Genomic DNA, 72,089 nt, shown 5'->3' on the forward strand with positions numbered 1-72,089 from the left:
AGCAGACAATGGAAAAATTAGTCAAAGAATGGAAACAGATGAAAATAGAAGTCTACGATAAGATCAACAGAAACAACTTAAGAATCATTGGAGTCCCAGAGACCCAGGAAGAAAATTCCCAGGAAGAATCAATGGTCAAGAACATCATTAAAGAGAAACTTCCAGAGCTAAAGAATATAGGTGATCAAATCCTGCATGCTCGAAGAGTACCAACCAAAAGAGACCCCAGAAAAAACACCCCAAGACACATCCTAGTCACAATGACAAATCCTACAGATAGAGACAGAATTCTGAAAATAGCAAGATCAAAAGGGGAAATTATGTTCAAGCAAGCATCCTTGAGATTTACAGCAGACCTGAAACCAGAAACACTCAATGCCAGAAAGCAGTGGTGGGATATTGTGACAAGACTGAATGAAATGAATGCTTCACCCAGAATACTATACCCAGCAAAACTCACTTTCCGATATGACGGAAGAATACATGGTTTCACAGACAAAAAGCAGCTCAGAAACTTTACAGACTCCAAACCAGTCTTAAGAGAATAACTGAAAGACCTAATTTAAGACAAGACTAACCAAAAGACACACCAAATTTTGATATAAAGATGGCGTTAAATCCCAGGACAATTCTTTCTCTCAACGTCAATGGACTAAATGCACAAGTCAAGAGACACAGAGTGGCTAAATGGATCAAAAAACTCAATCCAACCTTCTGCTGCCTACAAGAAACGCACCTGAATAGTCAGAACAAACATAGACTCAAAATAAAAGGCTGGAGAAAAATTATCCAAGCAAACAACACCCATAAAAAAGCTGGAGTGGCCATACTAATATCAGATAATGCAAACTTTATACTCAGGAAGGTTGTAAGGGACAAAGACGGACATTTTATATTAATCAAGGGGTATGCAGAGCAGGAAGAAATAACTCTCCTAAACATATATGCACCGAATGAGGGGCCAGCAAATTATTTAATACAACTGTTGAAAAATCTGAAAAATAATATCAATAACAACACAATAATTGTGGGGGACCTTAACACGGCTTTGTCAACACTGGATAGGTCAACCAGACTGAAACCCAACAAGAATATACTAGACCTGAGGAGAGAAATGGAAGGAAGAAAGAGGCCTAGTGGATATATATAGGACACTCCACCCCCAGAAACCTGGATACACATTCTTCTCCAATGTACATGGGACATTCTCCAGGATAGACTACATGCTGGCACATAAAACATACCTCCATAAGATCAAGAGGATAGAAATTTTGCAGACTACCTTTGCTGACCACAAGGCTCTGAAATTATTTGTGAACTCCAAAGGGACTCAGAAGAAAAACCTTAACACCTGGAAGTTAAACAGCCTCATACTCAATAACCAGTGGGTCCGAGATGAAATCAAGGAGGAAATCAAAAGGTTCCTGGAAACAAATGACAATAAAGACACAAACTATCAGAACTTATGGGACACAGCAAAAGCAGTACTGAGAGGAAAATTTATAGCTTTGCAAGCACACATCAGGAAGGAAGAAGGAGCTTACTGAGTAGCCTAATGACACAGCTAATAGAACTAGAAAGTGCTCAAAAAAAGGACCCAAAAATAGGAAGACAGAAGGAAATAACAAAGCTGAGAGCAGAAATCAATGAAGTGGAAACCCAAAAAACAATCTGAAAGATCAACGAAAGCAGAAGTTGGTTCTTTGAAAAAATAAACAAGATTGATAGACCACTGGCAAATCTAACAAAGAGAGAGAGAGAAACTTGATAACTCGTATTAGGAATGAAAAAGGAGGGATCATTACTGATATGAGAGAGATTGAAAGGGTAATCAGAAACTACTTTGAGAAACTCTACGCCACTAAAAATGAGAACCTGGAAGAAATGGATAAATTCTTGGACTCTTATAATCTTCCACGGTTGAAGGAAGAGGATGTAGCATATCTAAACACCCCCATCACCATTGATGAAATTAAAACGGTAATCAAAGGTCTGCCGAAAAACAAAAGCCTAGGCCCAGATGGATTCACTAATGAATTCTTTCAAACTTTCCAAGAGGAACTACTACCAATCCTGGCAAGACTCTTTCATGAAACTGAACAAACGGAAACACTTCCAAATAGCTTTTATGAAGCCAACATCACCTTGATACCTAAACCAGACAGAGATGCTACAAAAAAGGAAAATTACAGACCAATATCGCTGATGAATGCAGATGCAAAGATCCTCAACAAAATCCTGGCAAATAGGATTCAATGCCTCATTAAGAAGATCATCCACTCATCAGTGATCGACAAAGGTGGGGAAGAAACTGAATTAGGAAAAAATGGTTACTGAATGAGATCAGATAGGAGGAAAAAGAACTAGTATCCAATAACCCAAGCAGGATACCCATAGCCTGGAGTGGCTGCCAAGTCAAATTGGGGGCCCAAGCTGTAGCGCAGCAGTATGCCCCTTGCCTTGCATATGGCTGACCCAGGACTATCCTCGGTTCAATCCCCAGTGTCCCATGTGGTAGGTACCCCAAGCCAGGATCGATTTCTTAGTGTATAGCCAGGAGTTTCCCCTGAGTATCACCGGGTGTGGCCCAAAAACCAAAAAAAAAGTCAACTTGGGTCAATGTTCTCTGTGTGATGGAGAATACAGAGTTGGCTTATTGGAAGTCTCAGTGAGCAGAGACTTTGCATTCCCCAGAGATGAAAAGTCAGGTACAAAAAACAAGGGTGGGGTGAGGTTAGGACAGTGGCTGGCAGAAGATAATAGCAAATGGACATAGGTGAGGAGACATTTGGGAGTTAGAGCCCCCAATTTTAACATAATAGTTGTGAGGCCAGGTGGAAGAAATTTTCTAGAATAAAACCTATATGTCTGGCTTTGGGGTGGAGTGTTTCTAAAGAGTGTGCCATTTGTAGGCAAAGTCGAGCTATGTGTTTTTACTATATTGAGTTTTAGGGGGTGTGGGACAAAGTGTGTTTGTGCTAAGTTGGTGCATGTCTGACTTAGAAGTACAGTTGAAAGTTTATGTCATAAAGAGAATTCTCAGAAAATAGTTGGTGCCTTCAGATAGTTGAAAAAAAAAAAAAAGAAGATCATCCACTATGACCAAGTAGGTTTCATCCCAGGAATGCAAGGATGGTTTAACATCCGTAAATCTATCAACATCATATACAACATCAACAGGAAGAAAAATAAAAATCACATGATCATATCAATAGACGCAGAGAAAGCATTTGATAAGGTCCAACACCCATTCTTGATCAAAACTCTCAGCAAGATGAGAATGGAAGGAACCTTTCTCAATCTAGTTGAAGCCATCTACCACAAGCCAACTGCAAATATTATCCTCAACGGAGAAAAACTAAGAGCCTTCCCTCTAAATTCTGGTACAAGACAAGGCTGTCCTCTCTCACCACTCCTATTCAACATAGCACTGGAAGTACTTGCTATAGCGATTAGGCAAGAAAAAGATATCAAGGGAATCCAGATAGGAAAGGAAGAAGTCAAGCTCTCACTGTTTGCAGATGACATGATACTCTACTTAGAAAACCCTAAAGACTCTACCAAAAAGCTTCTAGAAACAATAGACTCATATAGCAAGGTGGCAGGCTACAAAATTAACACACAAAAATCAATGGCCTTTCTATACACCAATAGTAATAAGGACAATACGGACGTTAAGAAAACAACCCCATTCACAATAGTGCCACACAAACTCAAATATCTTGGAATCAACTTGACTAAAAATGTGAAGGACCTATACAGAGAAAACTATAAAACTCTGCTCCAAGAAATAAGAGAGGACACGCGGAAATGTAAATGCATACCCTGCTCATGGATTGGCAGGATTAACATAATCAAAATGGCAATACTCCCCAAGGCATTATACAGATTTAATGCTATCCCTTTAAAGATACCCATGACATTCTTCAAAGAAGTGGATCAGGCACTTTTGAAATTCATTTGGAACAATAAACACCCTCGAATAGCTAAAGCAATCATTGGGAAAAAGAATATGGGAGGAATTACTTTCCCCAACTTTAAACTGTACTACAAAGCAATAGTTATCAAAACAGCATGGTATTGGAATAAGGACAGGCCCTCAGATCAGTGGAATAGGCTTGAATACTCAGAAAATGTTCCCCAGACATACAATCAACTAATTTTTGATAAAGGAGCAGGAAACCCTAAATGGAGCAGGGAAAGCCTCTTCAACAATTGGTGTTGGCACAATTGGATAGCCACTTGCAAAAAATTGAACTTAGACCCCCAGCTATCATCATGTACGAAGGTAAAATCCAAATGGATTAAAGACCTCAATATCAGCCCCAAAACCATAAGATATATAGAACAGCACATAGACAAGACACTCCAGGACATTACAGGCATCTTCAAGAAGGAAACTGCACTCTCCAAGCAAGTGAAAGCAGAGATTAACAGATGGGAATATATTAAGCTGAGAAGCTTCTGCACCTCAAAGGAAATAGTGCCCAGGATACAAGAGCCACCCACTGAGTGGGAGAAACTATTCACCCAATACCCATCAGATAAGGGGCTAATCTCCAAAATATACAAGGCACTGACAGAACTTTACATGAAAAAACATCTAATCCCATCAAAAAATGGGGAGAAGAAATGAACAGACACTTTGACAAAGAAGAAATACAAATGGCCAAAAGACACATGAAAAAGTGCTCCACATCACTAATCATCAGGGAGATGCAAATCAAAACAACGATGAGATACCACCTCACACCCCAGAGAATGGCACACATCACAAAGAATGAGAATAAACAGTATTGGCGGGGATGTGGAGAGAAAGGAACTCTTATCCACTGCTGGTGGGAATGCCATCTAGTTCAACCTTTATGGAAAGCGATATGGAGATTCCTCCAAAAACTTGAAATCGAGCTCCCATATGATCCAGCTATACCACTCCTAGGAATATACCCTAAGAACACAAAAATACAGTACAAAAACCCCTTCCTTACACCTATATTCATTGCAGCACTATTTACCATAGCAAGACTCTGGAAACAACCAAGATGCCCTTCAACAGACGAATGGCTAAAGAAACTGTGGTACATATACACAATGGAATATTATGCAGCTGTCAGGAGAGATGAAGTCATGAAATTTTCCTATACATGGATGTACATGGAATCTATTATGCTGAGTGAAATAAGTCAGAGAGAGAGAGAGAAAAACGCAGAATGGTCTCACTCATCTATGGGTTTTAAGAAAAATGAAAGACACCCTTGTAATAATAATTTTCAGACACAAAAGAGAAAAGAGCTGGAAGTTCCAGCTCACCTCAGGAAGCTCACCACAAAGAGTGATGAGTTTAGTTAGGGAAATAACTACATTTTGAACTGTCCTAATAATGAGAATGTATGAGGAAAATGGAGAGCCTGTCTAGAGTACAGGCGGGGGTCGGGTGGGGCGAAGGGAGACTTGGGACATTGGTGATGGGAATGTTGCACTGGTGATGGGTGGTGTTCTTTACATGACTGAAACCCAAACACAATCATGTATGTAATTAAGGTGTTTAAATAAATTAAAAAAAAAAGAAAGAAACTGTGGTACATATACACAATGGAATATTATGCAGCTGTCAGGAGAGATGAAGTCATGAAATTTTCCTATACATGGATGTACACGGAATCTATTATGCTGAGTGAAATAAGCCAGAGAGAGAGAGAGAAAAACACAGAATGGTCTCACTCATCTATGGGTTTTAAGAAAAATGAAAGACATTCTTGCAATAATAATTTTTAGACACAAAAGAGAAAAGAGCTGGAAGTTCCAGCTCACCACAGGAAGCTCACCACAAAGAGTGATGAGTTTAATTAGAGAAATAACTACATTTTGAACTTTCCTAATAATGAGAATGTATGAGGGAAATGGAGAGCCTGTTTAGAGTACAGGCAGGGGTCAGGTGGGGAGGAGGGAGACTTGGGACATTGGTGATGGGAATGTTTCACTGGTGATGGGTGGTGTTCTTTACATGACTGAAACCCAAACACAATCATGTATGTAATCAAGGTGTTTAAATAAAAAAAATTAAAAAAAAAGAAAATAGGAAGACAATGGTGGTGAGAATATTGCACTGGTGAAGGGGGTTGTGCATTTTGTGGTGGAAACCTAATTATGAACATGTTTGTAACCAGTGTGCTTAAATAAATTACATAAAAAATAAAAACTCTGATCACTTTATTGGGCACACAAAGCAAGCATCCTAATCTTTGTCTCTGGAGCTAAAAGGCATGGATAAAACTCTGGAGGAGATGGTACACTTCTTTTTATACTGTTTTTCTGGGGCCTTATAGATATTTAAGAGAGCTTTCCAGGTATTGTGGAAATGCATGAGTTTGCATTCTGATTCTAGAGTCATGTGCTATCATCAACAAGTTCCTATTTTACTGAGAATCCGTTCATTTTCAAATATTTTACTTAATTAACTTACTTATATTTTTATTATTTTGTTGGATCCTTCCATCCCTCTTAAAGGCAAACAGGACTTATAGGCAAACAGCACTTAGGGATGCTGAAAAATAATGTCATGAGCAGGGCTGGGTAGTGGGTGACTGAATGATCAGAGACATTGCAAGAGCAGTGTGGGATCCTGACTTTTTAAAAAAAATGTTGTTTGTTTCACAATGAGCCTTTTTCTTTTATTTTAAAATTTTAATTTATTTTAGGCACTATGGTTCACAATGCTTTTATTGTAGGATTTCAAACGTAAAACATACCAGCACCACACATTCCATCAGTATCCACTTCCCTTCACCCTTGTTCTAGTGTCCTCTCACCCCAAATCATATCCCTTAACTGTAGCAACCTCCGATTGAATATCGGTTCTCAGTTTTTGTTGCCTTGAAGCATTTACTATCTTCTTCATATTGTACTTGAGAGTTAATTCCGTATCTGTTCATTTCTTTCTAACATCACTCAGCATGCTGCTCCCAGACATGATAAATTTCTTAAAACTCTTTTTTGCTGTTGTTGCTGCTGTTTGGGGGCCAGACTTTGTGATGCTCTGGGCTTACTCCTGCCTCTGCATTCAGGGTTAACTCATGATGGGGCCCAGAGAAGCAAGGAAGTACTAAAAAATCACACAGGGATGGTCACCTGAAAGACAAGAGCTTTATTCCCGTCTCTAGACACACATTAACTTTTTAATGCTTTTTTTAAAAATAAAAGAAAACTTTTGGGTCACACAGAATAGTGTGGGAGGCCACTTCAGACTCTGTACTTTTGGGTGTTACTCACTGCAGTGCTTAGGGACCTTGCAGTGCAAGGGTCAAATGCAGGGGTTTTGCATGCAAAGCGTGCACTCCAGTTTATTGAACTCTCTCCTTAGTCTATAGCATAAATATTTTTGTTTGTTTTTGGACCCTACCCAGTGGCACTCAGGGGTTACTCCTGGCTCTGTGCTCAGAAATTACCTCTAGCAGGTTGAGGGGACTATGGAATGCCAGGAATATAATCTGGGTCTGCTATATGCAAAGTAAATGCCCTACCATTGTTCTATTACTCCAGCCCTGCTTAAACACTTTTTCATTTGTATTTCTTGAGTCTTTTATTTGTGGCTGACAGAATTCCAACACACTTGATTGTGATGCTATTCACTTTGCCCTAGTGTTTGCTTATGTGATCACTAGGGATTGACTTATTTAATTGTCATTTTACACTGTTTGGTAGTAGTGTTCAATGAGGGCTGCACACATTGTTTGAGGGAATCAGAGATCACAAAACAAATCTTTTTAGAGCCTTCAGGGATCATAGACAGCAATGTGGCTGGTACTTTTCAAGGTGCTTGTGAAACCAGATAGGGGGTCAAACTCAGATCCTACACTGGCAAAGCAAGAACTTTGACAAGGAGTCATCTCCTGGCCCCTAACATTGCTTTTTAAAATAGTCCTTATCTTGATTATCAAATATTTTGTACCTTAAGTGACTGCCTCAATGACCTCAACCTCTCGTCAGACCAATGAACCAATTTCTATATTGTTGGGTATTGTAAGGGATGATGATCAGTAATTTCATATCACTCAAAGATAGGCCTTTCTTAAATAGAATCCCAAGGGCCATTTCTTTACCATGTACTTCCCATCCTTAGCTCCTCTGTGCATTATCCATACAGCATGTTCTAATAAAACTAACATCGTATAGTGCAGTGGGGGGGGGGGATAGAATTTTAGATAGCTTTGCAAAATGTCCTCTTATCTGATCACTGGATTAAATTGAATTGAAACCAGACTTCATAACAAGAGAACTTAGATATAAATCTCCATGTGTACACTTTTGAACCTTTTTAAAATTTGAGAAGTTACAAGTTGCTATCAATGTTATGTAATGTATATAAATGTCTAGCAAAGCACCCTTTCATTTATTTTGAGTAGCTTCTAATGCTTTTGCTTCGACTTTGTGCTAAGGTCCAGAAATGGTAAGTCACCTGATGTCAGAAAGGAATTTCATGAGTTGAATTTAAGTGGTAGGTCTATCTGACCCTAGTCAGAGACATTAATAGCTGGTTTACTCCAAGAATGGTGACTTGTAGTGAATAGCTCATAGCAAGTCCACCTCCAAATAATGAGGCCCTTACTGGCTCAGAGTTAAGCTGACTCAGCAAAGAGCAGCAGCGCAGCCTAACTGCTGGAAGTGGGTATTCCGTTTCCATTGGGGAACCTCCTATAGCCTCTATTATCTCTATCAACCTCTCCAATTTCTGACATGCAGTTGACAGGTGCTTTCATTTCCTCATTTCCAGTTCTTTACTTTTCAACCTTTTTTTTTTTTGACCTGACTTCTGTTCCTAACTCTTCCAGAGCAATCAGCAACATCCTGCCTGAGTGTTGAAATGCTGGGTCTTCCCTAGAGACCTCTGCTTTGTGAGGCTCTGTCAGTTCTTGTGCTCCCGAGTTCTTTTCCTTTTGCACTTTCTGCCATGCCCACAGCCAGAGAAAGTGACTGAGCCAGTTCCAGCTACATCTCTTGCTACCAATTCTCTTCACCTCTTTCATACCCATGAGCTCCAAAGTATCATAGTTCCCCCAGCCCCAAGTCATCCTGCCCTGGCCAACTTTTCATCCATTTTTTCCCATCTCTGAGAGACCCTTAACTCACCTTTCTGTTCAAGTAACACCACAGCCACCACCCCTTCAAACCTAACTGAATGAAGTTAACATGCTTGCTTTGCATGATGTCAAGCCTAGTTTGATTCCCAACACTGAATATGGCCTCTTCAGGGCACTAGCAGGAGTGACCTGTGAGCACAACCAGGAGAAGGCCTGAGCAAAATAACCAGATTTATTCTTGTGGCAGGGGAGATAGATCAACAAACAGAGCACATACTTTGTGTCTGTGAATCCTAGGTTCAATCCTCCATACTGTATGATTTCCCCCCAAGCATTTCTGAACACCTCTGGATGTGGGCTGCAAATCAAACCAAACCAAACCAAACCAAACCAAACCACCCTGTCTCATTCTTTTTTTTTTTTTTTTTTTTTTTGGTTTTTGGGTCACACCCGGCAGCGCCCAGGGGTTACTCCTGGCTTCAAGCTCAGAAATCGCTCCTGGCAGGCTCGGGGGACCATATGGGACGCCGGGATTCGAACCGATGACTTTCTGCATGAAAGGCAAACGCCCTACCCTCCATGCTATCTCTCCAGCCCCCACCCTGTCTTATTCTAAGGCTTGTGTTGGTGGTATCTTCACTCTCACTCCTCTGCCTTCTTTTCTCCCTGGTCTCTGTACTGTTCCATAGTAGTGGCCCACCACATCAAGTTTCTGCAGTTAACAGTATTGCCTGTATCCTTCACGCCTTTAAAGGAGGGTCAGGCTCTCCAAAAAGTTATATATGTAGGACCTTAGCACTCTCTATCTCACTGTGCTATTTGAGCCCCTAAAACCACTGAAAACATTGAAGATATATTACTATCATCTATTTTACCAACAAAGAAATGAACATGCTTTACACAGACTTGACTTGGCCTCAAAGTCCCACAGTGAAGGAGGTAAAGTTGGAAGAAAGACATTTAAGAGCTTTGGCCTATGTCTCAACCCCCATATATACAACCTCCTTGGTAGGGGATACCCAGGAAAACTGAAAGGGATTGCTCCCCTCAAGTTTTTTAGATCTTACTGGGAAGCAAGCACACATAGGCCCAGGTTCCTGGAACATGGGACATAGTATTCAATGTAGAAATATGGGCTGTTGAACAGTGTATATCGAAGACCTTGCTAGATTTATATTTGAGCTCTTCTATCTAGATTTGCAGCACTTCTGATCATTTTCTGTACATTGCAGCTCCTGGTATGTGGCCCATACTTTAAGCAGAAAAGATGAACTTAGAAGGGGTGAAGGAGCGCTGAAGAGATTACAGTGTAAACTGGAGAGGTGTTGGGACAGTGGGTTGAGACTAGGTTAATGGTAGGGCTTGGAAATGCAGGAAGGTAGAAGAGGAGAAACTGTCACTTCAGGTTCACAGGCTAAGTTCTCTTCAGTACCTGGGAGCCAGTAAAATGGTTATCAGGGCCTGTCACTGGACCCTAAACCTTTTGTCCCAACCCTTCTATAGCTGTACTGAGCAGAAGCTCCACATATGAATGCCCTCCCCCCTTTTTAAAGAAATGTCCTATCTTTTTTCCCTCAGACTCTCTGAAATGTCCTATCTTAGTTATGCCAGGAAACATTTTGCAAATGTATAAAAGAAAAAAGAAACCAATTCAGAGCCAAAGGGAAGTGCTGTGTTCTACAGCTTGCCTTGGTCATTCAGTGGGAACACTTGCTCTGAGTGGTTCCTCTTACGCAGCATATTTCTGCTGGCTCCAGGACTTTGGCCAACTATAAAGCTTAGCAATAGAAAAGGAAGATATTTGGAAGGAGGAAGAGTGTTTGGCTAGGCCTGGAGAAAGATCAGCTTTCCATGCAACTATGTTCTCTGAAGTGGAGACCTTTGAGATCAATGGTAAGGTACCTCTCCTTGATGCTGCTGCAGTGGGCAATGCATTCTACAGGTAGATAGAATCTAGATTTGCACCAGAGATGTTCACTAATACTTTTTGGGGGTGTTCATAATAGATCTGTGTATTTCATATATGATTGCTGTGGTTTATTTCTCTTGGCGTCACAGCTCCTTGAAACTATATTTAAATATTTTCTCTCCAATTGATTCTAATGTTTATTAAATTCTTTTAAAAATTTAGTGCCTTGGACCTGAGAGATAGAACAGTGTAGGGCGTTTGCCTTGCACACAGCCGATCTAGGACAGACGGTGGTTCAATTCCCAGCATCTTATATGGTCTCCGGTCCCTGCCATGAATGATTTCTGAGAGCAGAGGCAGGATTAACCCCTGAGTGCCACCGGGTGTGACCCAAAAACAAACAAACAAATTAGTGCCTTATCCTGAGGTACAGGTATGTTATGTCCATGCCAAACATGAGGTATGCAATTTCCTCGAAACTGGAGTTGCTATTTAATGAATTAAGACTTTAGATTTCTTGCAGGTGACTTCAGTGGGACATGATTGGGGGGTGTGAGGTCAGGGTGCATCTCCCTCCTTTCCTAGGATAAAGTCGTAGCTTTGTAATGAGATTGACTTAAGTTCCATTCAGGTGTTAAAAATTCAGATAACTCTTCTCTTTTATTTTCTCCTTTAGCACTACACAAGGAATGTAACTTTTTATTTCAAAACTATAATTTGTAGTCCTTTAAACCAACTGGAGAGTGCTCTCCATTCAGTTTCTGAATTCCTGCTCCAGAAAATCTTGAAATTGGCTTCAAGTCAATTTGTCATACTTCCTCTCTATCTTCTCTGCATGTTTAGAAGAGGTACAATTTTCTCCCTTATCACTCATCCATCATCTGTGGAAGTCGCTGCCTAGGCCAGAGGGTATGGGGATGGCAAAATGAAAAGCTTAATGCTATCTCTAGTGATTTTCTGCAGCAACAAAGGAAGCCTGTGATTAAACAACTTTCCTAATTTGGGGATGGGGAGGGTCTCTCAGTTGGTTCTCAGAGGGCCTAATATCCTACTGGTCATTCTTGGTCAACAAGGATAATAGGGCCCAATAATGTGGTGCTGCTCAGGCCACTTTGGCAATTCTGAGGGCCTCCAGATATGCATCTAGCTGCTGCAGACGTCCTGCATCTCAGCAACTCTAGTGGGGTGGAGTCCTTCACGAGAAGAAAGCGGAAGCAGGAGCGGCAGAAGGGGATAATGTCGAAAAAATGATGACCACACACAGAGTATGTAGGGTCAACACATCTTCTGGCAGGAGTGCGACTAATTTATTTTCCAAACAAGGATTTTTATAGGATAAAATAGTCACAGGTGCAGAGAAGGATGATTACCTTAACAAGGCAAAGTTAATTGTAAAGGAAAGGTAACAATCAGGACAGTTTTTAACAATCAACCTCAAATGCAAAACAAAGATTAGGAAGCAGGAAATATCTAGAAACTTGATCTTCACTGGGCTGGGCTCTATTATAGCCCAAAGTCTGTTTGATTACCAGAAACTTCAGCTGCAAGGACATTTTTGAAAAGGAGAAAAAACATTGTCTTAACTTATAGGTTCTAAATAATATCCAGAAAAAGGGGTTCTCTTGAAATCTTGGAATTTCTGAGCCAAATTATTTGATAGAGGCCACAATTTTGCCTGAGATTTGCAAAGAAGAGATAGCCAAATGACCGAAAATGTAATGCCAAACATCTCTTCGGAAATTTCTCAACCATCCACACAGAGGGAAAAAGGCGTCCTCAGGGCCTGGAGAGATAGCACAGCAGCGTTTGCCTTGCAAGCAGCCGATCCAGGACCAAAGGTGGTTGGTTCGAATCCCGGTGTCCCATATGGTCCCCCGTGCCTGCCAGGAGCTATTTCTGAGCAGACAGCCAGGAGTAGCCCCTGAGCACCGCCGGGTGTGCCCCCCCCCCCAAAAAAAAAGGCGTCCTCAGCTGGCCTTTTGAGGAACCCGTGAGGGTTATTTCAGTTCGCCCCACCAGGAAAATCCAAGGATACATCTGGTGGGCTGAGCTTCCATAAAAGTTTATACCATGGCACCTAGCAATGCTCAGGAAATCAAATAGTGCTGAGTTGTATCATACTAGGCATGCACACTTAACCTTGCTCTATCTCCTCACCTTCAATATTACTAATATTGATTATTCAACACTATGGGGATTGTAGAGTTCTGACTATGTGATGTGTGTGTGTTTGTATGTGTTTGTGATGCTGGGAATTGAACCAAAGCAGCTGCTATTATTGAGCTATATTCGTGGACCCAATATATGTAATGTTTTTAAGATTTAAAAGCATGAAAGTCAGTTCATAAAATATTTGCAATTAATTCTTAAATGGTCTCACTGCCTTCAGCACTTAGGTAGTAGACAAAAATAAGAGCTAGCTCAGACTTCAGAGAGCCCAGAATGTCACTGAATTGGCATGAGGGTAGCAGTGAGCACATAATCTGGTTATTTCTGTACAATATTTATGTGCTTGGAGGACTATTCAGAGAAATGCAATAGGCTTAGTTTTGTTGGTGAACATTAATTGGGGAAGTTCAGTGGTATCAAGACCAGAACCATTAATATTAATTTTATTCTGTGGATATTAGGTGTTTCATTGGTTTGCATTGGAGATAATTTAGATAACATGGGAGTAAAGTGGGAAGGAACATCAGTGAGCTAGACTGAAAGCAAGAAGTGAGAAGCACAGAGAGTTTAAAGAAAAGATAGAAGGCCAGATTAGAGAAGCATTAGAGATGAGCAGTTAGAATATCATGATGGGACAAAGTACAGAAGGAGTCCAAAATGAATCTCAATTCTGATGGACACCACTAAAATCTAAATCTTGCCAGTTTGACTTGAAATGTTTCCCTGGATGAAGCAATAAAACAGTGGATAGGACATTTGCCTTGCATGTGATTGACCTGGGACCAACCTGGGTTCTATCCTTGGCATCCCATATGGTCCCCCCAGCCTGCCAGGAGCAATTTCTAAGCTCAGAACTGTGAGTAATTTCTGAGCACCATCGAGTATGGACAATGTAAATAAAACAAAAAACATGTTTCCCTAACTGCATCCACAACTCTTGTCTTCTCATCCCTAAAGCATATACATATGGAACTTTCTATATGTTCTAATTTATAGAACTTTCCTTTTTGAACAAAGGTCACTATAAATCTCTGTAGCCCAGTGACAATCCTCTTAAGGCTTACTGAGATGAATAAAACTATCTTCATTTTTCTTCCTCCAGCTTAAAGTTGCTTCAGTTTTCTAAACTCTTGATACCTTGCTATTCTTTGTCAGGTCTTTCCTCATAGACTATCCATCCCTTATCTTTACTCAAGAGGGAACTTGTTCAGAAGGATCTTGAATATTAACTTAGTGTCTGTTGACAATCTTTTTCTGGAATGTACTTATTTTTACTTTATTTGGTTTGTTTTGGAGTTACATCTGACTGTGAAGAGGGCTTACTCCTGGCTCTGTACTCAGGAATCACTCCTACTGGGTCTTTCAGGGCATTATGTGGTGACAGGGATGGAACCTGGGTTGTCAGTTTGCAGGGCAAGCACCTTACTCCTGTATTCTCTCTGCAATCTTCTTTTCATGATTTTGAAATGATTAATACCTTTCTGGTTTGAGTTTCTTTCCTCTCTCCTGACATGTTTGTTGCTCTTGGTGTCCCTCTATCCTGGCATGCCTTTGCAGGTCTATGTAAGGTCATCCACTGGATATCTCAGCCCAAGTCCCACAGACTTCATATCTGTTCACCTGTTGTTTCCCACTGATTTTCATCTGAAGATCATTACTCTTGATAGAGAAATTCCAAAATATACAAATAGAGAAGTTAAGCATTTTGCTAATTTTTATTTTCACCTACCATTCCCTTTTCTCTTGTTATTGCACTGACCAGGAATCACATATGCACGTGATTTCTTGATTATGGGTCACACACTTGACTGTGAGGCTCCCTGAGGATCTTTTAGTGATTGTATTGGGGCAGCTGTGATTAGACTGCTCACTGGAGCTCAGTGTGGTACTTTCCTGTGTGCACATTTTCCTGTTGACACACATGTGTTGCCACCATGCTCAGAGATCACACTCTTTTGAGGTTCTAAGTTCCCAAATTTCTGAGCTATCTAAACAAATCAAACCATTGGTCTTCTATTTGCAAGGTATTGGTTTTGATCCATTTCTAGATTCCTTATGGTTCATGTTATTAGTGCTAGACAAGGTAACCACTCCTATCATAAGTGTGGGCCTCACCTAATGAGTGTGATCCCAGTGAATTCACATACAAACACTACTATAGTAACAGTGCAAACCTCAGTGAACCCAGCTGATGAGTATGTGATCACCACAATCCATGAAAGCAACTATCCCAGTCATCACAAAAACAATAAGAACAGTAAAATGATTGGAGGACATGGATTTAAAAAAAAATAGCATGAAGCATTGGGTCCCAGCTATGGATTTAGCTATTTCTTCTCCCTGCTGCAAATAAAATATATTACTTTTTCCTAGTGGAGCTCAAGCCTGGTGGCTATTCTGGCTAGTATAACTATTTTCATTTCATGTTCTGAGTCAAGTCACTGTTTCTCTATATTTTAGAAACATTTAACCTTAACCCAAAGAGTTTGTTTGTCTAAGTATTTATTGTGAAATGATAATAATTTTGCAGAATCTGCCGAAAAAAATGCAAAGGCAAGCCTCTGTGACCTCATGCAATTTCCCACTGTGGCCATGTCATGCATAGCTATAATACAATGCCGCACCCAGCAAATTGCTATCAGCAAGAACCACAGAGCCTATTTAGATTTCATTAGTTTCATGCACACTCATCTATCTGTGTGTCTAGAGTTCTCTGCAGTATGAACATATTGTGTGTGTTCTCACCTGACTACCACCAAGTCAGGATGCTGCTCAATCACCCTGAGACCCTCAATCAAGCAAGTCCTTCTATACAAGCTTACCATTTACTCCTATACCACAACCATTATCCTACAGAAACCACCAATGTCCAATTTCCACAATTTTGTTATTAAAGAATGTTATATAGGGACTGGAAAGATAATACAAGGATTAAAATACTTGCTTCCATACTATGCTGACCTTAGTTATAGCCCTGGGACAGCAAATGGATCCCTGTGTCCTGCAGCAAAGCACAAAGCTAGAAGCAAGCCATAAGCACTGCTGAGTGTGGTCCCCCAACAACAACAAAAAATTATCATTTTTTGTTTGTATGTTTCGTTTTTGGGTCATACCCGACAGTGCTCAGGGGTTATTCCTGGCTCTGCACTTGAAATCTCTCTTGGCCGGCACCGGGGACCATATGGAATGCCAGGATTTGAACCACTGTCTATCCTAAATCAGCATGCAAGGCAAAATGCTCTATCTCTGTGCTATCTCTTCAGCCCCAAGAAATTATCTTTTTTAAAAATAATGCTATATAAATGGAATTACCCACTAGATAACTTTTTGAAGATTGGTATTTTGCCCTCACATAGTATTTGCTGGAATCTATCCAAGTTTTACGTATAAGAGTTCTCTTCAGCCATCAGAATTATTCCATGATATAATTGTATCACAGTTTAACTTTTTACTTTACATATTTATTTATTTATTTATTTATTTAGTTTGGTTTTTGGGCCACACCCGGCGATGCTCAGGGGTTACTCCTGGCTGTCTGCTCAGAAATAGCTCCTGGCAGGCACGGGGGACCATATGGGACACCGGGATTCGAACCAGCCACCTTTGGTCCTGGATTGGCTGCTTGCAAGGCAAACACCGCTGTGCTATCTCTCCGGGCCCCTACTTTACATATTTAAAAACATATGATTAATTTTTATTTTGGGGACTAAAATAAATAAAAATTCTTTCTTTTCTTTTTTCTTTCTTTTTTCTTTCTTTCTTTCTTTTTTCTTTCTTTCTTTCTTCTTTCTTTCTTTTTCTTTCTTTCTTTCTTTCTCTCTCTCTTTCTTTCTTCTTCTTCTTCTTCTTCTTCTTCTTCTTCTTCTTCTTCTTCTCTTCCTTCTCCTCCTCTTCTTCTTCTCCTTCTCCTCCTCCTCCTCCTCCTCCTCCTCCTCCTCCTCCTCCTCCTTCTTCTTTGGTTTTTGGGTCACACCCGGCAGTGCTCAGGGGTTAATCCTGACTCTGTGCTCAGAAATCGCTCCTGGCAGGCATGGGAGACCATATGGGATGCCAGGATTCTAATCATTGTCTGTCCTGGATCGGCTGCTTGCAAGGCAAATGCCTTACCATTATGTTAACTTTCCAGCCCTCAACCTTTACAATTCTAAATAAAATGCATTTATCTTACTTTAGCATGACTTTCAAGCACCCCTCCTTTTTTTTTCTCTTGTTAAGGTCTGTCAGTACCTTGTATATCTTATACCCTTATACCCCTTATCAGATGGGTATTAGGTGAATGGTTTCTCCCATCTTGTGGGTAGCCTTTGTATCCTAGTCATTGTTTCTTTCAAAGTGCAGAAGCTTCTCAGTTTAATGTAGTACCATTTGTTTCTCTTTGCTTCCCCTTGCGTGGACAGTAGTGTTTTATCCTTGAAAATGCCTTTAGTCCCAGTGTAATTGAGTGTTCTGCCTACGTGTTACTCTATGTAACTTATGGTTTCAAGTCAGATATCAAGGTATTTAATTCACTTGGAATTTAATTTATTTAATTTATTTGATTTATTTATTTATCTATTTTAATTTATCTGACATTTAATTCATTTGACCTTTGTGCATGGTGTTTAGAAAATGTCTAAGTTTACTGTTTTTGTATGTAGTTGATCAGTTATGCCAACACCACTTGTTCAAGACTATTTCCTTGCTCCACTTTAGCGGGTTTTTTGCCCCTTTATCAAAGATTAATTGATTGTATGTTTAGGAGTCAATCTCTGAATAACAAGTCTATTCCATTACTCTGAGTATCTGTCTTTATTTCAATACCATGCTGTTTTAATGACTATTGCTTTATATTACAGGTCAAAGTTGAAAAATATAACACCACCCATCTTCATTTTCCTAAAGATTGCTTTAACTATTTGTGAGCATTTATTGTTGAATTTCAGGATGTTTAATCTGCTTTTTTGAAAATTGTCATGTGTATTCTTGGAGGGATTGCATTAATCCTGTACAATGCTTTTGGAAGTATTACCATTTTTAAACATTTACTTTTATAATAATTTATTTATTTAAGCACCATGATTACAAACATATTAGTAATTGGGTTTCAACCATAAAATGCACACTGCCCTTCACCACTGCAACTTTCCCACCACTGTTATTCCCCATTGTATTTCCATCTTAATGATGTTAATCTTCCAAATCCATGAGCAGGATATATGTCTTCCTTTCTGTAGCATTAAATAAATAACGATGGTGCTGGATGGAGGTGGATGGCGATGGATTTCTCTCCGCCATCCCAGGCCACGTGGCTTCGCAACCCCATCCAGCAGGAGGGTCCCAGGCCCAGGTGAAAGGCGAAATCACTCACAGGCAGGCATTAGGAAGCATCATCTTTATTCATGCCCTAACCACCACAGGTGTGTGGCCTATCTCATAACCTTTCAAGCATTCGGCCATTTTTAGCCCTGCATCATATAATTCAGCCATCTTCCTTTGGCCTCCATCCTGGTCAAAGACCAAAAGAGGCAAAGAACCTAAAGCCCGGGAGCGCAGCAGGGCAGAGACCTCTAATCCCCTGGCTCCAGGGTTTATCTACCTATTCCAAGACCCCTCCCAGGAATGGGCGGGGTTTTGCAGGTAAGGTTACACCTAATATCTGGTTCCCAAGACCCCTCCCAGAAATGGGTGGGTCTTAGGTAGCTACACCTAGATCCAGGGTCTCAGATAGGTACACTACACTTTGTTTGAGATCATATATGTCACCCAGGACATATATATTATGAAGCAGTGTTTCTTTTTTTTTTGAGTCACACCCAGCAGTGCTCAGGGTTACTCCTTACTCTACACTCAGAAATCACTCCTGGCAGGCTCGGGAGACCATAGGGGATGCTGGGATTCGAACCACCATCATTCTGCATGCAAGGCAAATGCCCTACCTCCATGATATCTCTCTGACCCCGAAGCAGTGTTTCTTGAAGCAGTGATTTTTACTTTTATTTATATATGTCTTTCACCTCTTTAGTTAAGTTGACTCTAAGGTACTTGATTTTCTGCAACACATTGTGAATGGGATTGTTTTTTACATTCTCTTTCTTCTTTCTCATTATTTGTGTATCAAAAAGCTATGGATTTTTGCTTGTTAATTTTGTAGCCTGCCACTTTACCATATAAATCTATTGTTTCTAGAAGCTTTTTGGTAGAGTCTTTGGGATTTTCTAAATATAGTATCATGTCATCTGCAAACAGTGAGAGACTAACTTATTTTCCTATATGGATGCCCTTAATATCTTTTTCTTGCCTGATTGCTATGGCAAGTATTTCCAGTAGTATGTTAAATAGAAGCAGAGAAATTGCGACCCCCTAGGACCCTGCCCGCAGGGTGGACTGAGGCAACCTTGTCTTGTGCCAGATCTTAAAGAAAAAGCTTTAGTTTAATTTTCCCCATTGAGTATAATATGTGCCATGGGATTGTGGGAAATGGTCTTGACTATATTGAGAATAATTCCTTCCATTCCCAACTTTCTGAGAGAATTTTTTATGAATGGGTGTTGGACCTTGTCAAATACTTTTTCTGCATCTATTGCTATGATCATATGATTTTTATGTTTTCTTTTGTTGATATGGTGTATTACATTAATTGACTTGCATAGGATAAACCATCCTTGTATCTCTGAAATGAATCCTAATTGGTCATGATGTATATGACATTCTCATTGAGCCATTAGATCTTATTGTTAGATTCTCATTCTGGGAAAAATCTAACTATGCTTAAATTTTAAGTTTATGAAAGAATTCTAATATAATTCCGTTGAATTCAACAGATATTTATTGAACATCAAAAATGTGGCTTTTAGAATACTTAAATAAGACTGAACCTGGATTCCCTGCCTTTGGCTATACCTGATAATGCTCAGAGATTACTCTTGGCTCTGTTCTCATCTGTCTAGCAGTGCTGGGGTGGAATTGGATCAGTTGAATGCAAAGCATGTGCCTTAACCTCTGTACTATCAGTAACTGAATCTGCATTTTTAACAAGAGCTTTAAAATAGCAAATTAATGTTAATTATTGTTATAAATATTCAAATTATTTAATATAGTTTGAGTTTGGGTAGTTTGTAGATTTTTTAGAAGCAGCTTTTTTTTCTAATTTGCAATTATTTTCCTTAATAAAGTTAGTAAAAGTATTTTTATGCAGTTTATTGGTGGTTCTCAGGGACTGCCTGGATCTGTGCTCAGAAGTGATCCCTGGAGGGGGGTGTTCTGGGGATAATATGTGCCACTAAGGGTTAAATGGGGGACAATGGGATGGAAGACAAGTAGCCTAATCCCTGTACTATCTCTCAAGCTCTTCCTGGTACGGTTTTTAATGGCTATATATCTGTTTTGTTAATCTTGACTTATTTCTGACGTTTTATTGTTTCTTTTTGTCTGTGTAGTCTTATAATATGTTTATTTTACTCAGAGACATTTTAAAATTAATTTTTTTCTTTTGTATTCTCATTTTAAATCTCAGTGACTTCTGATTTTATCTTTATAATTTCCTTTATGTGCTTTCTTAGTGATTTTGGCTTCTCTTTCAGGTGGGAGGAAGCCCAGTTTATTGAAATCTTTTCTCTCTTGCACTTTAAGAATTCTGTGCTATATAACTTTCCTTCCCAGTTCTGACTGGATATCTCATAATTTGATATCTAGTGTTTTTACTCTTATTAATATATTTAAATTTTTTAATTCATTGATTCAAAAAACATCTTCTAAGATCCCATAGACCAGAGACTGGGGAGTGTCATGGACTGTGAATTGGGTTGTAATTGCATCTGGTTTTAGGAATCTGCTCTCCCAACTCAGAGCATATAGACAGAGATTGGTTCATCTAGAAACATAAATAGGTGACTTCTAGTCTTGTGACAAATTGGAGGATCAGGGACAAGATTTGGGAGCAATAAGCTCTTGTTTTTGGTATCTTTCCTGAAGTAGCTGACAAAGAGGAGCCAGGGGCACAGATTAGGACCCAAAGCAGAAATTTCTTTGATCAAGATTGTATTTCAGATCCAAAGCCCAAGAAGAGAAATGGAATGAACTGCTTCATGACCCTTGTCATTGCCTACTTGATTCTGCTCACTGTGTGTGCTGGATTGCTGGTGGTAAAAGGTAAGTCCATATTTATCTGTCTGCTCTCTCTTGGGATGAGTAAGTATATGAGCACAGGGCTCACATGTGACACAGGACTCATGGAAGATCCTGGGATCATCAGTCCCTGTATTGGAATTAGAGTGGGGAAACAGGACTGGAGTGATAATATAATAGGTGGGGCAGTTGCTTTTCATGCAGCTGACCTGGGTTTGATCTTCAGAACACCATATGGTCCCCTTACTCTGCCAGGAGTGATCCCTGAGCACAGAACCAGGAGAAATCCTGAGAACAGCTGAGTGTTGCTTAAAAAAATAAAACAGCAATTAAAAAATGTGGGGAAACAGAAGAGAGCGTGAAAGAGCATGCACATTCATCAATGTACCTGAAGTGTGTCCAAAGCACATGTAAAGATATTAAATCACAGATTCACGTCCTCTAAACAGGAAGTGGGGCTTTTTGATTAGAATGCTCTGATTAACATTATTTTACCTCCCAAGTACATCCAGTGAGAACTGAACATCACAAAACATTCCATCAGTAGACACTAAAGTAATTTAGAAATCCCTGTTGCATACTTAGTTGTCATAAACAAAAATTATGCACATATGATGGTGACAACTCATGAGTTCAGGCCCACTTATTCAGAGTCAGATGGTCCAGCCCAGACTGTGCATGAAGCTTCTGAACAGTTAATGAAAGTTGATTGTGGGTGCTGAGGTGCATGTTTGAGACAAGCAAGAATGTTCCATGAATGTGCTACATCATGGTTGGTGAGTGAACATTCATGTGCAGCAGAAGGGAAAGGTTCTGTTCTCATGGTTGGCCCTACCAGTTCAGGAAAAAGGAAAACTAAGCTCACATGTTTAGGACACACACACACACACACACACACACACACACACACACAAACGACTTAAGAATTACAACCCCTTGTGTTTTAACAAAGTTCCTAAAAGAATGCTGGGGGGCGGGGATCTAGTTTTAAATCTGCAGGAACGGATCTCTGATCTTGAGATTGACTTTACCAATGAAACGCTGGACTCTGAGATCGTCTTGGCTAAAGACAGCCAGCACAAGTTCTTCCAGTGGACAACTCACCTCCCCAGCCTGACACGTCGAGCCTCTGGGTTGCGTGTCTTGCAGTTCCAGTTACACCAGGTGCGCAGAGACCAGGATCTGCTGTCGCAGCAGGTGGACAACTTCACACAGAACTCAGGTTTGGAATTCCCAGTGAAAGGATGGGACTGGAAAGGGAGCTAGTTGATTAGAACCAAAGTGGTCCTGTGGATCTGAATCCCTTCCCTGGCCTGGTTTAGGGGTCTGGAGGTCAAAACATGGAATTGAGTGTCCTATGGCTAGATATGAGATTAGTTTCCAGGGGTCACTACAGACAGAGCTCTCGGAAGCAATGCGGTAAGACCTCTTGAAACCAAAGACCCTGCCCAAGATCTCCAAGAGGTATGGATAGGAGCACCTAAGTTTGAGTTACACAACTTTTAGACAAATACAGAATGTTTCTAAGCATTCTGTAGGAAATGGAGGAAAGATGGGGACAATGCCCAGGGTCACTGTCAGTTGCCATATAGTATTTGCCAGTGGAAACAATTGTGAGTGCCAAGGCAGTACATTGAAAAGCCAAGGATAGTGGGACCACTAGGGAATCATGTGAGTTTGAACCATCGGTTGAGGTGGAAACATGGACTCCACAGTGCCCCTTGGGAGCTATAACTTTCAAGTGTAGACCATGAGATACAACTAAATAAACGCAGACACTTTCCAAGGACTCATTCCTGAAAAACAACCAAGTGTTTAGGCCTTATTGTCCTTGCCATCTTCCTCCCCACCTCTTCTACTGGAAATTTTTCAGAATTCCTACTGCATGCTGGTAAGTCTATGTATATCTTCCTGCCTGCAACCTGTCCTCCTTTCTTTGCAGAGTTGTTCCGGGTCAAAGGTGAACGAGGCGCACCAGGTAGGCTTATGTAAACTATGGCCAATCCTGCCCTTTCCTCTAGAGATGCCGCCAAACCCCTCCCTGCCTATTCCTTTTTGGATCTTGGCACCTGACCTAATTTTGTCTTATTGGTTTCCATAGTTATCCCATAATCTGTGAGTGCCCCTTTGACCCCAACCATGCTTCATCTTCCAGTATTTGCAACTTGCTGGAGCCTAAAACTGGGAAACTGTCTCCCTACTCCTCCCACCAAGTTTTCCTGGGACAGCCCCACCTAATGTTTAGCTGTCCCTAAGCTTCCCAGCCACAAGCTCAGGTGCCCTCCTTTGTCTCCTGTAAGTTTTTTCAAAAGGCCTGTTACCAGATATATCCCCTGAGCACCCTATCTGGCTTTGAGGGAGGACACTCGTCACACTGATGACCTGATGTTGATGCCCAGTCCCCAGAGCTGTGAGAAATATATTTCCCATTGTTTCTGCTGTGGGGTTTGGGTAGAGTGGGCCCAGCAGACTGAGAGGGCACCAGAAATCCCTACATATCTTAACCTTGTGAGACCCCATGAAGACAGAAAACTGCCTTAGTGAAAACAAACACAGGTATTGTTCATCCAGAACTTGTCAAGTCTTCCCTAAGGTTTCAGGTGTGGACCCCAAGGTAGCCTGCATAATTGATATAGGAACCCATTTTGGGAAAGGAAACTGGAGCTCAAAGCCATGATGAGACTTGCACAGGGTCTCTCTCTCTCTCTCTCTCTCTCTCTCTCTCTCTCTCTCTCTCTCTCTGTCTGTCTGTCTGTCTGTCTCTGTCTCTCTCTCTGTCTGTCTCTGTCTCTGTCTCTGTCTCTCTCTGTCTCTCTCTGTCTCTCTCTCTCTCTCTCTCTCTCTCTCTCTCACACACACACACACACACACACACACACACCAAATTTATGCTGTTCTAACTGGGTTCAACCTTTTGACACATTCAAGAAGCTGCATTTCTTTGAGAGAAATAGCAGACACAAAACAATCACAAGAACCCTACCTAAGTGGCTTTTCACTTAGGCCCTGGATTTTAAGCATCAGGGTTCTGTTTTCTGCCTAGTCTGCCTTTCTTCTCAATCTATTTGTCATAGTTTTGTGTTCCCAACCAATCTTTCCTTCCTCCCTTCCTCCCTCCTTCCCTCCCTCCCTCCCTTCTTTGCTTCCTTCCATCTTTTCTTCTTTCATTCTTTCTTTCCTTCTTTCTCTTTCTTTTCTTTTATCTTTCTTTTTTCTTTCCATCTTTCCTTCTTTTTTCTTTCGTTTATTCATTTTTCTTTTCTTTCTGTGTTTCTTATTTCTTTTCTTTTTTCATTGTTTTGTTATTGGGGGGGTCACACCCAGCAGCGCTCAGGTGTTACTCCTGGCTCTGCACTCAGAAGTTGCTCCTGGCAGGCTTGAGGGACCATATGAAATGCTCAGATTTGAACCAGGGTCTGCCCTGTGTTGGTTGCATGCAAGGCCAATGCCTTGCCACTGTGCTATTGCTCCAGCCTGTTTTTCTTTTGTTCTTCTTTCTTCTTTTGTTCCTCCCTCCCTCCTTCCCTTCCTCCCTTCCTTCCTTCCTTTTATCCTTCTCCTCCCTCCCTTTCCCTTCCTTCCTTTCCTTCCTTCTTTTCTTCCTTCCTTCCTTCCTCCCTCCCTTCCTTTCCCTTCCTTCCTTTCCCTTTCTTTCTTTCTTCCTTCCTTCCTTCCTCCTTCCTTCCTTCCTTCCTTCCTTTCTTTCTTCCTTCCTTCCTTCCTTCCTTCCTTCCTTCCTTCCTTCCTTCCCTCCTTCCTTCCTTCCTTTCCTTCCTTCCTTTCTTTCTTTCTTTCTTTCTTTCTTTCTTTCTTTCTTTCTTCTTCCTTCCTTCCTTCCTTCCTTCCTTCCTTCCTTCCTTCCTTCCTTCCTTCCTTCCTTCCTTTCTTTCTTTCTTTCTTTCTTTCTTTCTTTCTTTCTTTCTTTCTTTCTTTCTTTCTTTCTTTCTTTCTTTCTTTCTTTCTTTCTTTCTATACCTTTCTTCTTTTTTTGAGGCACCTAGGAGAACTCAGATTCTCAGATTCTCATTCCTGATGGTGCTCAGGAACCATATGTGGTGCTGAGACTCTACCTGGCATCTGCTGCCTGCCTCACCTGCCATACAATTTCTCCAGCCTGGTGTGTTCTTTTCTTTCCTCTACACAGCTTTCTTCTCTTTCCCGTGAAAATTTTACAGTTTTGCTTTACCTCTGCACAAAATTTGGCTGAGCTTCTGCAGACCAAACTTGTAGATGAGTTTGTAATTTCTGTGCTCCCCTCCCACACATCTCCCTATACCAGAGGGCTCCTGCCTTCTGGCAGCATCGCAGTTGCTATCTGAGAAGAGAATTCAAAGTCACCAGATCACAGTGGAGCCCTAGATACCAGACTCTTGTTTCTTGGCCCCCTAATTCATTCTCTCTCTCTCTCTCTCTCTCTCTCTCTCTCTCTCTCTCTCTCTCTCTCTCTCTCTCTCTCTCTCTCTCTCTCTCTCTCTCTCTCTCTCTCCATGACTGGCCTACATACTAGTTTTCTTCCCTTTCCAGGGCCCCCAGGACCTCAAGGCCCACCAGGACTCAAAGGAGCAACTGGTGAGTCATGCTAAACTTAAATGCTGTATGCAGAGAGAACTTATATGGTGAAAAAAACTGAGGGCACAAGACACAGACTAGGCCCAGCTGCATCTCTGTGGTGTAAGAAAACCTCATCCACTGCAAAGGGAAACTCATTTGGAAGAAAAAAATCACTTTTAAGGAACTAACTTGAGGAAGGCATTGAATAAAAGAGCACCCAAAGAAACTCATTCTGTCTCCAGAGGGGACTTTCTGAGAAGGGGAGTGTGGACAGTTTGAAGCGGGTTTAAGGTGCACGAAGGACATAAGTATGCAGGCTCTGGTACATGCACTCGTATTTTGCATGCTCATGCAACTTTACACACATACATGCATTCTCTCTAATTCTCTCTCTTGAGCCCCCCCCCCCATTTTTAACTGCCTTGAACACATGGTCTGTCTTGCTCTGTCCCTTTTTCTCAACTGCCTTCTAAGGACCTGGGGACTACAGGCACCTCCAATCTACACTCATTCCCTAGCCTGAGATCCCTGGCAGCATACAGCAGGGAAGGTGCTTGCCATGCACGCAGTTATCCTAGGTTGGATCCTTGGTGAGGACCAGGATGGTACTTCCAGTGCAGTGGGAAGAAAATGATTAGCAAAGACAAAAGGCAAGGACAGAGAAGAAAGACTAAAAACCAGAAGGAGTAAATGTCACATCCAGAATCCACCTTGATGACAGGCATTTATCTCTAGAGCAGCTTTCTCAAGTTGGGGCTATGGGTACTTGTTCAAAACTCTGAACATGTCTTCGTGTTTTTTCATTTGTTAATTTTGGGGAAGAGCACCCTTTAGTGTTCAGGACTTACATCGGGCTCTGTGCTCAGGGATCACTCCTGGCAAGGTTTTGGGAACCCTATGGAGTAGAATATCAAACCTTCGTCAGCTATGTGCAATGCAAGCATCTTACCTCCAGTACTGTCTCTAGTCCCTAGGCCTGTATGTCTTTGAAAGTTGGATGATTTTGAGATTTTGCTTTCCTCACATTCTATGAGAATCTTCCTCTTTTTGGCTCTTGGTTTCTAATGACTCTAGTGAGAGAAGGGCTGGAAGCTTGGTTGATAAGCCTTCACTTCCCTTGTGTGAGAATACTAAATCTACCAAGATTTAATGTTTTTATTTCAGAAAAGAGTGGCAATTCAACAGAAATTGGAGTAAAGCAATGATGCATACCAGCTATACGGGTTACAAATATTAGAAGTGAGGGTCAGAGAGATAAAGCAGTAGGAAATGTGCTTGCCTTAAACACAGCTATCCTAGTTCACTCTCTTGTACCTCATATGGTCTTTCAAGCTCTGCTAGAAGTAACCCCTGAGCTCCATAGGGTATGATCCAAATGTATTCCCCTCTGTCCCTCCAAAGCCACCCAAGATTAGATAGACAGTTCACCACATGACAGACACTAAATAAATGGCAGATATTAGTAGTAGTCATTTTAGGATTAAAAGGTAGAAAGGAAAAGATTTTAGTTCCAAGATTAGGCAGCTATAAATTATACTCATTTGTTATGTGACATAGGAAAAACCACTTACCCTTTCAGAGAATTAAGTGAATTAACTTCAATTTATTCACCTTAAAAATAAATATAGTAACGGTTAATGAGAATTAATTACAACCGGTATATGGGATATATAATATATATAATACAGTGTCTGGCAAATAATTGTTTACTTTCTAAGAAATAGGGGTGGTGGTTGCCTTCAGGCAGAAAGCCCTTAGCATGGACAAATCAACCCTCAAATACTCAATAGTTGGAGTTAAACAGTAGACTTGTTTGACTGGTTTGTTCAACAACAGAAAGCGAAAGTTTTTGGGAGAGCAAATTGTGCTGAGGGAATGGAAGAAAGATTAGGTAGGAATTGGACTGATCCAAAATGAAATGGCAAACTTGGGGTGGAGTTAAGGTTCAGCCCACTACTACTAGCACAAAAGCACAAGGGGCCCAGAATTCTCCTGGGTGGGACCAAAAGGGAATTCATGCAGCTAGGAGGTGGATGAGGTTCAGCCCACTACTGTTAGCACAAAAGCACAAGGGGCCCAGAATTCTCCTGGATGGGACCAAAAGGGAATTCATGCAGCTAGGAGGTGGATGTGTGTGATCTTAGAATGTGACTTCCAAAGGCAGAAGTTCATAGTTCTCTTTGTGAGAGGGGAACTCAGGATCTGAGTAACAGATCGGCTGCCTCACTCCAGCCCTGAATTCATGGAATCAAAGTCCTATAAGCACTATCTGATATCTAATATCTGATATCTAATATCTAATATCTGATATCTAACACCAAAACCAAACAGAAACAAAACTAATTTCTAAATAAATTGATATCAGAAACATTGATCACTTACCTGGAGCCTAAAGTCTTTTAAAACTTAGATCCAGGAAGACTTGTACCACAAGCGACTTTGCCTCTGCTCCTCATCAATTTCCTAGTTCACTCTGTTTCCTACTTCAATATCTTCTGGAGCCTATTCATGTCTGACATACTGAAAATGATGACAGGACGCCTTTTGCTGTTTTGTTTGGGCCCACACAACCAGTGTTTGGGATTACTCCTTGCTTACTTTTCAGGGAGTATCTCTCAATGATGCTTGGGAGATCACACATTGCCAGGGATTAAAATCAGGCCTTTCATCTGCCAAGCATTTACTCTAGCCCTAAAAGAAATCTTTTAGCCAAATTTCATCCCAAATATTCTGGACCTGTTTGTTAAAAGATGGGGAGCATCTCACTGAAAAGGATACCTGGAAGCTTACTAACTATCACTGAACCCCTATTTTCTATTGAGGAGACATGAGCAAAGCAATGGCAGGGCCCAGCCTATAACAAATTCACCTTTGGGAAACGGGGTCCCCGACCTGCTCCTAGAGAAGCCTCCCTCAATTGCTATGCACCAAGAAGTGTCAGGAAAGAATAAGTGAGGAGCAAAGGACTGGGGAGAGGACAAGACAGAAGCAAGCCTTCACAACTGATGACAAGTGCAAAATTTAAAACCCTTCGTGCCAGAAAACCAGTGGTTGAAAACTAGCAGGAACCAGATGCTATGGTTTTCTCTCTGCTCTCAGTGTTCAAGATCTGCTTTTTACAGTATCTGGATTTTACTTTGGGAGGATTGAAAAACCTTAGAAAAGATGAAATTTGCTGCAACTTAGTCACAACTTTAAGAGATCATGTTGAGTGGAGTAAGCCAGAAAAAGAAAAGCAAACACAGGAAGATCTCACTTATCTGTGAATTATAGAATAACTAGATGAAAAAATGCATTGTAGTAAACGGGGGATGCCTAGATCATCACCCTTGAGCCAAGAGCTAAGGAGAAGGACATATAATGAAAGAAATCAAGGAAGAAAGGAAGATGAAAAAGGGAAGTAATGGGGGAGCAGAGATTGGGTTGAGCTTTCATTATATGGATGATGTAGAAGAGTGTTATAGATATGAGCCCAAAGACTCATGAAAATTGAGTGCTAAGCTGCATTCACCAACTTTGTATTATTCCTGTCAAGGTAGCAGGCAGGATGGAGACACCATGGAGTATAGGAACACTGGTAATGGTGATAATACTGGTAGTGGGATTAGTGTTAACATATTATATTCCTAAAATGCAGCTACCAGCAACTTTGTAAATTGTAAATTTGTAAATTATAGTTCTTTAAATAAATTTTAAAAATTAAAAAAATACTCATTCCAAAGAGGAAGATGGACCATAGCCGATAAGGTGCTATAAGTCCCCAATAACCCATCTAATCTCCTGAGCCTTACTAGGAGTGATCCCTGAGCAAAGATTCAGGAGTAAGTAAAAAAAAAAAATCACACACAATCAAGCTACCTCCTCAGGGGCAGAGTCTAAAACCATCCCATCTCAATTGTGGTGCCTCCTTAGGGGACCAGGTCCTAAAAGATGAGCTCTATATCTTCTGCTGCCCATGAGTCTGGCTGGGTCACCTATTTCTCCTGAGTTATTATCACATCTCAGCAATGGTGTCTTGCACTTCTGGACACTATGCAGAAACACTAAAAGTTTGAGTTTGAAATCTAAGTGGAACAGGAATTTGTGCTTGACCTTGGCTACTTATTTTCACAGGAAACAAGGGGAGCATGGGCCAGAAAGGAGACATGGGACAAACTGGAATCCAGGGGAGTAAAGGTGACTTAGGAAAGCCAGGTGTTCCAGGTAAGAGGTTAAGTTTAGTAGCTTATTTGTTGATATCTTATTTCTGGAAAGCTAAGCTAAGGGTAAAATAACCACTACAAAAATGCTTCTTCATTTTAGGTATTCCTGGAATTCAAGGAATCAAAGGAGATCAAGGTAGCAACTGTGGGAATCTGGGCATGATTTCAACCCAACTGTCCCTGGGCAAGTTCAAGGCTAGCACTGTGTCCACTATCTTTATTTTACAGTAGTAGTAGTAGTAGTAGTAGTAGTAGTAGTAGTAGTAGTAGTAGTAGAAGTAGTAGTAGTTGTAGTAGTTGTAGTAGGAAGAGGAAGAAGAGGAGGAGAAGGTTAAAGAAGAGGAAGAAGAAGAAGAGGAGAAGAAGGAAGAGAATGAGGAGGAGGAAGAAGAGGTGGAGGAGGAGGAAGAAAAGGAGATCAGGGCATCTGGATTTCTTACTGCCTGGCCCCTTCTGAGTGCAACAGAAAGTCTGATTTATTGAGATTACTCTTGAAGGTGTTATTCCAACCTGCAATGAGGACTATTATACACTAAGACTATCCACTATTCCCAAGCTTCAACAGTGAATGAAACAAATTGATTCACTGCTGAGTTTGGGTTAGTGCGTGTGTGTGCATGTGTGTATGTGTTTGTAGAAGAGAGATAAATAAACAGACAGGCAGAAACAGAGAGAGAGAGAGAGAGAGAGAGAGAGAGAGAGAGAGAGAGAGAGAGAGAAAGTTAAACCTCTCAGGAATAAGGTGCTAGAAGGCTAGTGCCCAATGTGTGAATGTGGGGTGTAGGGGAGAGGCACATCTTTCCTGCCTACCACTTCATCTTTGTCATTATGATTAAATTTTTAGGGGAACCTGGACCCAGAGGTCTTCCAGGTCCTCCAGGAGCAATGGGACCCCAGGGTGCCAAGGGAGAGACTGGCCGCATTGGCCTTACGGGACAAAGAGGTGAGCAGACTCCTCCATCCTATGAGGGTGGGGACTGATGTTTGAAGGGTTGCCTGGCCCTTTCCTCATGCCTCTATTAAATCTCTTTTCCAGGACCTCAAGGGACTCCCGGGCTACCAGGAGTAATAGGATTGAAAGGAAGCAAGGGAGACCCAGGTAATGGGGGTTTGGAGGGTGGCAGGATGACTGAAAATTAGGAAACCATGGGAAAAGGTCACATCTCCTGGTTCTTGCTTTAAGGCTCCCCAATGAGAGAAGTGAAGTCCACTCCCAAGCCCTGGAGTCTTCAGACTTTTGTTCTTAAAAGAACTCTTACTAAATCTCTATTATGAAAGAGGAGCAGGGACCTATCCTCCAAGCCTCAGCAGAAGTAAGCTCTGAGTATTGTTGGATGAAACCCTAAAACAAACAAACAAAACAAAAGAAACTTTTTCTTGCATATTTGCCCAGGGAGTTCAGAATTGAGAGGTGGCTCACAGTAATGGACCTTACAGAAAATAAGTTTATAACATTATGTCAGTTTAGTTCAATTATCAACAGTCAGGCAGATGGTGTTCAAGAAGCCGATGTGCTGATGTAGTGCAGGTCACCAGCTTTAGACAAGTCTAGTGGACACTGTGCACTATTAGGATAATTTATGGGGGTCACTAGGCTAGAACAGACATGGAGCAGGACAGGGAAAGTCTGCACCACTGTGTGGAGTTCTGGGTCTCCATAATGGATCATGCCTGCATAGGCCATCACGTTAGTGCAGGAGACAGACAGACAGACAGATCAAATGTTGCCAGGCCTGGTCAAGTATACTCTGATATGGGTTTGGCCACAGAAATTGACCACCTAGCCATTGGGGAGATTGGTACAGACCAGAATAGTGGTACAGTATGAGAGTGATTATTGCAGTATACCATAGTTCCCATCTCTACCAGGGAACAGTTGTTGTAGACCTGTGGTCTACCAGTGGGTGAAGACCAGTAGTCTTCAACTGCGGGGCTATGGACTGGCTCCCATTCTTCCATGTGTAAAGGTAAACACCAATGATCTGCCACTTTGGTTATAATGAGTTTGTGATCAAGCCTGCAGGTATAAAAAGGCTGAAGAACTTATTGGTGTAGATCACCTGAGTTCTTGACTCTCATGACCACACTCTACTATACCACTACCCATTCCTGTCAATTTTTACTGAGTATGTGGTCAACTTCTTTCTATAAATGGAATTTTCATTTACTTTCTATAAATGTAACTGTTAATACTTCAGAATACTGGTGGTACCAGTGTAAAGAGGTGCAGGGGTCAGATAAGTGTTAGAGGTTGTATGATATTGCACTGAGGCTGGAAGGATGGTGGTTGATCACTTCAGAAAGGTGGGCATGTCTAGAGCATGGAGGAGTGAGGGATGTAAGAAACTGGTATCTGTGAATGTTCAAGTGTTCTGGCCAGGGGACTGGGGCTGCCACATGACTCTTGGTCTTTGCTTTTGGGGTATTTCATGCAGGTTGTGAGACCTGTGATCACCTGCGATCCAGGCAGCGCTCATTCTTGTTGCTTGCTTGTGTAACATGGGAGCTGGTTTCTTTTTATCATGGGCTTGTGGCAAGTGTAAGGGGAGGGGAAGGATATTACACCTGGTGCTTATGGACATTTCTATAGACCACTTGCTGACTGGCGTGCTCCATCTGGGTATGGTTGTCATATATCTCATTGATTAGCTATTTTCTCACTTCCTTCTGCCTTGTTCTGGATATTGGGGTGCCTTATGTTAGGAGACGAGTCTCTTCTATTCCTGAGTTCAGTGCTTGACTTCAAGAAAATGAGGACTTTCTTCCCTTTCGTATATAAAGATAGTCTTACCAGTACACTCACAGGTCACCTATTGCCTGACTAAGGGTTCTTGAATAAACAAGAAGATTGGAGATTGTGAAAGATAGTTCATTGGTTAGGGCATGTTTAGTCTGCACCCAACTCGGGTTCAATTTACAGTACAACAGGGTCCCTGAGCATTGCCAGATATAACCCTGGAGACCACCAGAACCTTCAGAATGCCTAGATTATGCCTGGCCCAGGCAGGACACAGCATGACTGGGTCTTTTTTGTTTGTTTTATTTTGCGGCCACACTCAGCAGGGATCAGGGGTTACTCCTGACTCTGCATTCAGATATCACTCCTGGTAGGCTTGGGGGACCATATGAAATGCCTGGGGATTGAACCTGGGTCAACCACATGTAAGACAAACATCCTACCACTATGTTATTGTGTTGACTAACACAGCCCTGCATTGGGCTGGATGGTGATGGGATGTATGGAGGGGCCTTTCTCCTCCAGCTCGGACCACAGGTCTGCAACCCCCTTCAGCTGGTGGGTCTGCAGGTTCAGGATAGCTGCAGGGAGAAAATTCATAGGCAGTCAGGTTTTAGGAGACATCAACTTTATTCAGGGCCCTGGCCAACAGGTGTGGCTACTATCATAATGCTGGATTCATAATCAGCCCTGCAATCAACCTCTTTCAGCCATCTCTCCTCCTGCTGCTTCTTCTTCCATCCCTCTTGCTGAGTCTCCCTCAATCCATCCCCCAAAACCCTCTTCTGCCTTTTGTTTGCAAACCTTTTGTTACTTACCAAAGACCCCTCCCAGAAATGGGCAGATCTTACTAGCAGGTAAGGTTACACAGGAAGAATGGGGGATAGGGGAACACTATTGCTCTGGTCCCTGGGACTTTACATTAAACACACAACTCTATTGTGTGTTGCCAGATGTCACATACTGAGAATCACTGGTGGGAACCTTAGGCTTCCTAAAAACTAATTGGGAGGCAATTGCCCCTAAAAAGGAGTGGGGGCCAAGTATGTCTAACCACAGAGTGTGTTGTGCTCACTTCTCAGTTTACTAGCCTGTCCCTAAGTCTCCCAGTTAAGGAGGAGAATTTTGCTTCGTGCTCTGCTTCCTCTTTTGCACCAGAGCAGCTTCTGAAAACCACGAACCTGATAGAAGATCTCTTAAATACACACACACACACACACACACACACACACACACACACACACACACACTCTTTTGCTGAGGGTGAAATGGTCCCAGTGAGTAGAAGAAATGCTAGCATGGCCCTGAGTTTGATCCCTGACACTGTGTTCAGCAACATTCCTACCCCAGCACCACTGGGTTTGACCTCTATGAAAAAAATATGTTCAAAGGAACAGAAAGAAAAAGCTATAAATCTGGAAATATAGAGAATTAAGAGCTTGCCTTACATGTTCGTGACCTCTAGTTTGATCCCTGGTGCCACCTTTGGTCCCCTGAGACCCAGAAGTGGCTCCAGATCACAGAGCCAGGAATAAGCCTGAATACTGCCTTGTGTGTATCCTCAAAGTTAAACACACACAAATAAATAAATTACATTGTAGTTGTGTTGCATTATAACATGCTAGTTTTAGTGTGCCTCTGGCATCAGGGTCTTTCTGAACCACCATACATTTGCCACTATTAATCCCACCTTATCTTTCCTGTTTTTGTTTTTGTTTTTTTTTTTAATATTTCCACACCCATTTTTCTTTTGCTTCTGACAACTACTGACTTGGTTCTATAATTTAAAATTACTCTTCTTAGTGCTACTTAACAATCATTCAACCAAAGTCAGGCAACCAAAAAATGATACTTCCAAAGTTGGCTAACCTGAAGATTAGAATCTTTTTTTTTTTTCTTTTCGGTTTTTGGTTTTTGGGCCACACCCGGTGGTGCTCAGGGGTTATTCCAGGCTGTCGGCTCAGAAATAGCTCCTAGCAGGCACGGGGGACCATATGGGACACTGGGATTTGAACCAACCACCTTTGGTCCTGGATCGGCTGCTTGCAAGGCAAACGCCTCTGTGCTATCTCTCCGGGCCCTGAAGTTTAGAATCTTAACCATTATTCTGTCACGGGGTCTTGCTCTTAGGGCTCCCTGAAAGAGCCACATTATTCATCTAAACCTCAGTTTTTAGTGTGTACAAAACTTTCTCTTTACCTTCCAGTCCTAGAAGAATCTGAGAAGCAGACCCCAGAAGATTCTATTATTCTTGGAACTGTAAAGCCTCACGCCCTATTGTGGCTGTTATTTATCTAAGATTCAATCCCTGGTTTAGCAGAGTGACCATCTGCCTAAAGGTTGGGATTTGTGAGCAGGTGGCCACTATGCTCAGTCCATTCTTGAGTTTTTGTCTCTTTGCTGAACAACATTATGATGGACTCTCTCTGTCTATCAGACCAAGTGGTTAAATACATAGCAGGCCAATTTTAAGGCTTATTCATTTATTCCAAATGCCCAGAAATATAAGGTAAATTGCAATTTTTCTCACCCTCTTCCTCTGTTCATTATTGTTGTTTTAGTGATGGGGGCTCCACATACTTTTTGTTGTGGTGCCTGACCACTTGATTGTGGTGCTTAGAAGGGGTCACTGTGCTTACCATACATCTAATGGCATAATATTTGTGATCATGGTGATCTTTCTTTTCCACTTGTGCTTACACATTCCTGTTATTGCAGAATAATAATAATATGTTATTAGCATACTTTTATGCCACATGCAGGTGGTTCTGCGGGTAGAAATCACAGTCTCATGTTTGCCAGGTGGGTGCTTTTCACTACTGTGCTTTTCTCCAGGTTCCAAATTACATTCTCAGTCCTGCATGTTGTGATCATTGTAACTGGTATAAAATGGCTTAGACTTTCCATACAAATATAAATATTTGCTCCAATTAAGTAGCTTGTGGTCAACAGGGACATCTCAAAGAGAATTCCCAAAGGATCCTATTCTAGCTAATAGTATCGGGTTTATGCATCATCCTGAAGTCATAAGTTAATGAACTTCAGAATGGATAAGACTTCTGAAGTGACAGGAATCAGGATAGGTGGAAGCCAACCTTCATCATAGAAGATAATTCATAGTTGTTAATGTCAGGATGTTGGTATTCCCCAAACTAGAAGAATTGTGGTATTGGTCTATTTTGATTATATCAAGTCAGTTTATCAAATTTCTACTTTTCTCATTTTTGTAAATAAAATCATTAATCTCTCAAGAGAACATTTAGTTGGGGTCAGAGAGATAGTTGAGAGGATAGGACCATATGCCTTGTATGTGGCTGGCTCAAGTTCAATCTCTGGCACCACATATGGTCCCCTGAGCACTGCCAGGCATAATTTGTAAGTCAACAATAAGCCCTGAACACTGTTTGTTGTGGGGGGAAAAAGAAAAATAAAAGAAAGAGATGTTCTCTAGTACTTTGGATCAAAAAAAAATTACAATGCATTGGCTTGACCTAGGTGAAAACTAGATTTTATTATTTTGTATCAATTATGTAAAGTCAAAGGCCTGGGAGATGGATCAAGAGGCTGGAGGAGATTCTTTGGGCTTCATGTATTATAACCACATCACATAGTCTCCCTAAGTAATGTCAGGGAAGATCCCTGAACACAGAGTCAGGAATAGGTCCCAAGCACTGACCATGTGTGGCTTCAAACCAACAGCAATCACAATAGCAACAGTAAAAACAAGGAAAGAGTTTTTTTAATGATGCCTCTTTGCCAGGTCCTCTGCTTGGGATTTTCCTCCCATAAATTCCAATTACTTAACACACAGATAAATATCATTATCTGTACCTTACAAGCCAAGAAGGCAAAAGGTAAACCTGTCCCTCCAAGCCTCCCAGTTACCATTCATTAAATTGGAGAATTTATTGTGATTCTAAAAAACCATTGTGTAGTATAACATAGAGTATCTGGCAAGACAAAATAGAATTGCCCTCACCCCAATCCAACCATCATCCCCACAGTAAGCAGGTAAATCCTGGCTCACTTGCCTAATGTGCCTGTGGTCAGGGATGGTCACTAATTGGATTCCAACCCATCCCAGAGAAATGTTTCATCTTGTCAAGAGAGTGGATCAAAGATGGCAAAAAGAAACCTCTTCCATTTGCAGGGAAGTTAAACTGAACAGTTCCCTCAGTCATTACCACTCAGCAGAAATTTTTCTAACAATTTCCTACACTATAGCAAAGCAGAATTATAGCCAAACTCTAAATTTTCCATTTTCCAACCTTTAATCTTTAAAATAAGTATAAAATCATTTGCTTGTGCAAAAAAATTTACAAAATAAGAAACCCCCTGAAAAGTAAAAATTCTCCAACAAAACAGTTTATTTTAACTCTAAGTTCCTTAGTCATTTTGAAAAATAGTTTGTCTGGAACTGAGGATGATTGGCATCAACTTATAATCATGGCATTTCTTTTTTGCCACCTCCTGAAATGATTTTAGAAGCAACCCAAATTTAACTTAAAAAAACCAATCTGATAAGAAATTCTGCACTCAACATTATTCATGCCTAAAAATACAACAAGATTCTGAGTTTTTTATGTCCTTTTATTTTCCTTTTGAGGCAAGACCAAAGTAAAAGCAACTTCAAGCCCATTTTCTCATCTGTAGTTAGAGGTTTGACTTAAAAATAAGCAACAAATAATCCATTATAAAAATTGAGCCCTCAAACGTGAGTGTTATTTTTCAGTTAATTCCATTTCCTGTATTTGAGTACTGAGACAAACCCAATAAATTATTGAAATCTACTAAATTATATTACTAAATTTTTACTTGTAAAATGTCTCCTCATTTTCCTCCAAGATAAAATCTTCTTATAGCTATCTTAGAAGTTTACTCAGACCCCAAATTTTGGATTTCCCAAATTTGCCACACAGCTTAGCTTGCCTAAACTGTGATGATTAAACTAAATTTTCTAGGACACAATTAGTCTTAAAATAGGATGGAATTCAAGAATGAAAATTTCTGTATTAAATCAGAGTCAGGGGTCCTCCTCAACTTGGCTTTGCTTCTTTCTCAATAGTTGACAGAAAATAGATTCTGGGGCATTGAATCTCTCAGTCTCTCCCTTTGTAGACTAGAAATCTGGAAGTCCAGGACCCTCCGAATTTACAGATGAATTAAATAGGCTTTTTACTGGGAGCAAGAATACTCTTGGCATTCAGGTAAAGATGAAAGAAGAGGAAAGCCTGTGCTTTCTACCAAAGCCCCTTTCTTTTCTTTCTTTCTTGGTTTTTATTTATATTTTTAAATGAAGGCACTGCAATTTCATAACTTGTTTTGGTTAATTTCAGGTATATAATGTCCCAGCACTAATCCCACCAGTGTGGAATTGTTAACTTTCCTCCACCAGTGTTTCCAGGTTCCCTCCCACCTCCAAACTACCTCCTCAACAGGCGTATTTTTAAGTATGGTTATTGTAGTTTGGGTTTCCTGTTTACAGTACTGTTGGCTCTGTGATCAGATATATGCATATACCACATTTCTACACCACTGATGTGCCCCTGACTCCCTGCTCCTATTATTTCCCATCCTTCTCACTTATAAATCAAGGGAGACCTTGATTATTCTTGGCCCTTCTTGGTCAAGGGTGTTCTACATATTACCCACTTCAATTCCTTGCATTCCCTCATCCTATTGTACTATATACCACAGATAAATGAGATGATCGTGTGTGTATCCTTCTTTTTCTGAAATGCTCCACTTAGCATTATATCTTTCAGTCCCATCCAAGTTGCAGAAAATTGCATAATTTCATCTCTTCTTGCAGTTGCATATTATTCCATTGTGTGCACCACATTTTCATACTTCACTCCTCTGTTGTTTGATACCTAGGTTGATTGTATAATCTAGCTATTGTGCTAAGTGCTGCAATGAATAAATATGTACATATATCCTTTTGAATTAATGCTAAATTCCTTTCTTGAGAGAGGATTATTTCTCAGATTAAGCACCTTGTATATTAATACTCCATGTCCTCTCAGGTTAAGTAATATCTATGGAGACCAAGTTTACCTTATCATGTTGTTTTCAAATATATATTTGTGAATTTACTCTTCAGCTATTCCTTCTTTCCCCTGATCTAATGGAGGAGGCATTCTTTATCTATGCAGAAGTAATTACTTGTTTCTCTATCAAATGGTCAGACCACAGCATCTCTAGTGAGCTTCATCTTTGACCCCAGTGTGGCTTGGAGACAACTCTTACAACACTCAGTTCTGATTTCCTCCCTCAAAAGAGGGCCATTTTAATGATACTATCCATAGCAATTTTATCAAAGGGCATACACACATGTGACACACATCAAAGGGCACTTTGTAAAGTCTTTCAGGTCCTGGGAGAACACCAGTGTTAGATGTGGAAGGGCCTGGGAATTTGTCTGAGACAGAGACAGCTGCAAGATGGACTCCTAGCTCTTCCAGGAGAATGCAGGAGATGAGTTCAGGATGGAGCTACTTAAAATGTATTTCACAGACTAATAGCAGCAGTGTTGTCTGAGACATTGTTAGAGATGCAGAGCCTCAGAGACCTATTTCAAATCCACTGGATGTAGAGAGTGGTTTCTAACCATTCCTATGCAGTCATCACAGTGCACGTTCAATTAATTCTGACAACTCAGGGAAAGGAAGGGATGGGATGGAGGATGGTGTGCTAGGAGAAGTTTTGAAAGCAAGCAAACAGCCCAAGTATAAGTCCAGAAAGGTTGGCATATGGTTGCGGGGAGGGAGGCACAGGGCTATAGGTTCCAGTGAGAGATTACAGCTAAGTAGCACCCCCCCCCACTTCACTACTCAAGGAGCCCTGGATAAAACATATAACATCTCTCTGAGTTACTGCTGCGAGATGATATAAGACAGAGTCTATAAACTCCCTGCCACAGTTTGGGCAGCAGTACATGCTGAGACCTCAGGAGGTGGGGTCCATGGACTGAGTGAATAGAAGGGCTTCTGATGGTTTTTGTCTCTATAGGGTGTTTGTTGTTCAGGGCTCTGAAGATAATTGGAAAAGGGAACCTCCTTGAGATAGGGGGGTTAATTAGGGAAGATTTTGGGATACAGATCTCTGGATCTTGTTTCTGGGGACAAGGATAAAAGTTCCTCATTAGAACAACCTGGAGGTTGTAGCCATAATACAATGGGAAGGATGTTTGTCTTGCAAGCACCCCAGCCTAGTTTTGATCTTTGACTTCTCATATGGTCCCCTGTGACCCCAGGAGTAATTCCTGAGGGCTAGGACTGTGGCCCAAAACAAACAAAAGAATGTCCTTGAGCCCAAAAACCAGAAGAGTCCAGAGTAGAGTATAGATGGAAAGTGTACTGTTTGATTTGCTTTTGGGGGTGATGCTTAAGTGACCATTTGTGTTGCTAGGGATCAAAATCAGTGTCAGATGCCTGCAAGATAAAAGTTTTAACCTCTGTACTACTGATCAGACCCTGGTCTATTCTATTTAATAATGGCTGGAGGCATGTTTTTTGGCATCTCTTCTCATCTCTTATACATGTAATTTAGGTACAAGGATACAAAGAGGACATCACTGTCCTTGGGCTGAGTCATTGCAGCAAATAGCCATCACTCCCAGGGCCCCAGAGGAGACAGTCCCTTGTCCCTCAGGAGATCCAGACACATATACGCATGTCCTTGGGAGGCCAGTAACACTGTATATTGAGAACTTGTCAGGCTCAGGCTCAATACTTGACCCAGATGACATCACTTTGGTCTCACTACTGTCTTCTAAGATAGCCACAATCAGAGAAAGAAAGAGGCTGAAGGAGGGTAGTTCCTGCTCAGAGTCACAGGGAATTAATTGACAGACTGTTTGACTAGATACCAAAGATTCATGCATGGGCCAAGATTCTCAGTCAGTGACACCTTGGGAAGTTTTACAGGCTCAATCTGCATTCTCTGTGGAACCAAAGGGGGAAGGGTCAAGCCTACACAGAGCAGTGAAATGGGGTCTGTGCCTTGTCTCATGTTTCACCTTCACAGTAACTTCAGTGCTAGGGAGAATCTCTCTACACCTCAACGCCACCCCCATTCAAAAGTGGGGTGCTGTGCTAGCTAGTGGCAGCTCAGACAAAGACTCCTTAGCAGCTTTCAGGCCCCTTGTCATACCTCCCTGAGCAGCACCCAGGCCTGTCATTTGGAAGGTACCTTGAGTCAAGTCCTCCCTCACTCATTATCCTAAGAAGGGCCTGAAACAGACCCAGGCCCTGAGTCTGTCCTCCACCACCCACACCCTGTAGATGCTCATAGATAGGAAAGACAGAGACTGAATGTTGAGGAAGAAGTTCCTCAGGTTGGATCTGCCCCTAGGTAATTGGCATTGAAGGGAGCTCTGGCAAATATCCAGGGGCCAGGTCTTAGGCTGCTGTCTTGCAAAGAATGGGTCTCCCAACAAGAGCAAGGTAACTGTGGGAGATTCTTCTTCCTTTGGATAAGTCAGAATTCGCACTTCAAGTGGTGAGAACGTTAGAAGAAAAAGCAGCCCATTGTGACAACCTTGAACCAGCAGCACAGGACCAAGAGGGGTTTCAGGGAGGCCAGTGAACCAAAGGGTGAAATATGGCTGAAGGAAGGAATGAGGAGAGAGAGAGGAACGGGAGAGAGAGGAAGGAAGGGGAGTCTTTCATGTCAGTGAAATTATGTCTGCATAATTGCAGAGTTTTTTTTTTTCATTTTCTCAACCTAAAACTCTTTAGCTACATGGGCCCTCAAAGAAATAAACCAAAAAATTTTATGAAATATCAACTATAGGTGATGATTCTCAAAACAATTGGTAAACCCCCCTTTTAGGCTCCATCACAATATTTTGTAAAGATAAAGAATTCTTTTCAAGAAAGCATGCAATTATTTTTTTTGTAAAATGCAACAGGTAAGAAAAGGATTGATTGGATTCAGACTGTGAGGCAGTTTCTTGACTAGGAAGTGAGTTGGGGTCTGTCTGCTTAATTGGGGTATCTTTGCCAATGCATTTCTCTTTTGCCTTAATGCCCATGTCCCCATTTATCTGCAGCCTGTCTCCTTTTACAGTCCTCTAAAGAGGCTATAAACGATCAAAGAGAACCAATGTATCTTTCCATCTGCATTAATCAGACAAAAGGAAGAGGTTGTCTAAGATTAAAAGTGTCTAATATCTAAGTTTTATTATCTTCTCCCCCTTTTTCTGTATTCTGGTCTTAGGGCTTCAAGGACAGAAAGGAACAAAAGGAGAAGCAGGAGTTCCAGGTAAACAGTTTTATTTCTTATAAGGGTGCCTGAAAAGCAGAAGCCATGGAGAGAGGGTCTGGCTGACATTGAAGGCACAGCTGTGACCTCTCACTATGGGAAGCCCCTGGAATATCCCCTTCGAGCAAAAACATCAGGGTTCTGACACTTAAACCCAGACCAGAACTCAGTTTCCTGAGGGGTGGATATCAGTAGATGCTAAAAGTGGCAAAAGGTAAAAAATGTCACAAGGGGCAGTCAGTTGGTGACTTCTAGCTGAGCAGTGGCCTGGAATAGGTGCTGCCTATCCTGCCCAGTCCCCAGACTGACTGCGCAACCTCTCTCTGTGTCAGCTTGTCTGCTCTGGTCATACCCCATATTCCTCTTGATTCTTCAAGGTTGTCTTCAGGTGAAGACTTCTCTCTAGTCTGTCTTTATCTTTATCATTCTGATTGACCAAGTTCTTGGTTACTGAGGTAGGCTATTCCTACATTCTTCTTCCAGAGCATTTCTAGTCCTCTCTAGACCCACCCTAGGAGTGCTAAAGTAAACCTCCAGAGACATCTAAAAATTATTTTTGGATCCCTGTAAATTATAGCTACAAAATTATTTATGATTAAGTTTAGGTGTACAATGTTCCAGGGGCTAGAGAGATAGCACAGTGGGTAAGGGTGCTTGTATCTAGTTGAACTGGATTCTATGCATGGCACCCTATAATGGTCTCCTGTGCCCACTAGGAGTAATTCTTGAGCACAAAGTCAGGAGTAATCCCTGAGTATTATCAGGTATGGCCCCAAACCAACAAAAAACAATGCTCCAATATCAGTCTTTTCACCTGTATCCACAGTTTCTCTCCTGCCCTTGGGTCTGCCTCTATGTCAGGAGTTTTTTATTTCCCTTTTCCTTTCTCTTTTAGACATTGTTGTTTTCAATATTATTACTATTAGGGTATCAATTATCATAATTTTTCCTCTTCAGCACAGTTGGCAGTTATTGTTGGGGGTGACCACTTCCCACTATCATTGTTATAGTTGTCCCTTTTCTGAACTACCCATCCTCTACACACCCTATACTGCCGGCCAGTTATCTTGATCTTTGTTTTCATTGTTCAGACATTTCTTAAAAGAGTTTTTTTTTTTATGCAATCCACACGTAGGTTTATTCTTTTTCCAAGATCCTGGGGTGTCACCACAAGCCGGGAATTCAGTCTGCAGTGAGAACCCGAAAATCCAAATTTACAAACATTTAAGGAATTCATATGATAATGAGCATACAGGTCAAAGCATTTCATAGGTTTATACAGAGGACACAGAGCACAAGATTGTAGCAGGAGAGCGAGGAAAGGGCTTCGGTGCCTTACAGGGCACAAGGGGCTCTGGATTCCCCCTCCCCTCCTCTAGCCTCGGGTCCATGACATCACAGTACCCCAAATGCCTCATGATGTCACAGTACCTGCCAACTGCCCGAGTCCCCCATTGCTCCAAGGTTCTGTCCAGGGCAAGCAGCCTTTCTGACACTGAAAAAATAGAGATAGAGATGGAGGTGGAGGATATGGAAGTGGAGGAGATGGGGGTAGAGGAAATGGAGGTTGAGGAGATGGGGGTAGAGGAAATGGAAGCGGAGGAGATGGGGATAAAGATGGACGAAGTAGAGAAAATGGAGGTGGGGTAGATGAAGGAAATGAATATGGAAGATATGGAGGAGATGAAGGCAATGGAGGAGATGGAGGCGATGGAGGCGGAAGTGAATGAGGAGATGGTGATGGAAGAGATAAGTAAGATAGTTTTCTATACATTAGGACAATTATGAGTATAAAAAGGAAATTTTTCCATAGGTTTATTAGTGAAATGCTTTATTTGCTTTTGGTTGTTGTTGTTTTGGAGTCACACTCAACAATACTTAGAGGTCACTCCTAGCTCTGTACTCAGGATTCACTGACAGTGGAATTTGGAGAAAGAAAAGGATTCAAACCTAGGTCATATACATGCAGAGCCCTATCTGCTTAATATCTCTCCAGTACCTATTAGTGTAATATTTTGAAGAGAATAAAGAACTGAAGTACAGGCAGATCTGTGGAAATTTTTCTAAATAAAATATTTCTTTTTTTTTCAAATAGTAATAATATTTTATTTTTTGTTGTTTACTTTTTTTATTTAAACACCTTAATTACATACATGATTGTTTTTGGGTTTCAGTCATGTAAAGAACACCACCCATCACCAGTGCAACATTCCCATCACCAATGTCCCAAGTCTCCCTCCTCCCCACCCGACTCCCCGCCTGTACTCTAAACAGGCTCTCCATTTCCCTCATACATTCTCATTATAAGGAAAGTTCAAAATGTAGTTATTTCTCTAACTAAACTCATCACTCTTTGTGGTGAGCTTCCTGTGGTGAGCTGGAACTTCCAGCTCTTTTCTCTTTTGTGTCTGAAAATTATTATTGCAAGAATGTCTTTCATTTTTCTTAAAACACATAGATGAGTGAGACCATTCTGCGTTTCTCTCTCTCTCTCTCTGACTTATTTCACTCAGCATAATAGATTCCGTGTACATCCATGTATAGGAAAATTTCATGACTTCATCTCTCCTGACAGCTGCATAATATTCCATTGTGTATATGTACCACAGTTTCTTTAGCCATTCATCTGTTGAAGGGTATCTTGGTTGTTTCCAGAGTCTTGCTATGGTAAATAGTGCTGCAATGAATATAGGTGTAAGGAAGGGGTTTTTGTACTGTATTTTTGTGTTCCTAGGGTATATTCCTAGGAGTGGTATAGCTGGATCATATGGGAGCTCGATTTCAAGTTTTTGGAGGAATCTCCATATCGCTTTCCATAAAGGTTGAACTAGATGGCATTCCCACCAGCAGTGGATAAGAGTTCCTTTCTCTCCACATCCCCGCCAACACTGTTTATTCTCATTCTTTGTGATGTGTGCCATTCTCTGTGGTGTGAGGTGGTATCTCATCGTTGTTTTGATTTGCATCTCCCTGATGATTAGTTATGTGGAGCACTTTTTCATGTGCTTTTGGTTAAAAGAGTTTTTTTTGGGTGGAAGAATTAGTATGATGAGTAAAGAGCTTGCCATGCATATGGTCTACCCAAGTTCAATCTCAGAACCCTATATGGTTTCCTGAACCTCACCAGTTGTGATTGCTAAGCTCAAAAGCAGGAAGAAGTCCTGAGCACTGCTGGGTGTAAGAAAGAAAAGACAAGACAAGACAAGAAAAGAAAAGAGAGAAAGAAAGAAAGAAAGAAAGAAAGAAAGAAAGAAAGAAAGAAAGAAAGAAAGAAAGAAAGAAAGAAAGAAAGAAAGAAAGAAAGAAAGAAAGAAAGAAAGAAAGAAAGAAAGAAAGAAAGAAAGAAAAGAAAGAAAAGAAAGAAAGAAAAAGAAAGGAAGGAAGAAAGAAAGAAAGAAAGAAAGAAAGAAAGAAAGAAAGAAAGAAAGAAAGAAAGAAAGAAAGAAAGAAAGAAAGAAAGAAAGAAAGAAAGAAAAAGAAAGAAAGAGAAAGAAAGGAGGGAGGGAGGAAGGAAGGAAGGAAGGAAAGAAGAGAGGGAGGGAGGGAGAGAGGGAAGGAAAGGAAGGAAGGAAGGGAGGAAAGGAAGGAAGAAAGGAAGGGAGGGAGGAAAGGAAGGAAGGAAAGAAGGAAGGAAGGAAGGAAGGAAGGAAGGAAGGAAGGAAGGAAGGAAGGAAGGAAGGTAGGAAGGAAGGAAGGAAGGAAGGAAGGAAGGAAGGAAGGAAGGAAGGAAGGAAGGAGCCTTATGAATTGCATAACCTCTTTCTATTTTTTGGTCTGTTTTAGGCCATACCTGGCAGTGGTCAGGAATTTCTCCTGGCTCTGTGTTCAGCCATCACTCCTGGCAGGCTTATGGGGCCATATGAGATGCTGGTGGTCAAACCCAGGTCAGCTTCAGGCAAAGTAAATGCCCTGCCAGCTATGTTATTGCTCAGGTTCCCTCTTTTTTCATTTTAAATTACAGAAGGAAAAAGTAAAGTGTAGAAATAGTCTAGCAATTTCACCCAAATTAAGTGAAATATCTGCACAAGTACACAATCAAGTGGCAACCAACAGCATCCATAATTCCATTAGTCATGTTCACCATGTTCTTAGCCTTGACATAGGACTCAGGAGTCTATAGTGGAGCCCACCATGCCCCCATTTCTGCCTGAATCAGAGCAGCAAACTGAACGAACATTCAAAGAGTGCATTCACAGGAGGAAATTATGATTGTAAGAAGCAACTTCTTCCTAGAACACCAAGACTGTCAGTTTCCTCACTTCTTTTCTCTCCAGGGTCCCAGGGTACAAAAGGAGAAAAGGGAACTGCAGGTTTGGCAGGACCCAAGGGTGATCCTGGACCAGCTGGCCAAAAGGGAGAATCAGGGACAAAAGGTAAGGCTAGTGTGTCTGTGTTTGCCAGATAGGTCCTGTTGTAAGGGCATTGGGAGTTTTCAGAAGCTGGAGGAAGAGGGCAGTTAATCCCACAGACATGTTCTGTTCTGACATAGTCCTGGGCACTGAGCACAGTGAAATGAAGGCCCAGTCATAGCATTCAAGGGGGCAGACATATGAGCAGGAACTGTGGACATTATATCCTGGCTACTTACTCCATGTCTCCCTCGCCTAACCAGAGTCCACCCTGCTGTGGTTTAGGCCATTCTCTTGTTGTTCATGAAACATCCAGAGTTCGTGATGCCAAATATCTCCCATACCTGGAAAATCTGCAGTGGGGTTGGATGGGGAATGTACTCTTGGCTTTTTTTTTTTTCAATCCTGTGATTTTTGTCTTCACAATAGAAGAATGGGGAGAAAAATGTCAAATGGTATAATTGTTCTTTCTATTCTCTGCAATCTGTGCCCTTCAATCCTACACTTGAAAATTGTGTTATATAGTAGGAGCAGAGACCTTGGGGTCTCAGAGAAATTCCTTAAATTTAAATTATTTTAATATCTTTATTTAAACATCTTGATTACAAATATGAGTGTAGTTGGGTTTAAGTCATGTAAAGAACATACCCCTTCACCAGTGCAACATTCCCATCACCAATGACTCACTCTTCAAATAAGTCTGTTCATCGCAGATGATCATCGCTCAAGTTTTCTTTTCTATTCTTTCTATTCATCCTTATTCCTTCCTTCCTTCTATCCTTCTGCCCTTTTTTCCTTTCCCTCTCCCTACATCCTTCTTTCATTTCCTTTCATACTTCCTTCTTTCCACTTTTTCCTGTCTTTCTTCCTTTCTCTCCCTCTTTTCTTCCCTTTTTTCTCCTTCCCTCCTCTTTTCCTCCTTTTCTTTTTACCTCTCTGCCTCTTTTCTTCCTTATTCCTTTATTTCCCACCACCTTTCTTTCCATTCTTTTTTATTTTCCTCCACAACACAAGGTAAGACACAGTCAGATCATTTGCAAGGCCAATCCAATGGCACCTATCCTGATGGAATCATGATCATAGGCCAGTGCCAAGTTGTACCCAGCACTGGTGACTTCTTGTCACACAGGTATCCTTTCTTAACTATAGAACTTCCCTAAATATAAAGGCAGAGCCTGCCTTCAGTATACAAGCTCTTGGTTCTTCCTCAGCTCAACCTCATGTGTTTCCTCACCAGCTCAAACCTTTGCAAATGTCAGGATCATTGGCTCTGGCACTCGGGGCAGAGCTGAAGTCTTGTATAATGATGCCTGGGGAACTATTTGTGATGATGATTGGGACAACAGTGATGCCACAGTCTTCTGCCGCATGCTGGGCTACTCCTCAGGAACTGCTATTGTCAATTTTGGAGGTGGTACGTGAGTCCTCTTCATAGAGTGGGGTTGATGTGGCTTTCTCTCCCTAATGGGCTGCTCGTGTCTGCTGCTTGCAAGTGACTTAGTTTACTAAGTCCAGGATAGGTTTCAAACAATTGAAGTTTCTGTAGCTCAGGAAAGAATCTGAGAGAAGTCTCTTTAGTAGACTCACAAGACAGGCACAATGTACTCTAAATTATGGCAGCAAATGCTTGGCTATGGGTTAGTTGATTGAACTTGGCTCGTATCTGAGGCCAGACCCCTGTGGGTGTTTATGAGAGGTAGCTCTTGAAAGAAAGGACTGCTACTAGAAAAACAGAAAAGATGCAAGGCAGACCAATGGGATGTTCAGTTCCACCTCAGAAGACTGGAGGTCTGGGATGACCAATTTTTGATTATCTTTAAAGAGAAGTATAGAAGGAAAAGAAAATTAGATCAAGGGATGTTTTTTTTTTTTTTTTTTTTGGTTTTGCGGCTCAGAAATAGCTCCTAGCTTGGGGGACCATATGGGACGCCAGAAGATGAAACCATGATCAGTCCTAGGCTAACATGGGAAAGTCAGACGCCTTACCGCTTGTGCCACCACTCCACCCCCTAGATCAGGGATTTTATAAAGCCATCTTTCTGGAAAGATCTCTTGAAGAACTAGAGATTGTGTCTATATCTGTCAGCTGAAGGTTAAAACTTTCATCAAAACTTGAACTAAGACCATTTATTTGATCATAAAACTGACCCAATGGGGGAAAATGAAGTTACTTAAGTTGCTTCTATCCCTCAAATGCTCTCAGCTTTTACTCCATCCTTACTTTTAATTAATAACTGAATATTACTGGAGTGTGGGCCACACCCTGCTGTGCTCATTGGGCTATCCTGGCTCCATGCTCAGGAGAGACCCCTGCAATGCTCAGGGGATAATGTGTGGTGCTGGGTCTATGAGATGTAAGGCAATTGCCTTATCCCCATGTATGTATGAGCTCTCCAATCCTATATCCCTGCTTTAGTATTCAATCCAGTTGGGTAGTAAAATTCCTTTAAAATATATGTCGGTGTAGATTGGGTTTCTATGAATTATTGCCCAGTAGTGAAAAGGTTGGTCATGAAGTAGTCCAGTTGTTATGTTCTGAGAAATTCACTCACAGTGAGGTTTATTAAAAGGAAGAGCATTGGGCCGAGAGATAGCATGGAGGTAGGGTGTTTGCCTTGCATGCAGAAGGACTGTGATTCAAATCCCGGCATCCTATATGGTTCTCTGAGCCTGCCAGGAGTGATTTCTGAGCCTACAGCCAGGAGTAACCCCTGAGCGCTGCCGGGAGTGACCCAAAATCCAAAAAAAAAAATCCCCCAAAAAATAAAAATAAAAAAGGAAGGGCATTTGAGGAAGGCACAAGCCTTCAGAGCTGGCCAATAGCTTGGCTAAACTGTCTTCTGTGGTGAATTAACAGGGAAGAGATGACTGCTGGGATTTCCCTGGGAGACTTCAAATTGTGCATAGATTAAGTATTAAATACTTGGAGGAGATTGTTGTCAAAGGGTAGAAAGCAGAACAGAATCATTATAAAGAGCAGACCAGCTGTCAGCACTGGGGCTGATGAGAAGCCAACGCATCTGGCATCTTCCCCATAAGGACTTTCCAGGAAACAAAAGTAATGTGGTCTTGCCCCAGTCCTACACCTTTTTCCTCCCTCCTTCCCTCCATGCCTTCTCTCTCTAGGCACTGGGCAGATCTGGCTGGATAATGTAGCCTGTAGAGGCACTGAGAGCAGCCTGTGGGACTGCAAGAAGAGTGAGTGGGGCACTCATAACTGCCAGCACAGCGAGGACGCTGGAGTAAATTGCAACTGACTCTCAGCAGCTTTCCAGTTTCTGTGGCTGTGGACACTCTGCTCACCCCTGAGATGCCAGTGCTGAGTGAGGTGCCCTGGCTGAACCTCGAAGTCTGGTCACTAATAAAGCTATATACTGCACAGCTGTGCTACTGGCTGGGGCTGAACCCTTGAATTTGCTTCTCCCATTTCTTATTGCTATGTCCCACCAACACTTCATGGGTCGTCCCAGACACAGGCACACAGAGACAGCTATGATCAACCGAGTCAGAAAGAGAGGCATGGCCCCAGGGATCCCAAAACATCACATAAAAGACTGCCCACCTAGAATCAGTGTGAGTGACACTCTAAGCTGCAGCCCTCCACAGATCCTCGCTCTCTGGAATTCTCCCATTAAGCTCACTCAACAGGTTGATGTGCAGCTGGCACCTGGCACCAAGATGCATAAGAAATAGAAATTGAGGGGGCCGGAGAGATAGCACAGTGGTAGGGTGTTCGCCTTGCATGAGGCCAACCTGGGCGGGGCATGGGTTCAATTCCTGGCATCCCATATGTTCTCTCAAGCCTGCTAGGAATGATTTCTGACAGGTGTGTCTTTCCCCACCCCCCCACCCCCCTAAAAAAGGAATTGAGCTCTACACCAAATTTCTCAGCTAGGAAAGATGCTTTCTCTTAATGTAAATCTAGTCCTCTGTCTTTTATATTTTATAAAGTTAACTTTACAAACAACACAAGGCTTAGTTTTATCAGGTGTATATAAAGGTTCAAATCTGCCAGTTTTAACATCTCTGGGAGCAGACTACAAACTACAAACACCCGGCTCGGTTGACAGGCACCCAATTCACCACTTTCCCCTTCCCAGGCTCCGATCTCAGGATCTCTCCTCCCTCTTTCTCTGTGTCTTCCCTCCTCTCTTCTCATCTTCCTTCCCCACCTACCTATTTGGCAAAACCAGTTCCCTTGATGACTTTCTTAGTGCTCTCTTGTCTGTTTTTCCAGCTTCGATTTATTTCCTCTCCTCTCTCCTGTGCACCCCTTTGTGGCTACAGTGAAATGACCCACACAGAACACAAGTGTATGACATAATTCTTATTTTTTAAGTGGGTAGAAGGATTCAACAGAGGCTGTCCTGTGGCATATTGGCTCCAATTTACCACCGTCATATCCGGGTCCTACAGTGACTTTCCAGAAATTCTCATGAGAAGCTAGGCCTGTTGCTTATCCCTCTTTCCCTTGGAATTCCAGCCACATCCTGAATACAGACTGGGGCTACGGGGCAGAGGAAGAATGAGCATGTGTTTTGAGGGTGCAGCTCTCTAAGCTGAGCACCCCCTACCTATCCCCATTGTTTGGCTTTCTGTGGACACATTTGCATTAGTGAGCCCTGCTTAATGAGGAGGACTGGCCCACACATGACTATGTTGCCCAGCTCTTTTTTGGGGGGGAGGGGCACACTCAGCAGCGCTCAGGGGTTACTCCTGGCTCTATGCTCAGAAATCCCCCTGGCAGGCTAGGGGGACCATATGGGATGCCGGGATTCGAACCACTGTCCTTGTGCATGCAAGGCAAACGCGCTATCTCTATGCTATCTCTCCGGCCCCTGTTGCCCAGCTCTTATGGAAAGAGAGAGTGCTCAAAATTTAGGGATCATCCATGCTGTATGTAGGCCATGAAGAGAAAGGCAGTGGCAGGCAACTGAAGGGAGGCAGTAGGTTGCCAGGAAGACATTATACCGTATAATAAGCTATAAAGAGCATGGAGGCATGCTGAGGGCAGTGACCCAGTATACAAAATTAATCATTCAGAAGAGAAGGTGAACCAGAAGAAGCTGAATTCATAGGAAGACCCAAGAGCAAGGGACTGAGCACTTAGTGGGAGCAGGAACTGAATCTCTATAGCAGAAGCAGGAAGGTAAAAATATGAGTAAAGATGCAGCAGTCAGTGTGGTGAGCTGATGTGAAGAGGTGGAAATGTTCAGTTCTTTCCTAATTCTCAGAGGGCATGAGATAAGGTCATGTTGCCAGAGGCAGAATGAGATTGGGTGCTGGAGCTGGGGAGTCCTCATTTGCTGCCCCTGAGAGAATCCTTCCCTGGAGAATTTGCCTCAGGGTAGCACACACCCTCCCCTTCCATTGGCAGAGTAACACCAGGAATCTCCGCATTTCAGAGGATGTGCGTGTCCCAGGAGACTCAGCAAACCACAGGCAGAGGCCAGATTTGAACCCCTTTGGGTAAAACAGGGGCAAATAAAAGGGAAAATAGGGGCATACATTGCTGAACGTTCTTTTTCTGGGTCTTCATGTCCTGCCTCCCACAGTGCCCCACTCCCCCATCTCAGTGTTCATTCCCATTATGCACTTGCCACTACCCTTATATTGCCCCCTTTCTCTTTTTTTGTTGCTCCATATTGATTGCAGTGATGGGGATCCCATGCTGACTTGTGGTGCTCCCCAAGGATTGCATCTCTGGGATTGGTGCTGTCTTACTCAGCCTCAATGCTCCCATGTGGCTCACATACTTTAGGTGCAATGCTCTTGGGGCTCACACACATGTAGTCGTGTTTCTGCACAAGCTGGTTGTAGTGCACCCTGGAGATGGCTGTGGGGCTGCCAGAAGCTGCATTCCAGGCTGTAGTGCTTATACATCTTTTACCTGTGCTGCTCCACAGGGGTCACACAGGCTAGTAGCAATGTTCATACACACATCTGTAAACTCTGTTGGACATCAGAGATGCCAGATTGCAGAACTCTTGGAAACAAGCTGGGTGCATGTAGGTGGTGCCAGAGATCAAACTCAAGGCTTCATCCCTGCAAGGCGGGTGTTTGTAGCCATTGAGTCACCTCTCAGTTTTCCAAGCACAGTTTTTTAAAATTCTACAAAGAAGGTGCAAACTTGGGGTTCCTGACACTGACCACTGTTAATGGTTTAGTGACTTCATTCCTACAGGAATTTTTTTTTAATGAGAGTCCTTCTTTATGCTGAAATCTGGGCAGCATTTTTATTTTCTTTTCACCTGTCACAACACTGCTCCCAGTCTCACCAGCTCAAGCCTGCATTTCCCCTGCAATTTAGCATTCATTTACTTGCACTTTCTACAAGCCATTGACACAAAGATCCCAGATCTCATGTGCTGAGGTCAGTATTCACAGGGAAACTGATCATGAATGTGACCTCCCAATAGAGTCATGGGCTGGAATGTTCAGGAATGTCTCAGCAGGGACAGAAAAGTCTTGGCTCTGAGTCCCCAATCGATACAAACCAGACTCTTGCTCCCCTCCCCAAATCTGCATAATCCAGTCTCAGTGAAAACACACACACACACACACACACACACACACACAGAAGTTCTATGTTGCCTCCCAATTAAATGCTCTCAAGTCCTATACATGGTAAAACACTAAATGTTAGTGTTTGTTAAAAAGTCATTTTCCCTGTCAGGAGAGATGAAGTCATAAAATTTTCCTCTACATGGATGTACATGGAATCTATTATGCTGAGTGAAATAAGTCAGAGGGAGAGAGAGATGCAGAATAGTCTCGCTGATCTATGGGTTTTAAGAAAAATAAAAGACATTATTGCAATGATCATCAGAGACAAAGAGAGGAGGGCTGGAAGGTCTAGCTCATGACATGAAGCTCACCACAAGAGTGCAGTTAGAGAAATAACTGCACTGAAAACTACCATAACAATGTGAATGAATGAGGGAAGTGAAAAGCCTGTCTAGAGTATAGGCGAGGGTGGGGTGGGGAGGAGGGAGATTTGGGACATTGGTGGTGGGAATGTTGCACCGGTGAAAGGGGGTGGTGTTCTTTACATGACTGAAACCCAACTATAATCATATTTGTAATCAGGTGTTTAAATAAAGATATTAATAAAAAAGGGAAAAAAGTCACTTTCCAATGGGAGCTCCCTATTAAGCTAATTGGTGTTCTTTTCTGGATATTTTTTTCTTTGTTTTGTCCTGTTTTGTTTTGGAGTCATATCTGGTGATACTCAAGACTTACTCATGGTTCTATGCTCATGAATCACTCCTGGTGGTGCTCTGGGAACCATACATCTGAAACAGCGGGATTGAACCCAGGTCACTCGCATGCAAGACAGATCCACTGTACTATCTATTCAGCCCCTAGACATCTTATTTTTCTATAGAGGAATGGCAGAGAACAACAGGTGGAGCAGGGAGCATCGTAGGAACTACTAGATAGATAGATAGATAGATAGATAGATAGATAGATAGATAGATAGATAGATAGATAGATATAGATAGATAGCAACGTGCAGTTGAGATACCAATCTGGAAAACTATTCTCCTGCCTCTCCTAAAATCCTGGTTACTCCCTTCAAAAGAATGTCACTTTTCTTTCAGAGTTCCTAGTCTTGGGGCAGTGTCTTTAAACTGCAGAACCACAATATTTTGGCAAATCACCTTCTCATTGTGGACACGAGGGGGCGCTGCAGGCTGCAGCTTTTCGTCGGGCGTTGTCCGGTCTCTGCCCAGCTCAGCTAGCAGATAAGGTGGACCAGGCTCCAGGGTGAATGTGGCCAGAACCAGATCCCTAACCAAGGAACAGAGCAGAATCCGGTGTCACTAACATCACTTACATCACTTCAGTTCTCTCCTTCTGGTCTCTAGTTATAAATCCTAGGCAGAGTCATACAAATGGCTGTAAGCAGGGGACAGCACCCTTAAACAAATCCAGCCACTTCTGTTTATTAAACACTAATGTTTAACTGATACTGTATACATGTGTCCTCACAATAATCCCATAAGATTGTATAGTTTCTATTTGGTGAAAAGGCAACTGAAACTCATAGGTTAGATTACTTGCCCAGTGTCACACTGCCAACTGGCATTCAGCTAAGCTAATGGAATAACCTCAAGGCTGACTCAGAAACCCTTCTTCCCCTATCCCTGCAGTTTGCTTCCCATGCCCATGAATCAGGATGAATGACTGGGTAGGGGTGATGGCTATTTCAGTTTGGATTGGGAGACTCCTGAAGAGCACTGAAGAGACTCAGGGATCTTTAGAGAAAAAAGCACCCCAAAGTCCAGAGCCTAGTCCTACTCAGTCAAGCACTCTTTTGTAACCTCGAGTCTGCTCCTTCTCCTTTAGGTGTATTTTCTGGTCTAGATAAGAACATAGGGGACTAGCATCTCTAATAGTCAGTGCAAGCAAGATTCCCACCTAGTTGCTCCCTCAAAAACTGGCCCCAGAGGCAGAGAGGAAATAAGACATCCTCAGAGATGTGCCACCTATAAATGGAGCTTTTAGGGCCTGAAGCAAGCCTCCCCACTTATCTCCTAATTTAAGAAATTAGGGGGCACTCACCAGCAGGGGCACCCCAGAGGCTCAGAGGGCCCCAGGCTAGCTGGCATGTGTCAGGCCTTTCACCTCTGGAGACCCCTGTGCCTAGATTTATCCCCTTGTCTTTGCCAGGAGCCGTCTCCCTCCTAGCAATCCAGCCTGCCTCACTTATTTGCAATGCTAAGCCTAGAGAGGGGCTAGGTATTGAGAGGGGAGCAGCCAGACCCCTGGGAACTCTTAGTCCTAGAACCTGAGAATAATGACAATGAGACCCCTGGAGGAGAGGGGGAAATGGGGTCATAGATAGCTTCCAGAGGGAATCTCAGCGGTGCTGGGAAAATAAAGTCAGCCAACACAAAGCAGGCAGAGGGAAGATTCTCTAGGAAGAGGAAACTGGTTGAGGGAGTGTGGGAGCAGATATGAGGGGGACAAGGCTTTTTGAAGTTGCATGCAGCAGCCCAAGAAAAAGGGTACAAATTGCAATGAAGACTGGGAAGAGAGAGGGTTCTGTCCATGGAGGGGCCAGGCCATCTCAAGTTAGTTTCTAGCTTCTAGCAGGGAGTCAGTGCTGTAAACCCCCCCCCAACCCCCCCAAAGAGGGAATCAGGGAAAAAGCAAGTTAGGGGCAAGATAAGCTTTGGGTTGATCTCTGGAGTCCAATTGGCACGGGCAGTCCTGGGCCTGCAGAAGAAACCCTCTCAAACCCCCAAAGTGTGGAGAGCTCTCAGAGGTAATTTAAGGGGTTCTTTGATGCTGATTTTGATTCCTGCTGTCATTGGTAAAAAAGAAAATGCAATTAATTAAAAATGAGCTGCTTTTACAGCTGGTCCCTCAGCTCCACACCTGAGGGCTCTTCAGCTCCTGGATGAATAGACTCAACCCTCCCAGTCCTGCTGACGACAAAGGGGCTGAGGGGTAAGTGCTTGCAGCAGTTTGTGCCAAGATCCCTCTCTGGCCCCATCCATCCAGCAACCCTCCTGTGGTATCTCAATCAGAACTGAAATGAGGTCCAGATAACAGCTTGGGCGGGGAAGGGGGGAGGAAATGTTAGACACCTGGGCTAGGAAACTCAGGTGTACATGGTTTGCAGTACAGGAAATCTCTGTACTGAGGAGTTTCTCTGGGACAGGCACGGTGCCATGTACTGGAGATCGAGAGATGGAGTAATGAACCAGATTCCAAGGAGCTAAGGAAGTGGGTAGACAGACACATCAAGTGAAGGAGATGAAGTGGGAGGTGTTCTATGCTCTCTTGACATTACCTTTTGGTGCAATTATAAGAATTCCCCTTTTTTTATTAGAGATATCATACAAGAGGAAAGGCAATTTCCTAATATGCGATAAATCCCAGTTTCATCCTAGACATTCCATATTGTCCCCTGATCCCTGCCTAGGACTCATACCTGCACAAAAGTCAGGATTATCCCTGAGCACATGCAGGTGTAGTAAATAAATAAATAATATAACTTTTTCTTGTTATTAAAAGTCTGCTGTGAGTCAGATCCCCAAGATGAAGTACCTCTAATGCAAGATCTATACTGATTGTACATTATACTGTACATATACACCAAGCCTAGGAGAAGATCAGCAGCTTATTCAGGCCACATGGCTGCTGAGAAACAGAAATAGAATTCAATTCTAAATGTATCTGACTCCTCGGGCCAAATTCTCCACCCTGGTGTTCTTCATTCTGTAGGTACAGCCCCATGGAAGACAAATTGAATAAATAATCAAAGTTCGAATGAGAATCTAGAAAAATAAGTAGAAAGAGACAGAATGTCTACCCTTTGAAGTTCATCAGAGGTCATGATTTGAGCTGGAGTCTTCACTTATAAATGAGTGATGGACTGAGAACTATTATAACAATGTCAATGAGTGAGGGAAGTAGAAAGCCTGTCGCAAATACAGGATGGGGGGAGGGTGATGGGGGCATTGGTAATGGGAATGTTGCACTAGTGAAGGGGGTATTCTTTTTATGATTGAAACCCAACTACAATCATGTTTGTAACCACAGTGTTTAAATAAAGATATTATTTACAATGAATAAACAAGTGATGGAAATTCAGAAGGTGGGGGAGTAGCATGGGCCACGAATCTAGCTGATTGCCTGTTAGGTTGAAGTAGAACCGAAACACCATAGTGAAACTCAGGTCCAACCTAGGATTATTATCCATCAAGCCATGATGAACACATACATACACACACACATACATACATACATACATACATACATACATACAAAAAGTCACTTAAATTTATTCTAATTTTGCCTATACAATATTTGGATGTGTAGTGGTCCCAATAAAATAGAAATTTCTGAGAACAATCTCCAGCCTGAGTCATATCTTAAGCCAAGAAGGTGTGGCTGGTGGTGGTGATAGAAGAAATGTCTCAGCCACTTTTCAGGAAAATTTTTTCCCTAAAGAATTCTAAGAACAATAAGCAGTGATAAAAGTCTTCAAAAGAGGTACCACAGTGATACCATGGTATGTAGGACATTTACCTTGCATGAGGCACAACAGGCTTCAATCGAGGCCGCGAGATAGCATGGAGGTAAGGCGTTTGCCTTTCATGCAGAAGGACAGGACTGTGGTTTGAATTCCAGCATCCCATATAGTCGCTGTGCCTGCCAGGGATGATTTCTGAGCATAGAGCCAGGAGTAACCCCTGAGCGCTGCCGGGTGTGACCCAAAAACAACAACAACAACTATAACAAAAACAACAGGCTTCAATCCCCAGAATCCCATTTGGTTCTGGCTGTCATATGCCATTTTTTTTTTTATAAAACCTTTTTAAAAAACTATAATGCACATAGTAGAAAATCAAATAATTGAAACATAACATAGAAACTAGTATCCTTCTTTTCTATAAGAAACTTTACTCAATCTTTCTCCCAAATGTATTCTAATCTCAATGGCTGACTGTCAGACCCACCCAAAGATTTGCATTTCATATCTTACTTGATGATACAATTTACTTGAGAATCTATGTGAACTAAATTTTTTGTGAATTCCTCCATTAATATAATGCATTGACAGCATGTATGTTGCTGAAAATGCAAGCTAGATTGTTCTCCCTGAGCTAGTTTTATTTTCTCTTCTTCCTTCTTTTTTTTTTGTTTGTTTTTTTTTGGGGGGGGGGTCACACCCAGCGTTGCTCAGGGGTTGGTTATTCCTGGCTGTCTGCTCAGAAATAGCTCCTGGCAGGCACGGGGGACCATATGGGACACCGGGATTCGAACCAACCACCTTTGGTCCTGGATTGGCTGCTTGCAAGGCAAATGCCGTTGTGCTATCTCTCCGGGCCCATCTCTTCTTCCTTCTTAATCAATGCATGTTGTTCCATAGAATAGATGAAACATAAGTCATCCATGTTTGCCATAGATGAAGGGTAACTTCAATCTACTCTTTCTGACATCACTGTCATGAGCTTCCTCGCTGGTAAACTTTACTCAGTATGTATATCTCTGCATGGGAACTAGGGAATTCACTTCTAGTAGTGAAATTGCTGAATACTATGGGATACAGATTTTTATTTTGTTTTGTTTTGTTCAAGGCCCCAACCCAGCAATGCTCAGTGCTTATTCTTGGCTCTGTGCCCAATGTGTTCAAAGGCCTATATATGGTTATGGAGATTGAATTTGCGTTTGCTACATGCAAGGCAGGCAACTTATCCACTTTAGCCCCAAATGTATTTTAGTTTATCTCATCAATTGATTTTAAATGATAAAATAGTCTAACAGTCACTTCCAAGGGCTGTAGAAGTTGACTCCCAGCAATAGTAAAAGGGATGCCTTATCCTAGGCCCTAGACACAACTGGATGGAAGCAGCAATTTTATACTTGCTGATCTGAGATGTAATTAATGAAATCTTATTGCTGTTTTGAATTATATTTCTTTAATTATGAGTTAGATTGAACTCTTACCATCATGATTTTCATTTTAAAGAACATCCTGTTCACATCTGTTCATTTGGGGGTTTTTCAATGACTTTTTAGAGGTAAATTAAGGAAATGAGTCTTTTGTATATCATCCACATTGCAAACATCTTTATAGCTTTTGTTGAAGAATTTTTTCTTTCTTTTCTTTCTTCTTTTTTTTTTGGCATCTCTCTACTGACAATTCTCATTTGTTCTGTAGTCAAAGTTATCAAATCTTTCCTTTGTGGTTTCAGGGTTAAACTATTATTTAAATATTTTATAATTAATTTCAATTCTTACCTGACCAGAATATAGTGTTATTTCACAGAACTGCCTGCAGATTCTAACGTACAACCTTGTGCACAAAAGATATGCCTTCAGCACTTATGAATAGGTAGATGGATGGATGGATGGATGGATGGATGGATGGATGGATGGATGGATGGATGGATGGATGGATGGATAGATGGATGGATGGATAGATGGATGGTTGTACTGATGCACAGATGGACATATAGATGCATAGATGGACAAATAGACTGATAACCTGACAGATAAAAGGACTGATTAATGGGTTGGTAGTAAGACTGAAAAATAGCAATAGAAATAATTACATTAACAACTGCCTTCTTTTTTTACATTTTTTGGGGGTCAGAGAAATAGCAGAGCAGAGGGTATTTGCCTTACTAGGTGGTCAACCTGGATTCAATCCCCAACATCCCTTATGATCCCCCAAGTTCTGCCAGGGGTAATTCATGAGTGCAGATCCAGGAGCATCAGTGGATATGGCCTGAAAGCAATAAAGACAACAAAAGACTTTTATCAGGGAGCTATACCTGGTGGATAAACTGAGAGGCTACTCTTAGTTCTGTGCACAGGGAACCACATGGTGTTAGGGATTAACTCTAAGCCTCCTGTATATAAATCATGTGTTCAGCCCATGGGTTATCTCTCAAGCCCCCAAAAGCTTTTTTAAATTTTTTTAATTTTTAATTTTAATATAATTATATTACATGCCTTTTGAAACATTTTTCCACTTGATTTTCTCCACCAAATTTTGGTGGTGGTGTTTAATTTCACTTATCTCCCTGATTTCCTTCTCTCTTTCCTGCTCCTTAAAAATTGACATGCACCCACTTCTTTCTTTGTCTTCTACATGTTCCCTTCGCAGAAATGATACCTAGGGATAGGTATGGGTAGTTATCTCCCAACTCCACCTAGTCCTTCAAAACTACCTCCAAAGCAGAGTAAGTAGAAAGAGAAAAAGAAGAGGGGAAAGTACGTGAAGCATATGCATTCATTTTTTTAATCTTTTTTTTTTTAATTTTTATTTTGATCATAGTGACTTACATATCTTTCACATTAGTATTTTAGGTACATATTAACATTGAATCAGGGGAAAACCCACCACCAAATTTGTCTTCCCCCCTTCCCTGTTCCCTTTCTGCAACCCTTATCCCCCACCATTACCTCCAGGCTGCTAGAGTAGGTGGTCCCCTCTTTGTCTAGCTTACTATCAGTGATCATACATTTGTTTGGTCCTGGTGCCCTCCCTTGTTTCTCCCTCTATTTGAGAGGCTAAGCTAGAAAAATCGAGTTATGTGGTTTTGTTTGAGGGAAAGAAAAGCAATAGAATGGGGTAAAGATTAAGCAAATACATTTTTTAAAAATAATAAAAATATGCTGAAAATGGGCGGAGTCCTTCTTTTATTATTTTAATTATGACAACAAAGATGCAAAGAAAGAGGACAGGGTAAAGTTACAGTGGAAGCCCAATCACCCATAAACAAAATTCACGGTATTCCCATCGATGATATCCCAGACTTGAACTTTCAGCCAAAGAACATTAAGAAAAACAAAACTAAACCCATGTACAATACAATTACTTTGTCCCTCAAATCCCCAATTGTAGTACATACTATTTCTTAGCAGCACACAATATAATCTAAAGACATTAGACTTATGTAACTACTTAAACATTGAGGGCAAAGTACATTTCTCTAGTTCCATGCACATGCTTACTAGTTTAAGTTAACCTCAAAAGTTTTAGTGGGTTTTTCTTAAGGATTGGCGTCCAGGGAACTTAGTAAAAAACGGTATTAAAGTGGCATTTGTTTGCATAGGCCCACCAAAACATAAGGGACATGGAAAGACAAATTATGGTCTAAATACAAGGAGACCCTACCCCTGAAGTTTCCTGGCACAGGACTGACTCTAGGCTCCAGGCACACTAGTTTGTCCAATTCAAGTCATCCTCTGTAGTGGCAATACACCTCCATTCCTCACATAGTCTCTGTTGTTGGTATCATGCTTCTGTATTAAAGATCCTGGAGTCTGCATATCCCATATTGCAGTCAGGATGGTGCAGAGCATGCTCTCGTTTCACCCACACTTAAGGGGCACTAGAGAGAACCATGTCCTGTAGAGCAGGTCATTGTTGTTGTCAAGTCTTCTCAGTGTAAACGGAAGTCTCTTTTTAGGGGGTCGATGTCAGACCCTTGGTAGTGTCTTTCCTGGTAGAGGACTGCTTCCAGCTGTTGCTATAAAAGACCTTGGATGTTTCGTAGATAGCTTGCCTGGTTCCAGTGTGAATGGAGGATGCCCATTCTTCTGAGGCCTGTGCCAGGTCATTATATCAATGTTCAGGGTGTAAGGTACATTGTAGTGAGATTTATTAGATAAGAACTTATCTATATGTATGGTGTTTTCCCATTTTAATGTGTTTATGCAAACAAGGATCAATGCCATGAAGCGTTATTGGTGCATCTGGAGGCAATAGGAACAAGACCAGCAATTTTCATGACATAGTTCAATCATAGGCATCAAACTGAGGGACAGTTCCAACAACAATCCTTACTATACAGCTTACAAAGAAAAGACAAGATTAAAAGTGGATAGAAACATCATGGTAGAAAAATATATAGAAAGTTACATCAGTTAAAGAAAATACCCATAAAATATTCAAAAGATATATGTGTTCAATATGTGTTCAATTTGTGTCCTTCTAAATAGTTCTGGGATTTGTTAGAACTCCTGTATGTCTTAGGTCAGAGATTAAAACTATGTGTTACTAAAGTTAAGAAGGGTAAATCTGGGGTACTGATGGTTGGGAGGAGCAAATGTTCGCGTGGGGGCACTAGCCCCCGCTCGGTTTGCAAAATATAGACTGGTATGAAATTTCCAGTGACAGCCTGAGTATAGCTGAGCAGCTATCTGCCACCCACCAGATCAAACTCCACCCCCTAAGCCCCACCCTAGGCCAGTGTCCGGGCCTGGCCTGGGAGTGGGGAAAACCCAGGGTGCCCCGTCAACTCCTTCCAGGAACCCACCTGGAGATCCGGAGGAATGGGGGAGAGGGGGTTGGGTGACCCAGGTCCGGGCCCCCCTGACTCTAGGCTGGACCAAAAGGCCGCTGGCACATGGGGAGGCCTGCCAGCAGCCCGTCCGTACCGGCTAAAAATCCTGCTCCAGGAAGGGAGAGGGACCCTCCCAAGCCCAAAGGACAGGGATTTGAGCCCCACCCTAGGCCAGTGTCCGGGCCTGGCCTGGGAGTGGGGAAAACCCAGGGTGCCCCGTCAACTCCTTCCAGGAACCCACCTGGAGATCCGGAGGAATGGGGGAGAGGGGGGTCGGGTGACCCAGGTCCGGGCCCCCCTGACCCTAGGCCGGACCAAAAGGCCGCTGGCACATGGGGAGGCCTGCCAGCTGCCTGGGCGGAGTCCTTCTAGTGGCTATCAGCCTCAGTTTGAGAGAGGACTTGAAAAAGGTAATTAAAACACCATAACAATACAAAAATAAATGTCGAATTAAATATCCAGTGAGCCCTACAGCAATAAAGAGAAGCACCACACAATAGTCTCGGTTCATGCCGGAGTGCAAAAAGAAAGAGAAAGATAAGATAAAATAATTTAAAATAAAAAAGGAGACATCAACTTAAATATCTACACCAAAATAAGGACGTCAAAAAAAAAAAAACCAATCAATCAATCAATAAACATGTATGTGGAAAAATGATTATTTTGTGCTTTTTTTTCCTTTTTTTTTTCTTTTTCCCCCTGCATAGGCACAGTTACTATTGGGGATATTATAGAGGAATTCCCTTGGACTAGGAGATACAGGGTTTCTCCATCCCTGAAGTATACTGTCATGGGATTAACTATAGACTCCTTGCATGATCATTTACTCTCCCCTCAGTGCTTTTGTAGTGTATGGAAGACTTCTGCTTCGTCATGGATGGTAAAATCAGTCCTCTGTATCTAGAGATCTTGGTGACTGTGCAGCTCAAGGAATGGAGTTAATGATGAATTCTTTCTTTGTGGTTCTAGCAGTTCTGCTTCTTCTGTGTCATTTTAATTCATCTTCTGTAGTTGGTGTTCTTGGTCATTATGTTGCTCCTAGGATGGAGCCTGGGACAGAGTCTTTCGTTATGCTCTGGAAGACCCGTTCACTTGCGGTTATCTCAGTCAGACCTCTGGAATTGGAGATCTTGTTTGTTGAACAGATTGTAGACTAAAAGCTAGGTTAGAGCTTTTTGTTGTTGTTGGTGGTGGTGGTGGTGGTGGTCCTGGGATGCGTACTGTCTAGTCCTGGTTGTAACAACCAGTCATCTGTATATAGCAATCTTGGTTTTTGCACAGATCAAAGGGTGACATGTCTTCTGATTTTGTCTTATCATTGGCTGCTGAGGAAGGATAACTTGCTCCTAGATCTAGTTGTTCCCTTTTCCTCGTTGTCAGGTTATCAATTTAGAACTGGCGTATGTTGGCGTCAGAGCAGCATTATGACTGCCCTGGAGGGGACTTGGTAACTGGAGCTGTTGTGGAGAACTCTGTCATTTCTATGTCTGGGATCCAGGAGTCAAGGCTGGACGGTCGGTGCCTATTTCCCTGGAGTCTAGGTTGGTTCCACATGACATACATTCAGGGTGGGAGATGTCCCTGTGTTGTAAAAGAGTATAAGTTCTTATCCCTAGTAGATAAGAGCTTGTTTTTGCACATAAAATTTCCCCTATTTTTAATATGCCTTTGCAGAAAGAAGTGGTGCTACATTATATTGCTGGTGGATTTGGGGGTGGAGAGAGAAGAAAACAGACCCATGACAAAAACTAAAAATATATATGCTCAAATATATCTAAAGAAAAAGTTTCTTAAAAGAAAATAAAAGGATTAAATAAAGGACAGAATTAAAGGAATAAAGTGGGGTCGGGAGGGATAGCATGAAGGCAAGGCATCTGTCCTTCCTGTAGAAGGACGATGGCTTGCATCCTGGCATCCCACATGGTCCCCCATGCCCACCAGGGGCAACTTCCGAGCACAGAGCCAGGAGCACCCTTTGAGTGCCGCCAGCTGTGACCCAAAAGAAGCACAAAACAAATCAAATCAAAAACAAAAAGTAGAACAAAACAAATAATAATAATAATAATAATAATAATAATAATAAAACAACGAACAAGGGGGGGACAAAGAAAAAGGGAGAAAGTGATACAGGAGATTACATTTGGGGAGAAACAGTATAAGAGGTAGTGTTATATAGGTCTATACTTATGATGATAGTATAGGCTTCCCCATTGTCTTTTGAGATTTCCTCATGAGGTGTGGGCTCCATGCAGGGAGGTCTTGGGTAGAGTTCTTGCAATGGGAGTCCTTTTGGAGCTAATCCGGTATTAAGCCACAGTCCACAATAGGGAGAGGTGATTAGGAGGGCCACAATGCATGAGTCAGTCGGGGTGTTGGTTGTATTTTCTTGCCAGGAAAGAGTTTGAGTGGGTGTCTCTTGACTTGGGAACTGGGTACTGGTTCGTTGGTGTAGGAGGTTGGTCTTGATGCCTAATAGGTTAAGAACTGAGGGTGAAGAGTTATAACATGATGAGGATATCAGGGATTGGATTAAGGGGTAAAGGGATAGTCAGGTTTCTGAGGGGGGAGGGGATAGTACATGGGAGGGGTTACATAGGGTATAGGTATGAATTTTTTGTGGTTTAGGTTTGTCTCTTAAGGAGGATTCCTATCTCTGTGTGCTCCTGCCCCCATATAAACATATAGAAATTAGCTTAGGTATATATTAATGTAGAGAGGTGGGGAGGGCAAGAGATACACTGAGTACAGAAAGATAGGTAGATATAGTACTTGTAAGGAAAGGAAACTAATAGATCAACTATTGGATATGTATAGGTTTCGTGTCTCGAGTACTAACTATTATGTTAGTGAGGTCTATCTATATAGGTGTTTACCCTTTGCAATATTGTCTGCAGCACTCTATCAGCTTTCTTTTCTTTCCTATAGAGGAGGTAACCATGTGGTTTTTATTTGACATGGATTGAATTGATGGTAATGAGAAGAAGGTGGAAGAAGAGGGAGACAAGAAGAGAGAAAAGGGAAAACAAAACAGAACAAAACAAACCAACAATTAAACAATACCACTAACAAAAATATGAAGTAATGAGAAGAGAGGGTAAAAGAGCAAGGGCATGTTAGTTTGCTTGAACATGTTCGATGCTTAGGCCCTGTAGTAAAAATCTGTAGGTCATAGTTGTTGCTTTGGTTGTCTGGCTGGTCATGCCTTCAGGTCCTAAAAGAAGGCATAATCTAGAGATAAAGGGTATGTTAAAGAGTTATATCCAGACATTTTCATGATGCAAGCTGAGTATGTTGCCTCGTGTGACTCAGCACCGAGGTACCACGATAGGATGTTCACCCTTTGTATCCAGGAACCTCTATGGGCAGAAAAACTGAGAGGTTATTTTACATGTGGTAAGGTTAAGGCATTCAACCATAATGTTTTGAAATGTTTCCATTGGAGTCAATAATTTTTCATCATAATCTTTACCTGTATTCCTGTATAAGATCCTTAGTATATTATTATAGACCTTTGTAGTAAAACGATAATTACATACCTGTTCTCTCTACACTGCTGTTTCTGCTGTTGCTGGTTTTTTTTTTTATTATATAATGTGTAGTCGGGCTTCGTGTTGTTTCTCTTCCCTTTGTTTTGGGCTCTACTTGCCAGTATATGGTGATTATTACAGTGTTTGAGGTTTCTATCTTGTTACATCCTGTTATTTAATCGTGGGGTTTTGGTTATATATCTGGTGCCTATTCTAGGTACTTCAGAATAGTGCTATCATTCTGTGTTTATCTTTCGTCTTCTAGCTTGCTTCGTTTAACATAATATGTTCTAGGTCTATCCTCGTTGCTGCAAAGTCTGTGATCGTATCATTTCTGACTGCCATGTAGTATTCCATTGTGTATAGATACCACATCTTAATGATCCACTCATCTGTTGCTGGACATCGAGGTTGTTTCCAAGACTTAGCTATTATACTGAGTGCTGTAATAAATAGTGGGTGCACACATACTTTGAGATGAATGTTCTTCTGACTTGGGGGTAGATACCTAGGAGAGCAATTGCTGGATCAAATGGCATCTCAATTGTGAGCTTCTTTAGCACTCTCCAGACTGTTCTTCATAGGTGTTGGACTAGGGGCATTCCCACCAGCAGTGGATGAGAGTGCCTTTCATACCACAAACCCGCCAACAGAGATTGTTTCCATTATTTTTGATGTGAGCCATCCTCACTGGTATAAGGTGGTACCTCATTGTTGTCTTGATTTGGATTTCCCTAATGATGAGTGAAGGTGAGCATGTTTTCATATGTTTGTTGGCCATCCTTCAGTCTTCCTTGGAGAAGTTTCTATTCATTGCATATCCCCATTTTTTATGGCTTTATTTGGTTTTGGGGGGCTCATCTTTCTGAATGCTTTGTATATTCTAGATATCAGCCCTTTATCTGACATGTTGAGTGCAAAGATTTTTTCCCATTCAGTTAACTGTCTTCTTGTGTTAAGTAGGGTTTTTGTTGCTGTTGTTGTTGTTGTTTGTTTGTTTTTTTTGCCATGAAGAAGCTTTTTAGTTTGATGTAGTCCCATTTGTTTATGTTTGATGCTAAAGTTCTTGCCATTGGTGCTCCATCCTTGAAGACCTTTTTGATATATAGGTCTTCGAGTGTTCTGCCTATTTTATTCTCAATAAACTTTATAGATTCGGGTCTGATTTCAATGTCTTTGATCCATTTTGAGTTGACTTTTGTATAAGGAGTGAGGTATGGGTCAATGTTTAATTTCTTACATGTGGTTTTCCAGTTGTACCAACATCATTTGTTGAAGAGACTTTCTTTGTTCCATTTCAAGTTCTTGGCTCTTTTGTCAAATATTAGTTGGCTGAATATCTTGGGGTTTATGTCTGGGAATTTTGTTCTGACCCATTGGTCTGAAGTCCTCTCTTTGTTCCAGTACCATGCTGTTTTGATCACTATGGTTTTATAGTATAGTTGCAGGTTAGGTAAAGAGATGCCATCCAGCTTCTTGTTTTTCAATATGTGTTTGGCTATTCTGGGTCTTTTGTGGTTCCAGATAAATTTTGTAATTGATTGCTCTAATTCTTTAAAGAATGATGTCTAAATTTGGATAGGGATTGCATTAAATCTATATAGTAGTTTGGGTAGGATAGTCATTTTGACTATGTTGATTTTACCTACCCATGAGCATGGGATGTTCTTCCATTTCCTTAGATCCTCTTCAATTTCTTTCTGAAGTGTTTTGAAGTTTCCCTGGTATAGGTCCTTCACTTCCCTTGTAAGGTTGATTCCTAGGTACCTAATATTTTTGATACTATTTTAAATGGAATTGTATTTTTAATCTCTCTCTCTTCAGCGTCATTATTTGTATAGAGAAACGACATTCTTATTCTTAAGTAAAACTGCTGGAAAATGTTCCAGAAAACTGCTATTTCTTCCTTTGTGGAGGGGACACTCTCATACTATGCTCAAGGGACTCAAATACCACTTTAGCTTTTATACTTGAACTTAGCAGTGTTGGTTGACCAGAACTGTACCTGATGCTGCACACCAGGGATGTTTCTAAAATACCTGGGGAGCCATGTAAGACTAACTAGGTACCTCACACACTTCAGCCCATTGTGCTATATCACCAGGCCTAGACTGCGCTATTTCTACTGCTATAGTCTCCGTGGCTATGACTCACTGGATGTGTTCATGCAATCCCAGCCTAGCACAGTCCCAGCCAACACCCCAGTCTTGTTACTGCTTTATTCCTCTTGGCTGTCATCCCTGAAGCCTGTCACCCCTCACCCCACCACACCTTCACCTTCTTCACATGCCCCACAGGTGTCATCAACGCAGTCCTTTTGGACAACAGTTCCAAACTTGAGCCACTATTTATCCAGTATGTTTCCTTTCTGACTCTGGAGGTGCTGTGATTGTTGCAATTGTTTGGAAAGGAAACAAGGACCTCTCTATCTTCCAGGTCTTTTCAGTTCTGTCACCAAGTCATCCTCAGACCCTGTTCCTCTCCCCAGCAGACACCCTATTCCTCTTTCTGAGCCTCCAGATTGTTTCCTGCCTCATGCCTGATCTGACTCAAGCCTGAGTCCCAGTCCCCATCTGCAAGCAGTTTCTTGTGTAGATTTCCAAATCTTTCCTACCCCTGTATAAGTATATGTCTATTTCTTCTTCCCACACAGTGAGAAGCTACATATTTCTTCTGTTCATGTTGCTTTTTCACATAGCAGAGTATCTGGGAGACAGATCCCTGTGATGATATGTGTCTCATTGAAGTTGAGACTCTCCTCAGCTTGAAATTCCATCAAACAAATAGATCTCATGTGACTTTGCTAGTCCACCACTAGTGAACAGATAGGTCTTTAGTACTATAACCACTACTGCCACGAGTGTCTTTGTATTTAAATATCACTAGAAGCATTAACATCAGGAGGCAGTGTGGTAAGCAGAAAAAAGTCTCCCAGAAATGTCTCAGCATCAGTATCCATGAATCTGCTATTGTAGGTGACTAAAGGGTCTCTGGGGATGAGATTAAAAATGGAGATGAAATGATAATTCAGATTATCTGAGTGAGCTCTAAATGCCATCATGGTGCCCTTAAATAAAAAAGGAAGGAAATCAGAGTTTAGGAGAATGATTAAGGAATCACAATCCAAAGAATGAAAACATTTTCTAGAAGTTGGAAAAGAAAAAGAAATGGATTCTCCCTTAACAGTCTCCTGGAGGCATTTAACCTGCTAAAAACCCTTTTTGTTTGTAAATTTGGGGGCCACAGCTGCTGGTGTTCAGGGTCAGGGATCATGACTACTTGCTGAAGTCTTGGCAGTAAGACTGTTGCCTCCAGAACTGGCGAGATAAAAAATTGCTCTTGGACTGGAGTCATAGTAAAGTGAGTAGGGTGTTTGCTTTGCATGTGGCTGACTTGAGCACTTCCAAGTGTGACAAAAGAAAGCATAAAAGCAAGAAAGAAAGAAAAAAAAAAGGGACAAGAGAGCTAGCACAGCGGTAGGGCTTTTGCCTTGTAAGCAGATGACCTAGGATCAATAGTGGTTCAAATCCCAGCATCCCATATGGTCCCCAGTACCTGCCAGGAGCAACTTCTGAGCAGAGAGTCAGGATTAACCCCTAGGTGCCACTGGGTGTGGTCCAAAAATCAAAAAAAAGAAAAGAAAGAAAGAAAGAAAGGAAGGAAGGAAGGAAGGAAGGAAGGAAGGAAGGAAGGAAGGAAGGAAGGAAGGAAGGAAGGAAGGAAGGAAGGAAGGAAGGAAGGAAGGAAGGAAGTAAAGGAAGGAAGGAAGGAAGGAAGGAAGGAAGGAAGGAAGGAAGGAAGGAAGGAAGGAAGGAAGAAAAAGAAGGAAGGAAGGAAGGAAGGAAGGAAGGAAGGAAGGAAGGAAGGAAGGAAGGAAGGAAGGAAGGAAGGAAGGAAGGAAGGAGGAAGGAAGGAAGGAGGGAAGGAAGGAAGGAAGGAAGGAAGGAAGGAAGGAAGGAAGGAAGGAAGGAAGGAAGGAAGGAAGGAAGAAAGGAAGGAAGGAAGGAAGGAAGAAAAAGAAGGAAGGAAGGAAGGAAGAAAGAAAGAAAAAGAAGGAAGGAAGGAAGGAAGGAGGAAGGAAGGAAGAAAAAGAAGGAAGGAAGGAAGGAAGGAAGGAAGGAAGGAAGGAAGGAAGGAAGGAAGGAAGGAAGGAAGGAAGGAAGGAAGGAAGGAAGGAAGGAAGGAAGGAAGGAAGGAAGGAAATTGCTCTTGACTTGAGTCAGTTTGAGGTAATTTGTTACAGCAAAAAAAGGAGATGAACCCTAGTGAAGCTGAGTTTTGCCCTCTCCTCATCGATCCCAATGCTAGAACAGAGCCTGGCAATCCATAAGAGTTTACTCTATATTTACTGAATTGGAAAAGTTGCGTGTATAAGTACACCTGTGAAATAGCTCCTTGCAGTGGCTTTGCCCTTTTCTTGCAAGAATCACATTTCAAATATTGGTGAAGTTGTCAAACCATCATGGAAACAGACTGAACCCACTAATAGTTCCCATCAACAGCACAGGCTGTCTCTCCCCGTTCTCTTGCTTGTCCTGTCTATTATCATCATTACTATGTTAACATCATTGTGAAAATGGCATCTCACTGCTTTGATATGCATTTTTTGATAATGGGTAAGTCTGAGCTTCTTTTCATATGTTTATTGAGCATTTATATTTCTCTTTTTTGGCAAATTGGATATGTGTTCCTTCTCCATTTATTAAATTGAGTTATGTTTCTTTTTCACTAATTTGTAAGATGCCTCATATTGCTTGGTTATAAATATGTAAATATATTCCCTTGGTTTGTCCTTTTACTTTGTTCATAGCATTTTTTTTCCATGAAGAAAATTTTAATTTGACAAAGACATGAATGAGGGGCTCATCCTAGTTTGGCAGAGAAGAGAGGGGAGATCATTCAGTTGCACCTGACAGGAGCAAAGGCTCAGAGATAAGAAAGAACAAGGAAGATTAATATGACTGGAGCACTTAGGGAGAGAAGGATTGATGAGGTGTGTGTGTTGTCAGGGGAGGGGGAAGAAGGAGGCGGACAGGAAAGCGGCAGAAAGAGACAGCCAAAAGCTGGACAGGGATTTGGATCCTCCACTTCTCCCAGGCACAGAACTAAGCTCTTCTGTTTTTCAATTCCTTTACTGTGCTAGGTTTCCTGCTATTTAAAATAGTTGATTCTAATCTATCTCCACAGCCTCCAGATGGGGGTGCATTGTATATTGTTTAAAAACTGTAAAAACTAATAGTAAAAAGTGGTTAGATAATTGTCCAAGGTCATGTAGCCACTAAGGAGCCACCATAACACTGTCTGACCTCTGAATCTATGGTTCTATCACTGAAGCCATAAGGGTCTCAAAAGCATAAACAGCCAGTTTACAGGAGAGATAACTGAATTTCAGAGGTCAAGTAACTCACAGAGGTCAAGTCTCTCACAGAGAAAGAAGAATTCAGATTCAGGCTTTGATTTGAGTTCTGAATATTCACATACTGTCTCCTTATCCTTGAGAAGATCTTAAAGATTCTGGCATGAATATTCCTGAATATGCAACCAGGTTGGACTCCCTGGTCCAGTCCCAGGAAGACAAGACCCAGAAAGAAAAAATATTCTGTCAACTCAGCTATGACAGTGGCCTACAAGGGGACCTGGCCCACCATCACCACGAATGATCTATTGCCCTTTGCAGCTCAGCCAGGCCCAGAGTGTAATTAGCATGGGCACTGGACAGGACAGAGAAATTCACTTTTCTTTTATCTTAGATTTAAATTTTTATTTTATATTTTCCTTAGAGCAGAGTTCTCCCCACCCAGGGACCTCACTTCAGGAGTCTTCCTTAAAATATTCTGAGGAGGGCTAGAAGTTCCAGCTCACCTCATGAAGCTCACCACAAAGAGTGATGAACTAAGTTAGAGAAATAACTACATTGAGAACTATCCTAACAATGAGAATGTATGAGGGAAATAGAAAGCCTGTCTAGAGTACAGACAGGGGTAGGGTGGGGAGAAGGAAGAATTGGGATATTGGTGATGGGAATGCTGCACTGGTGATGGGGGTGTTCTTTACATGACAGAAACCCAACCACAATCATGTCTATAATCAAGGTGTTTAAATAAAATATTATTTAAAAATATTCTGAGTTCCCCTCACATACATGGGACTAACTGGGGCCCATAGTTCTATGTAGGATACACCAGGCTCAGAATAGGTCCTACATAGGTCCCAAGTTTCAGAAGAGCATTCCTCACAACTTTCTTAGGTACCTGAAACTCTCCAAGGCCATGACAGCTGTAGGTGTATGTGTTCTAAGTGCAGATTTAGACCTATTTCTCCCCTCAGGATGATCTCAGATATCATTCATGGAGTTTACCTGACAGTTAAAGAAGCTCCAA

At 41.7% G+C, this 72,089-nt stretch overlaps 1 protein-coding gene across 1 annotated transcript; it reads left to right on the forward strand.

Annotated features, from left to right (window-relative positions):
- The first annotated feature begins 10,796 nt into the window (after positions 1 to 10,796).
- MARCO (macrophage receptor with collagenous structure) lies at positions 10,797 to 49,682 on the forward strand. Its single transcript, XM_049773151.1, has 13 exons — positions 10,797 to 10,970; positions 21,181 to 21,282; positions 22,244 to 22,480; positions 23,201 to 23,236; positions 25,783 to 25,827; positions 29,923 to 30,012; positions 30,112 to 30,147; positions 30,856 to 30,954; positions 31,048 to 31,110; positions 41,971 to 42,015; positions 46,290 to 46,388; positions 47,602 to 47,778; positions 49,491 to 49,682. The coding sequence occupies exons 1-13, from the start codon at positions 10,937 to 10,939 to the stop codon at positions 49,619 to 49,621; spliced, it is 1,194 nt and encodes a 397-aa protein (XP_049629108.1). The 5' UTR covers positions 10,797 to 10,936; the 3' UTR covers positions 49,622 to 49,682.
- The last annotated feature ends 22,407 nt before the right edge of the window (positions 49,683 to 72,089 follow it).

Source organism: Suncus etruscus, chromosome 5, assembly GCF_024139225.1.
Source record: "Suncus etruscus isolate mSunEtr1 chromosome 5, mSunEtr1.pri.cur, whole genome shotgun sequence".
In the NCBI taxonomy this organism is placed as follows: domain Eukaryota; kingdom Metazoa; phylum Chordata; class Mammalia; order Eulipotyphla; family Soricidae; genus Suncus; species Suncus etruscus.

Excerpts from the sequence above, each read along its gene's own strand:
- MARCO (XM_049773151.1), top strand. The coding sequence starts at position 10,937 with ATGTTCTCTGAAGTGGAGACCTTTGAGATCAATG. Across the intron at positions 22,481-23,200 it reads CAACTTCACACAGAACTCAG|AGTTGTTCCGGGTCAAAGGT; the intron begins GTTTGGAATTCC and ends CTTTCTTTGCAG. Across the intron at positions 30,955-31,047 it reads TGGCCTTACGGGACAAAGAG|GACCTCAAGGGACTCCCGGG; the intron begins GTGAGCAGACTC and ends TCTCTTTTCCAG.